The 72,089-nt window shown below is 34.9% G+C and overlaps 5 protein-coding genes and 1 non-coding gene across 6 annotated transcripts in view; 2 read left to right on the top strand and 4 right to left on the bottom strand.

The window, feature by feature from the left end:
• The first annotated feature begins 4,275 nt into the window (after positions 1-4,275).
• Positions 4,276-15,434, top strand: LOC122293682 (protein FAR1-RELATED SEQUENCE 5-like). Its single transcript, XM_043102194.1, has 3 exons — positions 4,276-4,344; positions 4,416-5,161; positions 15,155-15,434. Exons 1-3 carry the CDS (start codon positions 4,276-4,278, stop codon positions 15,432-15,434), a joined length of 1,095 nt encoding a protein of 364 aa, XP_042958128.1.
• On the bottom strand, positions 7,198-7,305 carry LOC122295314. The gene has a single exon (XR_006237969.1). It is a non-coding gene; the product is annotated as a small nucleolar RNA R71 (small nucleolar RNA).
• A 36-nt stretch (positions 15,435-15,470) lies between the features above and the next one.
• Positions 15,471-17,949, top strand: LOC122293681 (protein FAR-RED IMPAIRED RESPONSE 1-like). Its single transcript, XM_043102193.1, has 5 exons — positions 15,471-16,196; positions 16,793-16,867; positions 17,017-17,077; positions 17,183-17,298; positions 17,836-17,949. The coding sequence occupies exons 1-5, from the start codon at positions 15,471-15,473 to the stop codon at positions 17,947-17,949; spliced, it is 1,092 nt and encodes a 363-aa protein (XP_042958127.1).
• Positions 17,950-29,057: 11,108 nt separating this feature from the next.
• On the bottom strand, positions 29,058-35,806 carry LOC122294566 (probable disease resistance protein At4g27220). Its single transcript, XM_043103428.1, has 6 exons — positions 33,046-35,806; positions 32,020-32,724; positions 30,927-31,574; positions 29,766-30,458; positions 29,596-29,670; positions 29,058-29,472 (listed from the first exon to the last, which is right to left on the bottom strand). Exons 1-6 carry the CDS (start codon positions 35,668-35,670, stop codon positions 29,443-29,445), a joined length of 4,776 nt encoding a protein of 1,591 aa, XP_042959362.1. The 5' UTR covers positions 35,671-35,806; the 3' UTR covers positions 29,058-29,442.
• Positions 35,807-45,749: 9,943 nt separating this feature from the next.
• LOC122294565 lies at positions 45,750-57,489 on the bottom strand. The gene is made up of 10 exons (XM_043103427.1): positions 57,012-57,489; positions 54,830-54,923; positions 51,860-54,707; positions 50,982-51,755; positions 49,889-50,536; positions 48,769-49,416; positions 47,653-48,300; positions 46,492-47,181; positions 46,322-46,396; positions 45,750-46,179 (listed from the first exon to the last, which is right to left on the bottom strand). The coding sequence occupies exons 3-10, from the start codon at positions 54,485-54,487 to the stop codon at positions 46,168-46,170; spliced, it is 6,123 nt and encodes a 2,040-aa protein (XP_042959361.1). The 5' UTR covers positions 54,488-54,707; positions 54,830-54,923; positions 57,012-57,489; the 3' UTR covers positions 45,750-46,167.
• Positions 57,490-67,308: 9,819 nt separating this feature from the next.
• Positions 67,309-72,089, bottom strand: part of LOC122294567 (probable disease resistance protein At4g27220) — a 6,032-nt gene continuing 1,251 nt past the window's right edge. The window contains exons 2-6 of the mRNA XM_043103429.1: positions 70,051-72,089; positions 69,206-69,958; positions 68,149-68,799; positions 67,877-67,954; positions 67,309-67,730 (exon numbers count right to left, since the gene is read on the bottom strand). The exon at positions 70,051-72,089 is cut by the window's right edge and continues 840 nt beyond it. Of these exons, the coding sequence (XP_042959363.1) occupies positions 67,719-67,730; positions 67,877-67,954; positions 68,149-68,799; positions 69,206-69,958; positions 70,051-72,089 (3,533 nt within the window). The 3' untranslated portion in view covers positions 67,309-67,718. The remainder of the gene's footprint in view (positions 67,731-67,876; positions 67,955-68,148; positions 68,800-69,205; positions 69,959-70,050) is intronic.

Below are 72,089 nucleotides of genomic sequence, written 5' to 3'. Positions count from 1 at the left end.
TCTCTTAGAAATATTTGCAATCATACTGCTTTTCTATCTCAGATTGAACCCAATAATATTGATGACGCACTTCTTGATGAATCTTGGATTCTAGCTATGCAAGAAGAGTTGAATCAATTTGAAAGAAATGATGTTTGGATACTTGTTCCTAGACCCAAAAAGCATACTATTATTGGAACAAAATGGGTTTTTAGAAATAAGAAAGATGAGTCCGGAGTCATTACTAGAAATAAGGCTCGACTTGTAGCCCAAGGTTTTAATCAAGAAGAATGAATCGATTATGATGAGATATATGCACCAGTCACAAGATTAGAAGCTATTCGAATGCTACTTGCATATGCTTGTTATAAAGATTTCAAGCTTTTTCAAATAGATGTTAAAAGTGCTTTCTTAAATGGTTTTATAAATGAAGAAGTATATGTTGAGCAACCTCCAGGTTTTGAAAATCATATTTCCCCAAATCATGTTTTCAAACTCATAAAAGCTCTATATAGACTTAAACAAGCTCCTAGAGCTTGGTACGAGAGACTCAGTGGTTTCTTGATTGAAAAAAGTTTTTTAAGAGGAAAAATCGACACAACTCTTTTCATTAAATATGAAAATGATGATATTCTTTTAATTCAGATTTATGTTGATGATATAATATTCGGTGCTACTAATGAAAATGTGTGTCAAGTTTTTGTTAAGACTATGCAGGAAGAATTTGAGATGAGCATGATGGGAGAACTTACATTTTTTCTCGGATTGCAAATTAAGCAAGCAAAAAGTGGGACATTCATCAATCAATCAAAATATATTAAGGAATTACTGAAGAAGTTTGGGATGGAGGGTGCTAAGGAAGTTGGAACACCAATGAGCCCATCAACTAAACTTGATAAAGATGAAACCGGTAAGCCAGTTGACTCGAAAGTATATCGAGGTATGATTGGTAGCTTATTATATTTGACAGCCAGTAGACCAGATATTATGTTTAGTGTGTGCTTGTGTGCACGCTTTCAATCATCTCCAAAAGAATCACATTTAATTGCAGTTAAGCGCATTCTTAGATATCTTAGTGGTACAATTAACCTAGGGTTATGATACCCTAAGCACACATCTTTCGATCTAATCAGCTACACAGATGCCGATTATGCTGGTTGTAAAATAGATCGAAAAAGCACTAGTGGAGCATGCCATTTCTTAGGTCATGCACTAGTTTCCTGGTTTAGTAAAAAATAAAATTCTGTTGCACTATCTACTGCTGAGGCAGAATATGTTGCTGCGGATAGTTGTTGTGCTCAAGTTCTCTACATGAAGCAACAACTTGAAGATTTTAAACTCATGTATAATCACATTCCAATCAAATGTGATAATACAAGTGCTATAAATCTTTCAAAGAACCCAATACAACATTCTAGAACTAAGCATATTGAAATAAGATATCATTTTCTTCGAGATCATGTGCAGAAAGGCGATATAGTACTAGAGTTCACAAACACACACGATCAGTTAGCAGATATTTTCACAAAACCTTTACCAGAAGATAGATTATGTATGATCAGAAGAGAAATAGGTATGATGCATGCTATGAAAATCTCTTAAAAGATAGACCAGAGTCAATAAAAATAGAGATAGATTTTTTAAATACTTTTACATAAATTTGAGATTCTTAGCCTCATGTTTGAGACGCTCATTCTCTTCATACAATATCATGTCATTCTTATTCATGGGAACCGGCAAGCGGAATGAAGAATCTAATAAAGATTTCAATTGTTTATTCTTCTTCTGAATGATTCCTTCCCTTGTGTGAGACTCTTGAACAATTTGTTGAAGTACAACAATTTGTTCTTTGAGCTTTTCAACTTCATGATTTCTGGCTTGTAGCTGCTGGGAAAAAGCAACAATAGAGGAAGAATAGCGAGTCCCAAGACTCACCAAGTCATAGATAGCATCAGAATCTGACTTATTAGCCAAATTACTATTTTCTTGCTGCAACATGGCACCAATGACAGCTGCAGAAAGGACAGGAGGTTGAGGCGCAGAATGCCTCATGGATGGATCTAGAGAAATGTTAGAAGAATGAGCCATTGAGAAATGAATAGAAGGCTTAAAACGAGAATGTTGAAGGAATGCAGATGAGTTATAGAGATGAGAAGAAAACTTGATGCGGATTGGATGAACTTTAGGACTGATTTTATAGAGATAGCATAAAGAACCAGACGAGCTATCATCCAAGTCAAAGAGCAATGTGATTTTTTTTCCCGATCGGTGAAAATGACATTTTTTAGAAACTCGGAGCCTTCAATCTCGTTTGTCAACAACATCAGGCGATTTTTTTCAAATCTCCAGCCACACTTGTCGGGTCACGGACGGATCTAATTTTTTTTTTTCAACTATCTACAGTGTCTACTAACGCACCGTTTTCTTCAGTCGATTTACTTGTTGCGGATCCTTTTTAATGATGTCAAAAGGGGGAGAAGTGTTAGATTAGAACATTAACATTGTTTGAATTGCTAAACTTGTTATATATGCTTGGAATTATATTCATACTTTTGCTTGAAAAACTAACGCACATTCTCAGGGGGAGCTTAAGTATTAATACAGGTTTCAGGTTCTATCAAGTATTTGTCATCATCAAAAAGGGGGAGATTGTTGAACCCAAGGTTTCAAGGTTTGTGTAATTATATATCTACACATGGATTTTGATGATAACAAATGAATTCAAAGAATAAAGGAGTCTCAAGCTCAAGTTGTCTACACAATGAAGTCAAGCACATCAAGGAAACAAGCATAAGCAAGAAGGGAACAAGTTCACATTAAAATTATAGAGTAATGTTGTAAATCTCTTAAAAATTCGAAATTAGGATTAAGGCTCAAAATTAATATTTTATCATAAAGCATTAAAATACATTTTCTACATGTGCATGAATATTTTGAAAATTAAAGTTGAAAATTTTGAAAGATGATTGATTGTCATCTTTCACATGTGCATACCTTGATTAAAGGGTTGAACTTTGAAAATATTAAAGATGATTGATTATCATCTTTCACATGTGCATGTTTTATTTGAATATTTTTAAAAGTGATTGATGCTTTTTTTGACTTATGCAAAAGGTAGATGTTTTTGTTTGAAAAATTTGAAAAGTAAAGTGTGCTCCTTTTGTCATATGCAAAAAGTAAAAGATTAGGTTTGAATCTTTTGAAAAGTAAAGTGTGCTCCTTTTGTCATATGCCAAAAGTAAAATATTAGGTTTGAAGTTTTTGAAAAATGAATGATGTTGTTTTTGACAATTGAAAAAGAAGAACCTTTTATTTGAATTTTTTGGAGAAGTGAATGATGTTGTCTTTGACAAGTGAATCTTTTTAAATTTGAATATGAAGTCTCATATGCCTATAAATAGATCATTTGAGAGCTTCACATTTACAACATCCAGAGCATACAACATTCATTCAAAGCTTTCATTCTCTCTTCTCTAAGCATTGAGCCTTAATTCTTGTCCATTTTGAGAGATATAGTTTGTGCTGTATTGTTCTTATTTCACTCATTGAGGAGTGTTTTCTGATAACCTACCCACTATCAGCTCTTGTATCAGAAAAAGGGTTTGTATAACCCTTGTGCGTGTAGAAAGTGTTCTACACGGGGAATAGTTGAATCACCACGTGTATGGTGATTGCAAGTGTAGAGGGTGTTCTACACGGATCCTTTGTAGCGGTGTTGTTCAAAGGTGTAATAGGTTTTTATCTCCACCTGAAGGAGGTTGAATAGTGAATTTGGGATCCTCAAGGGGTAGCTTGAGGCGAGGACGTAGGCAGTAGGGCCGAACCTCGTTAACATAATGAGTTTGCTTATCTCTTACCTTTACTCTTTATATTTATTGTTATTTCATATTTTGTTTATATTTTATATTATATATTTGATTTATAATTTTTTTTTTAATACAACTCAATTCACCACCCCTCTTGTGTTAGTCATCTGGGCAACATAATCCATCAACTCAGGTATGTGGAGTTTCTCACCTCTTTTAGTTTTTTTGCTCATTATCAAGACACGGTTGTTGACATCTTAGGTGATACCAAGACCATTTTATACATATTTGTCAACACCTCCTAGCACAAATGCATCTATCAATCCAACAACCCAGGTACTTTAAATATTAATTTGACACCATAGTTTTATTAATGTCTATATTTATTACTACATCTTTAGTTAATTTTCATTATTGATCTATATGTTAGGTGATACCAATATCATTTTATCCAGATTTCTCAAGTTATATGCATGGGGGCCATGCACCAATGCCACATGCTTTGTTACCACCTTTCTTACCTTGTCCTAATGCCAACCCATCTTCATGGACTTGTCAGGTGATGAATTAATTATTTATAAAAATGTTTATATCAATTTAAATATTGGTTTTTATTGTTGTAAACTGTAGGAAAATCTTATGCCAGAATTTCAGTCATCAGCTCCCCCCTCTTTAATTGGTATTCTATCTGCAAGTTCCAGCCATGTTGAAGAAATTCAAGAGCCCACACTTGACTTGAGGGAGGTTCAAATCTTCTCTACATCCTCTGAATCTGAAGATAACAATGAGGCCGAGATAGAAAATACAGTGCATAATAAGGGGGCCGATATCATTGAGGAGCCGAAGGTGGGGATGGTCTTCAAATCTGAAGACGAGTTAGTTTCTTATTATAAAGGCTATGGGAAACAATGCGGTTTTGGGATAATGACTCAAAGGAGTCATAGGTTTGAGGATGGGAGCCTCAGATATATCACGCTTTGTTGTTCTCGTGGTGGGAAGGCACGGAACCGGACGAAAAATGTTGCGAGACCACGTCCGACGTCAAAGACTGACTGTAAGGCAAAGATAAATGCTACGTTCATGGATGGAGTATTCAAGTTGTTGAGTGTTCACAATTCCCACAATCACGGCCTAAGTCCACAGAAGTCGAGATTCTTTCGCTGTAATAAAGAAGTGAGCGAGTCTGTTAAGAGAGTATTATATACAAATGATCAAGCTGGCATTAGACTAAACAAGAGTTTTGCAGCACTTGTGCAAGAAGTGGGTGGGTTTGAGAACTTGCCTTTCAGTGAGAAAGATTGCAGAAATTATATTGATAAGGCACGCCCTTCAGACATCGACCACGATGATGATGGAAGGCTGAAGAATGTCTTTAGGTGGCTGATGAGTGTGCGAAAGTGCACTCAAAATACCCTATTATTGGACTAAAATGCTAAAATGTGAATAGAAATCATAGGAATTAATGTGTATTCTTAAATTGAATTTCTATTTACGTTGGGATACTCCTAAGCAGTTTTTTTATGTTTAATTTCAGAGTTTATAAAAGAGCAAGTCAAGCCCAGTCAAATTCAAAGGAGGAAATTCATGGGGTTTTAGAGCAATTTTGAAGAAAAGGAAAAGAAAAAAAAAATCACAAAATGAAACCACAAGAAGTCCAAGTCCGAAATTCGCTAGGAGACAGTCTGGACATACTTTAGTTTTTTGACTGTATCTTTTTACTCACATATTGGATTGATTCAATTCTGGATTCATTAGAAAGCTATCTTAAAGGGATATAACTTTGTCTCTAATAGGCATTTCCAAATTCGAACTCCTGAGGGGCGTATGTGGCTCCCAAGATAAGTCCTAAAATTTAGGCGATTTTTTTATGCGGAAATTAAGAGGACATTAGGGTTTATTTCCTACCCTATATAAGTATATCATTAGCACGAAATAGAGGGGGAGGAAGAGGCACAAGAGGCAGATCTGAAGAGAGGAGAAAATCACTTCCATGGCCACCGTTCGCTTCAGTTTTCTCTGGAGATTTTTGTTGTCCAGTATATTTATAGGTAACTAAATTCTCAAGTAGGGTTAGGGATGAACTTGCACATTAGATGGTATTTCTAATTTATTCTTAATTCATGTATTTGATTTTTAATTTCTAAAACTCTTTTGTTTTATCATTCTCAATTCATCGTTGATGTTTTCTTCTCCGAATAATCATAGAATTTATTCTGTTTATGGATTCAGTCATGCTTTTTCTATTGAATGGATTAGTTCTTTGATTATGTTTGGATCAATTATTTATCTATATTGATTTAATTTTTTGCTGCAATATCGCTTCCTGAGTATATTGTCGTCATTGGATTTTATCAATAGGTGTAGTAATTCACGTTTTTTAAAAGTGGTGAATGTTTTTTCAAAGGGTTACATTTGATTTAAGTCTGGTTTATAAATCTATACCTTCCGATTGGGAATTGCGGGAATTGAGTTCCTAATTGAGTTATCCAATGAATTAAGAATAATTAAAATACCAGATTTGTGCAAGGGATTCCCGACGCTCTACTGTTTGTCAAATTTGAGTACTTTTTCTGTTAATCACTTTGCTTCACTTTAATTTACATTTAAAATTAATCTTTGTTCTCTATTACTTATTTAATATTTTTCTTTAGTTTCTTTGTTCCTCTTGCTATTCTTTTAATTTGTCTCCCTGTGGAATCGACACCCCAAAGCTGTGCTACAACTACCGTGTTATTCTTTGGGCGTAATCAAATTTTGGCGCCGTTGCCGGGGAGACGGTAGAAGAATTGTGAGATAGTTTTTCTTTTCAACAGTTTGTAAAGGCGGTAACTTCGTTCCCTATTTTAGCTTGCTGCATTTTTTTTTATTATTTTCTTTTTATTTTTGTAGCTTTTTATTTAGTGTTGCGTTTTTCTCTACCTTGCATGCACAGGTATAGAGACGCCTTTGGTCGGTTTGCTTGTAGACCTGTGTTAGAGTCAGAGTTTAATTTTTCTGATCATTTGTTTGATAATTCTTCTAATTATGAGAAAATGAGTGAACACGAAGATCATCCCACTAGGACCCTTCAGGATTACCTCCACCCTACACGCACAGCCACACTATCATGCATCATGTTTCCAGCTAATATTCGCCAATTGGATTTTAAAACATGGATGATACAGTTACTCCCTACTTTTCATGGCTTGGAAAATGAAAATCCATATGTGCACATTAGGGAGTTTGAGGAAGTAGTTGTGACTTTTCATAGTCAAAATGCAACTGATGACATTGTGAGACTTAAGTTCTTTCCTTTCTCTTTGAAAGATAGAGCTAAGAGTTGGCTATACTCATTGAGACCACGATCTATTGGGTCATGGAATGAGATGACTCAGGTATTCTTTAATAAATACTTTCCCCAACATAAGACCAATGCTTTAAAAAGGCAAATCTCCATCTTTGTACAAAAGGATAGTGAGACTTTGTATCAGTCTTGGGAGAGATTTAAGGAGCTATTGAGTATGTGTCCTCACCATGGATATGAGAATTGGCGCTTAGTGAGCTATTTTTATGAGGGACTTACACCTAGAGAGTGTCAATTTGTAGAGATGATGTGTAATGGTGAGTTCTTACAGAAAGATCCTGATGAGGCCATAGAATACCTCAATGAGCTTGCTGAAAAAGCTCACACTTGGATTGGACCTAGTGCTACTGAGAGCACAAATAGGTCACGACCTGCAGGAAATCTAAATGGTGGTGGAATTTACCATCTCAGGGAAGAAGATAACCTAAAAGCTAAGGTTGAGATGCTCACTAGAGAGCTAGAGGCGTTGAAGACTAAGGACTTAAAGCCAACACACGTGGCTAATCATGTAGAGTCTTTTGGACCATGTTTTGTGTGTGGTGGGGTAGATCACCTTGCCCAAGAGTGTCCCACATTGGCTGAGATGAGAGGAATGTATGAGGAACAATGTAATGCCTTAGGTATGTACAAGAAGCCTTTTACACATTTCTCTGACACCTATAATCCGGGGTGGCGTAATCACCCCAATTTTAGCTGGAAGTCTGAAAACCAGCCGCCTGCACAACCCCCTAGATCATATCCTACACCATATCATGCACCTTCATCTTCTAGGAGCCCCTTAGAAGATACTTTACATGCTTTTATTGAGGCACAAGGTAAGACTAACCAAAAGTTTGAATTTTTGATTACGCAGGTTGTTGAAGAAAATAAGGAGATAAAAAGCCAAGTGTCCAAATTGATGAGCTCCTTGAGTATGAATGAGCGAGGTAAGTTTCCTTCTCAAGCTCAATTCGTACCCCATGGTCAACACATGGCACAAGAGAATTTGAAGGATGCGAATGCCATTGTGACACGAAGTGGTAAGTCATTACACATCCCAACACGAACAAATCAGAGGATGTGGAAGAGGATCAAAGCAATAGTGGTGCCGAGCTACCCAAAGAAGCCGAGGTAATAAAGAGCCCAGTTAAGGTACCATTTCCTCAAGCTTTAAAACTGAATAAGCGAACTTTGGATCCTAACAATGAAATCTTGGAGAATCTCAAGCAGGTAAAAATTAACCTCCCTCTTTTGCATGTTATTAAACAAGTTCCTACTTACGCAAAAGTTCTTAAAGATTTGTGTACAGTCAAGAGGAAGCACCATGTTAAGAAGACAACATTTCTGACAGAACAAGTTAGTGCTCTAATTGAGTAGCGGATTCCTCCCAAGTACAAGGATCCTGGTTACCCAACCATTGCATGCAGCATTGGAAATCATGAGTTTGGGCAAGCTTTGCTAGATTTAGGAGCTAGCGTGAATTTAATGCCATATTCTATTTATTTGCAGTTGGGGTTGGGAGAAATCAAACCAACCACTGTGGTATTACAATTGGCTGACCGTTCAGTCAAAGTACCCCGGGGTGTGGTAGAGGATGTTCTAATTCAAATTGATAAATTTTATTATCCTGTTGATTTCCTAATCCTTGACACTAGCTCTGTTGTTGATACTACTTCTAAAATTCCTGTGATTTTAGGTAGGCCTTTCCTTGCCACTGCTAATACTCTTATTAATTGCAGGAATGGGCTCATGAAGCTTTCTTTTGGAAACATGACTCTCGAGGTGAATATCTTCCATATTGCAAGACAGCCAGAAGATGATGACGAGAGCCACCAGACATACATGATTGACTCACTCATAGAAAAGGGAGTTTCTATAGTTCATGATTTTGACCCCCTTGAGTATTTTCTTGTTAATTCTGAGTTTGATTCTATCAGTAATCCATCTGATGTAGTTGATATTTGTGCTATCTTTGATAGAACTCAGGATTATGGCACTCGGGCTTGACAACCGAAGTTTGAGGAGTTGCCTGAGAGAGAGGAAAAGCAAATTCCTTCAAGTGTGGAAGCACCCAAAGTTGAACTGAAACCTCTGCCTAAGGGTTTAAAGCATGTTTTCCTTGGTCCAGGTGATACTTTTCCTGTTATTATCTCATCTGAATTGTCTGAGTCTCAAGGTGAGAAATTAATTCGGATCCTAAGTGAGCATAAGTCAGCCTTAGGTTGGAGCATTGCTGATATAAAAGGTGTTAGTCCCCTGGTCTGTTCTCATAAAATTAATTTGGAGGAAGGAGCTAGCCCTCGTAGAGACCCCCAGCGTAGGCTTAATCCTACTATGAAAGAAGTGGTGAAAAATGAAGTGTTGAAACTATTAGATGCAGGAATCATATATCCTATTGCTGATAGTAAATGGGTAAGTCCTACACAGGTTGTTCCTAAGAAGTCAGGTGTTACTGTGGTGAAGAATGACCTGGGAGAGCTAGTCCCTACAAAACTTGTGACTGGGTGGCAGATGTGCATTGATTATAGAAAATTGAATGCTGCCACCCGGAAAGACCATTTTCCTCTCCCTTTTATTGATCAAATTCTTGAGCGTGTGGCTGGTCATCCTTTCTATTGTTTCTTGGATGGTTATTCTGGTTATTATCAAATTGAAATTGCATTAGAAGACCAGGATAAAACCACTTTCACTTGTCCTTTCGGTACTTATGCTTTTCGTAGAATGCCATTTGGATTGTGTAATGCACCTGCTACTTTTCAACGTTGCATGATGAGCATTTTTAGTGACATGGTTGAAAATTGCATGGAAGTTTTTATGGATGACTTGACTGTTTTTGGATCTACTTTTGATGCATGCTTATTGAATTTAAAGAGGGTGTTGACTCGCTGTGAGGAGAAGGAATTGGGTTTGAATTGGGAAAAATGCCACTTTATGGTACCTTCAGGTATTGTGTTAGGGCATATTATTTCTTCTAGGGGGATAGAGGTAGATCAATCTAAGATTGAATTAATCTCTAAGTTGCCTACACCTAGGACAGTAAAGGACGTGAGATCCTTTCTTGGTCATGCGGGTTTTTATAGGAGGTTCATACAGAATTTTTCCACCATATCTAGACCACTATGTGACCTCCTAGCTAAAGATGCCCCATTTGAGTGGACACAAGATTGTCAAGAGGCCTTTAAAACGCTAATTGGTAAGCTTACCTCAGCACCCATAATGCAGCCACCTGATTGGACTTTACCTTTTGAGATTATGTGTGATGCAAGTGATTTTGCTGTAGGTGCTGTACTTGGACAGCGAAGGGAGGGAAAACCTTTTGTCATTTACTATGCTAGTAGAACTCTAAATAGTGCTCAGATGAATTACTCTACCACTGAAAAAGAGTTGCTAGCTGTAGTGTTTGCTTTGGATAAGTTTCGTGCTTACGTGATTGGTTTTCCTATTATTATTTTTACAGATCATGCAGCCCTTAAGTACCTTCTTACAAAGAAGGATGCTAAGGCACGATTAATACGATGGATTTTACTTTTGCAGGAATTTGACATCACCATCAGAGACAAGAAAGGAGTGGAGAACGTAGTGGCTGACCATCTCTCGAGGCTCACATTTGAGGACACCTCTGACCACCTGCCAATTAGGGATAATTTTCCCGATGAGCATTTACTATCTATTACTTCTCTACCATGGTTTGCTCGTATTGTGAATTATTTGGATGCAGGTGAGATACCGGTGGATTGGAGCGCTCAGGACAAGAGGAAGTTCATAACTGAGGTACGTAATTTCTATTGGGATGATCCTTTTCTTTTCAAATACTGCCCTAACCAAATTTTAAGGCATTGCATCCCTGATGAAGAGATTGCTAGCGTTTTGGAATTTTGTCACTCTCAAGCTTGTGGGGGCCACTTTTCAATGAAGAATACCGCTGCAAAAATTCTGCAGTGTGGATTTTATTGGCCCACCATATTTAAGGATGCAAACATCTATTGTCGCTCATGTGAAAAGTGTCAAAAGTTAGGAGTTATATCCCGTCGTAATATGATGCCCTTAAACCCAATTTTAGTGATTGAAATTTTTGATTGTTGGGGCATTGATTTTATGGGACCATTTCCTCATTCTTTTGGATATCAATATATTATTGTGGCAGTAGATTATGTGTCAAAATGGGTAGAGGCAGCAGCTTGCAGGAGCAATGATAATAGGACGGTAATCAAATTTCTCAAAGAGAATGTGTTATCTCGATTTGGTACACCACGTGCTATCATTAGTGATCGGGGTACACATTTTTGCAACCGTTCTTTTGAGGCTTTGATGAAAAAATATGGGGTGGTACATAAGATCTCTACTGCCTACCACCCCCAGACAAGTGGACAGGTAGAACTTGCAAACAGGGAAATTAAGCAAATTTTAGAAAAAACGGTCAATCCAGATCGCAAAGATTGGTCTTTAAGACTAGTTGATGCGCTTTGGGCCTATTGTACAGCTTTCAAAACTCCCTTAGGTATGTCACCTTATAGGCTTGTTTTTGGGAAGCCTTGCCACTTACCTGTGGAGCTCGAGCATCGAGCTTATTAGGCCATCAAGCATTTCAATTTTGATATGGGAGAAGCAGGTAAGCTTAGAAAATTTCAGTTGATCGAGTTAGAGGAATTGAGAAATGATGCTTATGAGAGCTCTAGAATCTATAAGGTTAAAATGAAAGCGTTTCATGATAAAAATATTTTGAGAAAAACGTTTAAGCTTAATGATCGAGTGTTTTTATATGATTCTAGACTCCATAAGCACCCAGGAAAAATTCGGTCTAAGTGGACTGGCCCCTTTTGTAGTAAAGAATGTTTTTGTAAATGGGGCGGTAGAAATAGAAGATCCTAAGGATGGTCGGATCTTTAAAGTAAATGGTCAACGCCTTAAAATATTAATTGATAGGCAAGTTCCAGAAGTGGAAGACATTCCACTTGTGGATCCAGTCTATCAACCTTGACTACACCACCAAGGTATGTGTTTCTTTATTTATTTTGTTTTGCTTTTGTTTTTTCTTATTTTCTTTCTTTTCCTTTTTTTTTGCTGTTGTTTTCTTTGTTTTTGATTGCAGGATAGTTTCATTTCGTCATTTCAGATTACCATCTTTGGTGTTTAGTGAGCTACCCACGTCACTCATCAGGTGTATTCTACCATTTTCAGTTACTCCCCATTCAATTTTGATTCTTAAACATTGAAGACAATGTTTTATTTAAGTTGGGGGGTGGTGGTGCAAATTCAATATTAAAAATGCTTGTTGGAACTCTGTGGCATATTTTCATGTGTCAATTTTTTTTTAATTTGCATCACACGTGCATCATTTTCACATGTGTACTCATTCTCATTCATACCCATCTTCGTGAATTCACCAAACCCACCATAATCATTTTTGCTGAAGCATTCACAGAACCCTTAATGCACTTATCCAAGTTTTGTGGTAAGATGGTGGTTTGACACATGTAGCTAGAGAACTCTTTTGCTTAAGTATTCATGTGAATTTGGAGAGGATTGAGAGCATACAAATGCAGTAAATTGTGATAAGCGTTCATTGATCTGTTGAATTGGGCACTTCTTTTGAGAATATCATTACATGGTTTGCGGTACAATTGTAGATATACTTGGGATATGACGAAGGTCAACTTAGGATTAACGTTTGAGCCTTTCAAGCTATCATTTCCATCATAGACCCCTAGTAGCCAACTTTGAGCCAATAAACACTTGTAGCTTTTTCTTTTCATATGCCCATATCATCCATGCCTCTCCACATTGGAGTATAACCTATACACAGATTTTCCTACCCTTTTTACTTCCAAGTGTATACTAGGTGTGGAATTTGTATTTTCTTTCTTTAATTTTATCATTTTCAATTAAAAAGAAGAAGAAGAAGAAGAAGACGACATAAAAAAGAGAAGAGTATAAGTTGCAAAGTGTTCAATTGAGTGAGCTCCTCCAAAAAAAAAAAAAGAAGTTGGTAGAGATGGAAAGAATACAAAAGTGGCATGTGTTTGTCCATCAAATTGTTGAAAAAAAAAAGAGGAAGAAGAAGGAAAAGCATTATTATTTGATGATCTGAAAAGTTGGAGAGTATATCAAGTGAGAAGTGTGGTCTATTGAGATATTTAATAAAATTCCCTTTGTATGTACTTGGAAGTTTTTGAATCCCTTTCATCCTTTTTTTCATATAACCCCAAAACCAAGCCACATTACAACCTTTTGTGTTGACCATTCTGATCCTAAGTAAGCTGTTGGAAATATTGATGGAAGTCTCATTTGTCAGTGTTCCTATCATAAGATCAATGTTTGCTTGTTGCTTGTACATAATTGCCTAATTTTCCATAAGAGTGTGTACACACCCATTGTCAACTCCATAGGGAGAGCCCTTACACGAAACACTATTATACCCGTGAGTTATGGAGTTGAACCTTTTGCTTGAGATGTTCTTGATGTTTCATGTGTCAAGGTTAGTAGTAAGATGATTATGGCTTGGAGAAAACACACACACTCTGTGGATTGCTATAAGTGGATTGATCTTGATGGGTTATTGGATTCCTTAGATTGTTTTGATATGTGAATCTGGAAAGTGTAACTTGATGGCCTTTATGTGTGATTTTCTTTGGTCTTTTTCATTGTTTTGACATGAAAATTGCTAGGGACTAGCAATGAGTAAGTTGGGGGGTGTGATGAGTGTGCGAAAGTGCACTCAAAATACCCTATTATTGGACTAAAATGCTAAAATGTGAAGGAATTAATGTGTATTCTTAAATTGAATTTCTATTTACGTTGGGATACTCCTAAGTAGTTTTTTTATGTTTAATTTCAGAGTTTATAAAAGAGCAAGTCAAGCCCAGTCAAATTCAAAGGAGGACATTCATGGGGTTTCAGAGCAATTTTGAAGAAAAGGAAAAGAAAAAAAAAATCACAAAATGAAACCACAAGAAGTCCAAGTCCGAAATTCGCTAGGAGACAGTCTGGACATATTTTAGTTTTTTGACTGTATCTTTTTACTCACATATTGGATTGATTCAATTCTGGATGCATTAGAAATCTATCTTAAAGGGCTATAACTTTGTCTCTAATACGCATTTCCAAATTCGAACTCTTGAGGGGCGTATGTGGCTGCCAAGATAAGTCCTAAAATTTAGGCGATTTTTTTATGCGGAAATTAAGAGGACATTAGGGTTTATTTCCTACCCTATATAAGCATATCATTAGCACGAAATAGAGGGGGAGGAAGAGGCACAAGAGGCAGATCTGAAGAGAGGAGAAAATCACTTCCATGGCCACCGTTCGCTTTAGTTTTCTCTGGAGATTTTTGTTGTCCAGTATATTTATGGGTAACTAAATTCTCAAGTAGGGTTAGGGATGAACTTGCACATTAGATGGTATTTCTAATTTATTCTTAATTCATGTATTTGATTTTTAATTTCTAAAACTCTTTTGTTTTATCATTCTCAATTCATCGTTGATGTTTTCTTCTCCGAATAATCATAGAATTTATTCTGTTTATGGATTCAGTCATGCTTTTTCTATTGAATGGATTAGTTCTTTGATTATGTTTGGATCAATTATTTATCTATATTGATTTAGTTTTTTGCTGCAATATCGCTTCCTGAGTATATTGTCGTCATTGGATTTTATCAATAGGGGTAGTAATTCACGTTTTTTAAAAGTGGTGAATGTTTTTTCAAAGGGTTACATTTAAGTCTGGTTTATAAATCTATACATTCCGATTGGGAATTGCGGGAATTGAGTTCCTAATTGAGTTATCCAATGAATTAAGAATAATTAAAATACCAGATTTGTGCAAGGGATTCCCGACGCTCTACTGTTTGTCAAATTTGAGTACTTTTTCTGTTAATCACTTTGCTTCACTTTAATTTACATTTAAAATTAATCTTTATTCTCTATTACTTATTTAATATTTTTCTTTAGTTTCTTTGTTCCTCTTGCTATTCTTTTAATTTGTCTCCCTGTGGAATCGACACCCCAAAGCTGTGCTACAACTACCGCGTTATTCTTTGGGCGTAATCAGTGGCGCTGAAGCTCTTCATCAGTATTTTGCTAGGATGCAATACAAAAATGACGGATTCTTTTCAGACATTGACCACGATGATGATGGAAGGTTGAAGAATGTCTTCTGGGCAGATGAACGGAGCAGGGCAGCCTACAAATATTTTGGTGACGTTGTGACATTCGACACCGCATACCTGAAAAATAGGTATGGAATGCCGTTTGCACCGTTTGTTGGTGTAAACCACCATGGTCGGTCAATCCTTCTGGGGGCAGGATTGATTTTTAACGAGGATACATAAACATTTGCATGGTTGTTTCAAACTTGGCTAAACTGTATGGATGGGGAAGCTCCAAAGGCCATTATCACAGATCAAGATAGAGCTATGAAGAATGCAATTGCTCTCGTCTTTCCCAATACACGACATAGATATTGTTTGTGGCATATTCTAAAAAAAGTACCTGAGAAACTTGGTTCACATCATGCATACAAAACTGGGTTGAAAACTAGTTTGCTGAAGTGTGTGTATGACTCTCAAACCATAGGCGAGTTTGAAAATAGTTGGGATGTGTTAATTACCACGTACAATTTGCAAGAAAATGCTTGGTTGCATAGTTTATATGATGAGCGTTCGTTTTGGGTACCAGTATTCTTGAAAGAAATCTTCTGGGCTGGGATGAGTACAACCCAACGAAACGAGAGCATGAATGCTTTATTCGATGGCTACATACATTCAAGGACATACTTAAAAGAGTTTGTCGATCAATTTAATAATGCATTGCGAAAGAAGATTGAAAATGAAAATGGGGTGGACTTCCATTCATTCAACGTCATAATTCCCGTCGTCTCGATCTCTCCACTTGAAAAGATATTTCAGAACATATACACTAATGCTAAATTTAGAGAAGTTCAAAAAGAGATAATCGAGATGCTTGGTGTTCTTCCAACTCTACATCGAAAAGATGGTGTAGTCGCAACATACCATGTAGAAGATGAAGTTGTTGTTGATAATTTCATCAAAGAGGTGACCCAAATGGTGTACTTCAATGAGGCTGAATGTGATGTGAAGTGTTCATGCACACTGTTCGAAATGAGAGGGATATTATGTAGACATGTATTGGCTATTATGAGAGTTAACAAAGTGAAAAAAGTGCCAGAAAAATACATATTAGATCGATGGAGAAAGGACATTAAAAGAACATACACTCTTATTTGAAGTTCTTATGACTCAGTTGATGCGAGGCCAGAAGTGAGTAGATATTCATGTATCATGAAGGTATGCTACGAGGTTGCCACAAATGTAGCGTCATCTGATAAGAATGCCGAGGATATGATACATAAGTTACATGAAATGAACCTTGGCTACCTCACCAACAAGTTGCCCCTTCAAACTTGTTCCAACGTTGCAGTTACAACTGTCAATACCACTATAGAGGGGAGTTAAAAAAAAGTACTGAGTCCCCTTCCAGTGAGAGGGAAAGGCAGACCACCATTTCTCAGGAAGAAATCAATGATTGAGCGGGTCAGACCGACAACGAAGAAGGCTACTCAACAGAGAAAACGTAAACAGGTCGACTCAATACTCCATTATGATAATTTCAGTTTTATCTATCTTGTGTAATTGTTTATTAGACTTAACTTATTTTTAATGATTTATAGCCGCATGGAGGAGAAACATGCAGAAATTTATTTGGACATGTAGATATTGGGACTGAAGAGAGTGTTCACATTCAGGTATCATACATTTTTAAGGATTTATAGCGAGTTAGAGTGTTTGATATGCTTTAAAGTAATCTAGTTTTTTTTCCTTTTCTATTGTTAGCAGCCATTGATTTATTGACGTCTTTCTTTAAATTAATCTACTTGTTTGTATCTATTATTAGCAATCACAAAATACTACAGAGGTGTTGGAATATGGTGGAACCCAGTTTGGTTTTGCAATGAGTGAGACTCAAGAAAGTGTAATTTTTTTAACTTGGTCACTCTCTTTAAAGTGAATTATATAGTTACATGTGGATATTTTTTTAACCATGATTTAATGGTTCACAGGTATATATTGGGGTAGATGGAATCCAGCTGGAACTGTTGTCTGGGACACAGCTATGGTTATAAGGGCTGCTATAGTTGGTGAAAAGTGGGTTGCCGAATATTTTGTTGTAGTGTTGGTTTTTTTTTTGGGGTCTGTTTCAGACTTGGCTATGGCGTTGATGGGGTGGGTTGGCCTTTTTTGTGTGGCATTTTCACCATGCATTTTGTTGCATTTAAACAATGCAGTTTTATGCTTTGGTTGCTTACTAAAGGTGGGATATTTATTTTCTTGAATTTATGGATAATACCTTGATTTCTTGTTAGATTACTTTACAAGGGATATATTAATCTTCTAGATGGAATCCAGTTTTGGTTTATTATTTGACTGAAGTTAAGTTAAGTTAGATAAGTATGAACGGTTGTTTGGTTTTTGCAGGAATTGGTTTTTGAATAGCATTTTCACCATGGTGTTTTATGCTTTGCTTGCTTACTAAAGGTTGGATATTTATTTTCTTGAATTTATGTCACATGATGGATTCTTTTCTTGTTAGATTATTTTGCAAGGGATATGTTAATGTTTCTGTCAATACCTAGTTTCAGATATTATTTGACATAAATTCACGGTTTAGTGTAATTTTGCAAGGGATAATGCACGGTTGTTCTTTTTTTTGCAGGAGTTGGTGAAGAATTTTCCTTCTGAATTTATCAACTTCCCCATCTTTATTTGGTCAACCAAGGATATTGATGTAGAGGTTCCAGTTGATGAAGATGAATCGGGCCTTGAATAGATGTTTTTGTGTATATACGTACATATCAATATATATAGTTTTTGGTCATGGATGGATGTATGTATTAAAGGTTTCTAGGTTTGGATGTTAGGTTTGGAGACTGCCATGAGTATAACATTATATTTATGAATATATAATGGTTGATACATACGGGTACTTCAATTTTTTGTCTTATGAATATATGAAGTTTGATACAAAAATGATGGGATCCTACTGAAGCTTGTAGCACTGCTTGGATGCTTATTGTCTTCTTAATCATGCCATCAAAACTATGCTTTAATTTACAAGCAGATGCTTTAAACTACAAACAGATATCTGTAACTCAGGGAAGTCAATGGTCCCATTGCCATCGGCATCAACCTCATTGATCATGTCCTTTTGATATGCTTCAGTTGGGTTTTGGCCGAGTGACCTCATCACAGTCCCAAGATGGTGTAGGTAGTGATGCAACCTGCAAATCATTAAGCTCAAAGATAAATTTCAAATTATCTTGTCAGAGAATCTACCACCAAACTCATAGAGGCTAACTTGCCAAGTTCCCCAATCACCCACACCACTGTCTGAAATATACCTACCATTTTCAACACCTAATAGATGTTTCAACACATAATACAAGTGAAATTTAACAAGAACACTAGTCATCGAAAGTGTAAAGCAATGAAATTGAAAGTGCAAGATCACACGTGCCCTTGAATTATTCATCTGAAAGAGGGACCCAATCGATCATGGAACATCAATTTTATATGCATAACATCACGACCGTGAGCGTGTAGTTAAAAATAAATGTATCAGGTTAAACAGTAGATGCATCTGTGAAAATGAAAAACATGCAGCAAGAATAAGGCAGATCAGTCTCTTCAAATCTTTTGAACACTGCTATATATCAATAAACCACAATACAACAAATCTCGACAGCTAATCTATAACTCCAGTTACAAAATCCAGTTCCCAGCTACATACACAAGGTTACAACATACTAAGGTCACTATGGTGACTACATACACATGGATCTAGTATATACATTTTTTGAGCTTTTGTCCAACTACATTAACAATATATCAAGCTGCCTTGATCAGTGGGTATTCACTATGATCGTACGAAGTATAATAAAATTAAAATTAAAATCACTCAATAGATACGAAGAAGTGTGCGTTCATGTCAGATGTCTGCTTGTTGCTTTTGAATATCCAGTTGATCATTGTGGACTTCCAACTCCCTCTTCAAAATCTCTTCCTCTCTTCTTCGAAGCTCTTGCTCATTTCTTAACCTCTGAATTTCGATCTTCATACGTTCTATTTCTATTTCCTCACTGATATCTGCCCATTTGAAGTAGTTGCAATGTGGTAATCCCTGATAAAACTAAAAAATTAAGTATGTAAATCAAAGAAACAAAACACATGTATGTAAAATAAACAAACTTTCCATAAAACTTTCCACCTGTTTATTATACTTTGGACAACCAAAGAATGATCGTCCCGGATTTGTCATCGTATTTGAAGTTCTAAGTGAAGCGGGTTGGCCACAAGTGCATATTGGGTTGTTCGCCAAAGTACGGTTAACAAGAGAAGATGAAGAAGTTGTTGTTGACATCCTATCAACTAAAAGCAAACACAAAAGCAAACACAATGAGTGGGCTTTGGCTTTATGAGCTCTGTTGTGTGGAGATATGTAAAATCATGTCACTGTATTTTGATATGATATACATGTGCTAATAATAAAAGAGCTGACTTGAATACTTGGGTCAGTTTATTTTCTTACCATCTAATTAATGGAATTCCACGTGGTTAAGGAAATCTATGAGAGAAGGTTCCAAGTCATTGAATTCAGTCGAACAATGTTAGGAGTTTGATCGAGATACAAAACGAAATGATTATACACAATATTATAAATGGTAATTAGCCAAAAGCAAACACAAAAAAATGTGAATGTTTGATATTGAGAATTCAGATGAAACTTCTAATTGTGCACAGCCCAACCTCATTACTCATGTAAAAAACATACTCAACCAACAAGAAAGTTTTAATTATATTAAATTAAAACTTATCAATTCAGACACTTACAATAAGTTCTTGACGTTGTGGGATCTAGTTCTTTCTCTATGGCAATGCAATACGTACGTGTATGGTATAATCACCTTATAATTTTGCAGTAAATGGACAAATTTTTTTGTTGTACGTTAGAATTTAAGAAACAATCATCTATGAACTTGATGACAGCCTACATTATTTTCAGTTGAGCTTTGAGAGCAAGTGTTAGATGAAGCCCATAATATCAGAAAAACACATTTGGACTCGAATCCCATTTCCTCCACCGCAAACCCACTAGCTCATTATTCAGCGCACACACAAAAGCAAACACAGAGAATGTATCTATGTATCTATTTTTTCTTAGGCCTCTGCATCCATTTATTTTGTTCTTATAAATATGTATATATTTTTTCTTTTTTAAGTTTCATTAGTTGCTTAGTTGTGGGAAATAAATATCTTATCAATGGAGAAACAGAGAGCTATAGAGAGGCAAATGAGAGGGATCCTCACCTGAGAAGGCACCGTTGAATGCTGACCACACCGCACGAGGCTTCACGTAGAGGAGAGAGGAGCTCAGCCTCGGCTCGACAGCAAGGGGCTTCCGGACGAAGAATTCTCTCAGAGAATGGACAAAATAATTTGACTTAGGGTTTTCCTGAAGCGGATTTGGGAGAATGGTGCGGAATGGATGAAGGAGAAGGTGAAGGGTGTGGGAATGGATGAAGGAGAAGAGAAATCTAAAGAAAATATATGAAAGGGAAGGGGAAGGGGAAGGAGAAGGGAGGAGAACGAGAAGGAGAAAGGGAAGGGTGCGGGAGGGGGAGAGGAAGGGGAAGGGAGGGGAGAAGGGGAAGGAAGAAGATGCCGCTTCAGTTTTGATGTTTATTAAACGCACAGTTTTGATGATTAATGAATTCAAAAATTTCGAGATGCCGCTTACCGCTTATTTGCTGATTCCTTAAACCGCACCGTTTCATTAAGGAAGTCAAGACTGACTTTTGACTTGCCACGTCATATTGGTGCGCTATGGTTGCGCGGGGATGGTTACGAACAGAATTTTCCTTGAAAAAAAGGGTTTGCAAATATGAGAGAAGTGAGGCTGTAACAAGCTAATTCACTGCTGGTCAGTTGGGTCCACTGCAAGTCATCTAGAGAGGAGTTGTGAAAATTAAGTAATTATCCCCTAATTTTTTATATTCTTTAGTAATAATAATTAATAATAGATATAACTAGGCCTAATAATAACCGAACTTTGGTCCAAAGGAATCTTACTCAATGACACACTACAAGAAATTTGACTTTTATTAGTAAGCAAAAGTAGTCTTAAAACACATTAAAATCACTGAGATAACTAAATTTTACTTGCCGGATAGTTGTCGCAATTGTCTACTGCCAATTGCGATTTCTAGGCTGATTTTTTTACTTAATCGGAAAAGTTTTTTTTGCGGCGCTATTTTACCTCCGAAAATGGTATATAAAAAAATCGCCGATGAAGATATGCACACAAACTTAATTTTGTCTCTGGTAAGAACATGACTTTTTGCGTTGAATAATGTTCGCTGCCTAAAGGCTTTACTGTAAAATACTCTAGCTAGAATTGGTTTGTTGCATCAAGTGATTATCGCCAGTAAAAGTTATTGTTGGCAACAAAATTTTTTCACGGCTATAAGAGCAACGCTCAACAAATATGAGCGGCGAGATAAAGTCGCTGCACAAAAACTATTCCGATAGTTTTTATGACTTTTACGGCATTGAAACTTGGTCACAACTTTGTTTTACTTGCAGTATTTATGTGACGCCCCCAAATTCCGTTTGGGATTGGACGGATATTTGAAGCGTCGAAACATGTAACACAAGGTTACCTGCCCCCGTTCATGACATATAAGATGCAATGTTCCTAACATGCATATAACATTATGCAATATTCGCAGCGGATAAATTATTTCTTTAGCAATACTATGCACCAAATTGAAAATATCCCAAATGCTTAAAACATACTTGATATATAAAGACTCATTGAACAACTAAGATCATAACACTAGTCCAAAATGATTATGATCCAAAAAGTACTGGAGATGCAACTCCATTGTACAAGTAGTAATTTACGTTAACTACTATATTAACATTGACGTCGCATCGTTGCTCAGTCAACTGTGTCTAGTTGGTCAGCTCCTGATTCTCCTTTAGGTCCTGTAACAAGATCTACCATTCGGGGGGAATGGTAGTTGGGACTACCACAGTGAGATTTGATTACAAATCTCAGCAAGTTAACAAAAAACTTCCACACAGGCTAATGATGCATGGATGACAGTAAAAGCATAAATGCATAATCAAATTCATAAGTAATTAAAGCATAACTTGGCATACAACATAGCATAATTGACATAACTTAAATTGAAACATGAACTGAACTTGACTTGACATGAACTTGATCTGAAACTTGACTTATCATGAACTTGTTCTGAAACTTGACTTAACATGAAAAATACATACTCCACAGTTGTTGTGGCCCCATGTATTTTACACAAACTTGACTTAACATGAAAAATACATACTCCACAGTTGTTGTGGCCCCATGTATTCTACGTGTAAATACATACTCCACAGTTGTTGTGGCCCCATGTATTCTACACAAACTTGACTTAACATGAAAAATACATACTCCACAGTTGTTGTGGCCCCATGTATTCTACGTGTAAATATATACTCCACAGTTGTTGTGGCCCCATGTATTATACGGAAACTTATTCTTTAACTGCTTAGATACATACTCCACAGTTGTTGTGGCCCCATATATTCTACGTGTCACAATTGTTGTGTCTCACGTAGTGTATGCGTCACAATTGCTGTGACCCCATACATAAGTAATCAAGATGAAACGTGACTGGAATACGAAAGGACTGAAGCCCTGATGTAACATAACGTGACTTGAACATAATTTGAAATACATGACCAACTTGAGATAGAAACATTTCGTAACATGACATAACATATAATAGACAACATATTTAACATGACATACTTGCAACAGTGAATATTACATGACTTGACAACATGTAATAGATGGCATACTTAGCATGACGTACTTGTAATGTACAGTAATACATAATAGAATATATTATGTAACAGATAAAAATTGACGACAGAATAAATTCTGTATAATAGACAATTACGTGATAACTTGGCATGGCATGACATATATGATAACACACATACATACATACATACTAACTCCAAAAGTCACCAAAATTTACATGCCTCATGTAAATTTTATCCTCAATTCATATATCAATTTAGAAAAATTTAAAACTAATCACAACTATTAAAACTCCATAGGGCCGAAATTCTCATATGCTATTTCTATTGATTTTTGTTTCCAACTTGTTTTGATCAACCTTTTGATCTATGACTTATAAATATGTGATCTTCAAACCAAACCATCACATGGTTTAAAAAGATGTTCTAAAACATATATAAGCTTCTAATTCAAGATCACATGGTTAAAAATTAACCAAAACATAAATTTAGCCAAGAACATCCACACTTTGGCTTATTTGAATATCTCTTTACATAAAATTTCATATCTTTGAAACTAATATCAAATATATTAAAAATAATAATATAACATGTATATAAGATGCTTAGGATCCTCCAATAAAATTATCAAAGTCATTGGAATAGGTTTAGACCACCAAAGAGTTAAACTTTCTCAAAACAGAAACTGTTTTTCCTCTTCTAGTTTCTAAGTTTCTAAATCTAAGAAAATCTTTAATAAAAACATTTAATCATGCAAAAATCCTCAACCAATAGTCATATATACATGTTAACAATACTCCATAAAAATTTCGGACCAATATCTATCCATTAGCTTGGTCAAAAACTCCAAACTATAACATATTCTCCAGTTTATCTCCCAGAATGACCTTTCTATAGTTTACATAATATTTGACTGACCAAATGGTCTTCAAATTGGACAAATAAGATATCCATGTAAACTAGACTAAAACCGAAACAATTTATATGAAGGATACTTTATGATAAAACACTTAAAAAAGCTTCGAAATGGGCGTGCAATAGAACTCCTAAAAGCTGTCCGAGAGAAAGTGTTTGATATTCTTTTAAAGGAACGTGTAAATGAAGATAAGTTCGTGGGTGATGGCTGGAGATGCTTATGGACGAGATAAGGAAGATGATAAGGCTGGAGTTGAGAGTTGAGTGTAGTTTTCTCCTACCCAAAATATCTATAAAAGATTATCTCAAAATATTCTATCCAATAATATCTATAAAAATCAGTTTAAGATATTTTCCAAATGTGGAGTAGACTTGGAAGAGTAAGGTGGCTAAAATCTTTCCATGTGTATTTTAAATCTCTATTCTTAAGATATTTTCCAAATGTGTATTTTGCTTAGGTGTCATGATCTCACACCTTGATTTCCTTCACAATTCCATCTAATGGTTTCTCTTTGTACCAAGTATCTAATACTATTCATTATGTGTGGTTAAGATCTTGCCAAGTGTCCAAATAAAATTTCGCTAACCTAATTTGGACATTTCAGACTATGATTTTGAAAACACTGCGCTTAGTACGTTTACCGAGGTTACTATTCACTCCAAAAATAAACGTAATAAACTTAGTACTGAAAAATCCTAAATATTCAATTAAGCCTAGTGGTGTAGACTATAATGTATTCTGACACTTCTAACTATCTCAAATAATTAAAATCGCATTTCTGGCACCATAGTGAGTGATAATACTAACTATGTTGACAGGCTAAAACCTATGCGATTAGTGGATTCGTGAAAGCTTATAGAGTCTTCACGAGGTTTCTAAAGTCAATAGAAATTCTACAATTGAATTTCTAACGGGCTGTTACAATTTAGCTGCCACTAAAAGCATTTAGCAATCATTTTTCACGCCGAAGAAATCCTCGTGGCAAGAGAGTATCGCCACGAAAGTATTTTTACGACGACTTAAACTTGCCAGTAATAGACTCTTAACTAGCACAAAAAATATTCAGCAAGAAAAATGCACCGTTAAAGAGTTTTCACGACTATTTATATTGGGCTTGTTTCCGTTCCCAAAAATACCACATCTACCATTTTGCGACCAAAACTTTGTTGTCAGAAAAACTAAAGTACATTATCTTTGTATAAAATCTGCTCCTTCCTTATACATATTACTTCCCAATCAATCAATAAACAATAATGTCATCACGTTAATTTGAATTGTCATATTCACCAGCTTGCTTTTAATATAAACAATAATAAAGACTACTTTGATTTTTGATGAAGGCAATATTAGTCAACGTGCATTGAAAATTCTATTGTCTAATATCCAATACAATATTCACACAATAATGCTCATCAAATATCCAAAATATACCTAGGTCAGTTTCTTATAAGTTATACACATACTAACGTCATTATAGCTAGGTTCGATGAGATATAAATTAACGCCATACTTTCTAACCGTGTTTCTAAGAGCAAGTCTTCATTGTAAAGGTAAAAGTTGGCTAAGATTAAATGACTAAATGATAAAATTTATCTTATCATTATATTTGTAATTTTTGAATGAATGTAAAATAATTATCGACTTTATCTCTAAACAACATTGAGTTTATCTAGAAGTTTTAGAGGTTGTTTAGATCAGTCATTGAGGTAAAAATCGAGTCCATAAGGATCTACATTTATCTAGACAAGAAGCTGAACATAAATCAGTCACTGCAGAAGAGAGTTATCGCGAAATGTCAACAATTGTCAGGAGACGTTCTTGCGACTGATTCTATTCGTCAGCAGAATCCTACTTCAACTAGAACTCTTTCCAGATTGTTTATTTAAGAGATTATATTGGTTAGGATATGCAGAAATTTAGATCTACATATTTTCTAAAGTACTTTCTAGTGTATATTTTGATGAGAAAATTCCTTAGTGAATTTTCATATTTGTGATCTCTCTTAGAGTATGATCATGCTTCAAGTGTGAATGATCGTTGATTCGATTTCAGCCACTAGAGTTCTAGGAGGGAAGACAATAGTTTGAAAATCGCCAGAGGTTCTGGCTGCTACTGTAGTAAAAGACAAATAGGTCATTTGTCTTGACAAGTAAGAGAGTACTCAAATTACAAAGGTTTTGTAATTGAGAATTACTTGTAATTAATTTTTAAAGAATCAGATTGACTTTCCTAGGTTTGGCTACCCTATAGGGTTTTTTCCTTTAAAGAGTTCTTTAAAATGTTTCACTTCGTAAACAATCATTATGTTTTGCAAGTTTGATTATTTTCTTTAAGTACTTGATTCGTTTAATAATCATAATATTGAGATCTAACCAATTTGTTCAAATAAATTAATAGACAATTTCGTGGTTTTACAGGAGTACTTGAAGAATTTCATTCATGAATGGCATTGATCTCAAGCCTTGTCAAACTGGAAAGCTTCTCCATGATCTCTTGTCAAACCATGCATGATTATAGCATAAAAGATAACTAGGGAGTACACGGACGATTTCCAAATCATGCAATTCTTGGCATTTATGTAGTTGTTTCCTACTTATTTTGGTGGTTCTGCTTCAATGTTTTTGTAAACAGTTATAATCAGCAGCTTACATATGAGTTAGGCTAAATTAGAAAGGATATAGAAATTCACATCTACAATGAAAATTTTGCACATTAGCTAGTCTAGTTACAATTAATATAAATTTCCAATAAAATCGTCTAGTTACAATTCATGGAAATTCTCAATAAAATCATCTACTTATTATTTATGAAAAGAGAAATGATATTTACCATTCTAGAGTGTTCAAGTTTTGTTGCCTTTGAAAAGAAAAAAGTAAATTTGGGAGTCATATAAAAAAATATTATTATTTTGAATAATAGACTCTATTTTTTTCAAAAGAAGTTCACGGTGCTTGTACACTTTATAATTATATCTAACTTTACTCTTATAGAAATTTTAGTCAAGGTAGAAACAATTATTACTTGAAGTCAAAGAATCAAGTAAGAGGTCATGCTAAATCAAAGCGAGCCATATAAATTTGATCTTCTAAGGGAGTGAGATTAGATTTTGTTTGGATATTTAGAATATCTTAGTATATTTGTGAATAATGGCGAAATGATTTAACTTAAAATATTTTATTTGATTTTGAGAAATGTGAGAGAAAAAATTAAAATTATTTGAATATACTTTTTTAATATTATTTTTATTTTGAAATATGAAAAAGTTATATTATTTTTTGTGTTTCCTTTGGGATATTAAAAAAGTTGTAATGATTAGGTAATTACTAGATAAAAAGAATTAGAAATTTGAAATTGAAAATATTTTATATTTGAGTGATATTTGAGAAGTAAATATTTGAAAATATCTTAAAATACTTGGGATATATAGCGTTGCCAAATGGACCAATCAAAGTATCATAAAATTAACTATCTATGTTTGAGACTCGACTTGCATCAAGCTTCAAACGGAATTAACTTTTGGACAATGCTAGGGACATCAAGAAAGGTGACCCCTATGTTACACCGATCGTTTTTTTCAACCCATTAAAACCCTTATAAACATTTTGTTAAAAGAAAAAAAAAAATTGAGAAACACATTAAAATATGTTTCCTTAACTATTAAATAAAAAAAAATATAGAATCGATAGATAGATTCTCTTGGTAGCTTCTCGCGGCAGGAGAAGCATTTTCCTTAACTTTTCGGATAACTATACGTATTTTGTTATTAGACATATGTTCCTCACAACCAAACCCGGGAGTATATATTAATGTGAGGGGACCAGATCATGAATAACAGATGTATGAAAATAGGAGGCCAACATATAAATGAGAAATATTTATATTCATATTTGTTTAATATATTAAAAAATAATATAAAATATATATTTTTTAATATACTTAAACCTCTCAATTCAATCACATATCAAAGTAGAATCCAAAGTTTGATCATTTATTTCTTGAAAATCATTTCTAGTAGAATGTTCACTTCGAGTATCTTAAAATTCTATGAATAGTAGTAAAATATTCTATGCATAATATTATAATAGTTTAAGTTAAAATCTTTGATTAAGTTTCGGAAAATGAGAAAAAAAAGTTGAACAAAAATAATATAAAATTCAAACATTGTTTGAATATTATTTTTATTTTGAAATTTGAAAAAGTTATATTAATTTTTGTATTTTTTTAACATTTGTAATAATTAGATAAAAAAATTCAATATTTGAAATTAAAAAGTATTTTGTGGTTGAGTATTTACATGTTTGGAAATGAAAGTGCGAGAAGTTTTGAGAATTTCTTATCTTATTTCATTTACAAACGTACCCTAATTTAATAGTAATTCTTTTTCCCAAAGGACAACATCAAAGAATTGATCAAAACTCTTCTTCAAATTTGTTGCAGAGCCTACTTACAATATTCATAGTTGAAAATGTTCATTCATTGGTCTCTAGAAAAAAAAAAAAAAAAAAAAAGGAAGAAGAAGGAGAAGCAAAAGTAAAAAACAAACTTTGAAAACATTTAATTGTTGAATAAGAAAATCAAAACATCACATAAATATGTAACACCACATAAACGACTTGAGAAAACGTTTCTCCAAAGTCTTGGGGGAATTTAGATGCAAGTTTTTCTTCTCTTTTAATTTTATGAAAGTTGTTATGTTTTTGTTTGTCCTGAAAATTAAGATAAGAGGTTTTCAGCTAAAACAAACACAGCCTAACATATTGTTGCTGTAAAAGTTAGAGATTTTTAATAAATTTGTACTCCAAGACATAGACTTAAGGAATCATAGTAAATTATACACACATTAAGGCAGCATGGTTTGTGAAATATCTTATCTCATTTCATCTAATTATTATAATTTTTTTTAAACTCCTCCATAAAATACAATAAATAATTTAATTTTTTTAAATTTTAAAATAAAAATAATGTTAAAAAATAATATTCTAATAATATTTTATTTAACTTTCATTTGATTTTATCTCATCTGTATAATCAAACGAGACTTAAGAGTTGAACATAAGAGATCTAGCTGGCTATTTGAATATACATCAGAAAAGAAACACAATAATATGTAACGGATATCTAGTAGTAGATGAAGTAAACTAAATGGAAATTGTATATTAATTCAGCCAAACAGCTCTATTCGAGGGGAGCACCTCCAAATTGTAATAGAACAGTACATAAAAGGATTTCAGACGCAGCCTTCCGTCTAGACCCTGATTATTTATACTATAACAGGGAAAAATACTAAGATGCCCTTAAAGCCCACGGGCTAATATTACATGTAAAATACTACTGACTCTAATAAAAGCGAAACCGTACTAAAATAACCCAAAGTAATATGGGCCTTCAACTCCAGCCGCGATTCTCCATGGCCCACTACCTGCAAGTCCACTTTCCTCTCGTAGCCCAACTTTATTCTTCATCGATATCAGATTCTAGGTCAAACACTTCAGGCCTATAGAACACTTCAGCTCTTCAGTTGCTGCAGACACCTTCCTCTTCCCTCTGTCGGAGTGTCGCACAATAATCAAATAATACCGCAAACAACAACAATAATAAAATATTACTGTAGTTAGGAATGAGCCTAAGATAACTTTGATTCTCCAAAGACATGTATGATCATACTACCTGCAGTCTTGAATTGGAAAGAAGAGACATTGATGCGGAGGACGATGAAGAAGAGGCTTCATGCGCATGCGATTCCTAAAAACAAGAAAGTCCATTGAATAGAAGGGGGAAGAGATCTATTTGCAGGAAGTGACAAAATTATGGAATGTTTGTTAAAAAATGTAACATACCTCGCATTTGATCATCATGTGTTGGATGGTGGCATTAAGATCTCCAACCATGTATTGAAACTTTCTGAATCCAGTATCTACTCTCATTAACTCAGGTGGCGTTTCCACTTTTGTTGGAACAAACATCTTTAATTTATCACATCCAACTACTATTACTTTTGTTAGGGATGGCCACTTAAAAGCATTAGCTTCAACACAAAAGCACTCGAGTTTTGGTAAACGGACAAGTGAGAGGGTATGCACTTTGGGAAATGTCACCTCGCTTTTCTCATTTTGATCTCTTGCTTTTCCTAGAATTGCTTCCATTTCGTTGCAATCCATCACTTCTATTTGTTCCAATTTCCCAAGAAGTTTTGCAATGGATGGTGAGAACAAGTATTTCAAACTATGACATCCACCTACTACTAGCAGTCTCAACTCGTGGAAGCCTGTAATTTCTTGTGGACCATCCACCTTCCATATATGCTCCAGCTTTGGTAAAATCCATAACCGCAGTCGTTCCAACTTATTGCATGCAGCGAAGGCAGAGCTTTTCTCAAGATTTAGTCCTCCTTCAAGCTCAAATATCGCTTCCAATGAATTACAATACTCTGCTGTAAGTTCTTCTAGATTTTGCAAACTCTTAATCAAACTTGATGGAATAAGAGACCGTAGCTCTGTTTGAATGTCTCTGTCATTCACATTTGGCTTATCCTGCTTAGTCAAAATAACAGACCACAGTATCAAAATTTATGAGATAATACATAATCAAGAAAAAAAATAAGACGGGCGACAGGAGGAAGTTCTTAATTTTTTACGAGTCTAACAAGAAGAAAATAAGTAAGAATTGGAATCATGGACAGTAAAGTTTGATCACAGAAAGTCCTTTGGGAAATCGGAGATTCAAAAGTTGCATTGGCCAAATCCCAAACCTATCTTAAAATAAAATTAAGAAAAAAAAAGAGATTGATTTTTAAGCAATCAGATGTATACTCCATTGAGTCATTCCTTTAGCATTGTAAAACAGAAAATATGTATTCCACCCAAGCAAGTTAAAGCTAATAACCAAATATCATATACTACTAATGAAAAAGCATACATACATAATTTTGCTCTATATGTTATTTTCTTTAAAAAATAGGAAAGAAAATTGCTAAATGTGAGAAAAATCCAACCACATACCTCTTTGTTGACTTGAGGGTGCAGTATTTGCCCATGAAATTCTTGTTCAGGTGGCGTTTCCACTTCTGTTGGAACAAACATCTTCAATTTATCACATCCAACTACTTTTACTTTTGTTAGGGATGGCCACTTAAAAGCATTAGCTTCAACACAAAAGCACTTGAGTTTTGGTAAATGGGCAAGTGAGAGGGTATGCACTTTGGGAAATGTCACCTCGCTTTTCTCATTTTGATCTCTTGCTTTTGCTAGAATTGCTTCCATCTCGTTGCAATCCGTCACTTTTATTTTTTCCAATTTCACAAGAAGTTTTGCAGTGGATGGTGAGAACAAGTATTTCAAACTATGACATCCACCTACTACTAGCTTTCTCAACTCGTGGAAGCCTGTAATTTCTTGTGGACCATCCACCTTCCATATATGCTCCAGCTTTGGTAAAATCCATAACCGCAGTCGTTCCAACTTATTGCATGCAGCGAAGGCAGAGCTTTTCTCAAGATTTAGTCCTCCTTCAAGCTCAAATATCGCTTCCAATGAATAACAATACTTTGCTTTAAGTTCTTCTAGATTTTGCAAACTCTTAATCAAACTTGATGGAATAAGAGACTGTAGCTCTGTTTGAATGTCTATGTCATTCACATTTGGCTCATCCTGCTTAGTCAAAATAACAAACCAGAATATCAAAATTTATGAGATAATACGTAATCAAGAATAAAAAATAGACGGGCGACAGGAGGAAGTTCTTAATTTTTTACGAGTCTAACAAGAAGAAAATAAGTAAGAATTGGAATCATGGATTGTAAAGTTTGATCACAGAAAGTCCTTTGGGAAATCGGAGATTCAAAAGTTGCATTGGCCAAATCCCAAACCTATCTTAAAATAAAATTAAGAAAAAAAAAAAGAGATTGATTTTTAAGCAATCACATGTATACTCCATCGAGTCATTCCTTTAGCATTATAAAGAAGAAAATATGTATTCCACCCAAGCAAGTTAAAGCTAATAACCAAATATCATATATTATTTGCTCTATATGTTATTTTCTTTAAAAAAATAGGAATGAAAATTGCTAAATGTGAGAAAAATCCAACCATGTACCTCTTGGAGTTTCTTGCGACGCGGGACACAGGCAAGGCATCTATCTAGATAATCAGGGGCATCCTTTACAGAGGCAGTCGTACCAGTGTCTTGGAGTCTCGAATCTAATCCCACATTTATTTTCTTTGGCTTTGTTGTGCTTTGAATTTCTGAACCAAATGTTATCAAGTTGGGACAATTGCGCAGACTGATTATATGCATGGATGGCCATTCAAAGTAATAGGATGGGCGGCAAAAACTCTTGAGCTTTTTCAGAAAACTTAATTTGAAGGAGCTAAGTTTGGGGAACACGATGATCTCTGCTGCATCTTCTTCTTCTCCAACTTCAAGAATGTTTTCTATCTCGCTGCATTGATATATTGATACACTTTCAAGTCCCACGAGTAGTTTTGCAATAGAAGGAGTGAATAAATATTGTAGACAGGAACAACCTTCTAAACAAATAGAGCTTAGGTTTTGAAAGCCTTGAAATCCTCGTGGGATATTCTTCCACACATGTCTCAACTTATCTGAATATTTTAAACTTAAATCTCTCAATTGAGAAAGTGCTATGAATCCCTGACGGTTCTCCTCAACCGCTAGTCCCTCAAGATCAAATACGACTTCTAGTGACTCGCAATAACTCATATCAAGATCTTTTAGATTGGGTGCCCAGAAAATGCTTATGGAAGAAAGTAATTTATGAGAGATGTCTTGCCCTTCAACCTGTTGACATGAGCACAACAATTATTATCTTAAGAGAAATGCTTTTTGCAGTCGGTAAATGCAGTCGGCGTGCAGTCGTGAAGAAAAAAGTGAATTAATATAGAACCTATAAGAAAAAAAAATTATTTTTATAACTTTTTTTTATTCATGTAGGTCCCCCATGAAAAAAAAAAAAAAATTATAATTTTTTTTTATTCATTCCTTACAGCCGACTGCATGCCGACTGCATCTAGCAAAGCCCTTATCTTAAACACCAAGTTTTCTTTTTCGAAATAAAGTATTAAGGTATATGATCTATAATAAGGCGATTAAAGTATATACCTCTTGATTCAAGGATGGTTGTTGCGCCACTATAACATGACTAGATTCGATGCCTTTACAAAAAGCGATTAGTTTTGGTAGACGCTGCAAACTCACCTGGTACAATTGTGGAAACTGTATCGTTTTCAGCACTGCTTCGTCATCGTTTTCTTCCTCAGAGAAAATCTCTTCCATAACAGAACAGTCATCTATAATCAATTGTTGGAGTTGAAGCAAACCTCTCGCTATGGACAATGGAAAGGCATTTTTCAATGAGTGGCATCCGCGTAGATTAAGAAATCTTAAGCTGCCAAAGGATCCCACTGCTACTTGGCTGTGGCATATCGTCACTAGATCATGCATATATATCAAGTACAAAACTTCAGCTTTCTGCAACATTAAACGAATCGTTTGACTCTCTGCAATATCACTTGCATTACAATCGAGACCGAGAGTATTTTCAAGTAGATACGATGGCTTCCAATATTTACTTGTTTCTATTTCATCGGTGACACTTATTCTAAATTTCATCAATGACTTTTCCAAGTACAAGTCTTTCGGCAAGAGCTTGATAGGTATACGAATGTCCAAAGCCATCAAATGCTGTAAAGAACATAATTCAGCAGCGCTTGCATTGATTCCCTTTCCATTTTCTTCTAGAGATTCCCAACACTCAAAGCTTAGTCCCATGTACAACTCTTCCAGTCGAGATAAACTCGATAGAACACCTGGTGGAATTCGCTTAAGACGCCCACATTCTGACAAATCTAACAACGTTAAGAAGGTCAAATTTTGTATTTCCCTTGGCAACTCCTCGATCTGAGAACCATGAAAGCTAAGCATTTCTAGTTTCAAAAGTGCTTCAATTGCCGACACATCTTCTAACTCACAATACTCCAGTCTCAACATTCGAAGGTTCTGAAGGACTCGGATCGATGATGGTAGTGACAGGGAGGACATACAACGGAAGGACAAAATCTTAAGTTCCTTCATCCCTCTAAATAGGTTGGCTGGGAAAGTCTCTGGAATACGTTCTCCATATTCACTGAATGATGATGAGATTTGCAAAAGCTCCAGTTTGGGACACTCCAACCCATCTGGATGCCTTTTCAATTCCTGAGAGAAAAGTGAAATCGCAGCATAAAGTTCATATCTATCATTTTGTGGCCATTCCTCCATTTTATTATCGCATCTTACCATAAAACCATGTTCATTGGATGCAATTGATATGGCAACATCTCGCACAACATCGTGCATTTTGACATGTTCTTCATCCTCGCTGTCCAACAATAGGTTTGATCTTCTAAGACCCCCAACAATATCATCGACTCGTCGTCTTGCTTCTGCTATGGTATCAGTTTGATCAAACAACTTTCGCCCTACTCCATATCTTACCAAATCCTCGATGGGAATATTATGATCTTCTGGGAATAAACAACATAGTAAAAAGCATGACCTAGCTTCGTCACTTTCTAAAAATTCGTAACTCAACCGAATACTTGAATAGACCTTTTTATCCAAGTTACGAATATTTTTGGGGATAGACTTTCGAAGCTGCTCAAGTGCTGCAATCCAATTATCCTTGCTTTTGTTTTCAAGGGCTCTACCGATGGTGACAATCGCAACTGGTAAACCTCCACATTCCTTTGCGACGTCATTTGCTATTGGGTGCAGACAGGGAGTCTCAATACAATTACCTGCCATTTCTCTAAATAGATTCCATGTTTCCAGTTCAGATAACGGTTTGATTGAAAAAATCTTTTGAATCTTCATCAGATCGCAGGTTTCTTCACTTCGTGATGTAATCAAGAGTTTGCAGCTCTTATGTTGATCTCCATAAGGAATTCCAACATCCTTTAGATTAAGTGGTTCCCAAATATCATCTAATATTACAAGGACATTCCTGTACGTCACTAGCCTTGAATATAGTGCATTTGCTCTTCCATCTATACTCTCTTGATTGAGTGTCAGACCTAGCTTTTCTGCAACTTCGGATTGAATCCTTCTCAAATCTAGACTTTGAGATACCACTGCAATCACTACTTTATCAAATAAATTATCAGCTTTCGCTTTTGTTGCTATCTCTTTGGCCATTTCTGTCTTTCCGATCCCCCCCATACCACATATTGCAATGATGTTGGTCATGTCATCCCTTAGAGCAATCAAAACATCATTTATAATTGATGTTCTCGATTCAAAATGCTTGAAATCTTCAAAGGATAATGATGATCTTGTTTCTGGTGGAGGGGCAACATTGTAAACCCCACCATAGTTTCTACCTTCTTGTAGAAGCTCACCAATGGCTTGGGTTTTCTTTTTAGCATTCCTACTTGAGGAATATCGTGCCTTCGGATTTGGACACCACCCATTCAAGCATTTCCTTTTAGTATTGTCATTTTCCAAATCTTTAGTGATCTGTTCCACCTTTGTAAGCCAGCTTTTCACCTCTGGAGAAGTTACTTCTTGCCTCAATTCGGCCGCAGTGATGGATTGTTCTACTCCAACTCTCCTATCATGTAGTTTCTGTAAATTATTTTCGAGAGCTTTCGTGTTCTGTTCGTAGTAAATGAGATAACCAAGATGTTTTCCAATTAGAGCCATCGAAATCTCTCCAATTTTTCCCATAATTTTTGGAACAATATCCATTTTTCTTTTCTTCTTCCGGATTCTCACAGGCTTTTTTTTTTTTTTTTTTTTTTGTCAATACAAATACATATAAGATGTAGAACTACAGTCTACAAGTCTAGAACAAATGACTTTAAGTAGAGCAAAAGGAAAACAAAATAAAAGGATTGAGAAACCAACGTGTCAAGATGATCACATGAATGACTGTTTGTTTAAGTATGCGACGTTGTGTTCCTCCTGCATAATTGTAAATCAAATAAACATAACACAATAAATATCAGCACCAAATTGTGGTAGAACCGTCGAAGGATGTTCAAGAAAACGTCACAGAGGAAGGAAAACATGATTGTGAGACGTACCTCTTCCTTCCTATGAAGAGAAGTCAAGTTGTAGGAGATGCTAGCGAGAACCTACACAACATCACCTTCCATTTTCACCAAATTGGAAATAAAGTAGAACTATAGAGGACGAGGCTAAAAATGAACCTTATCAGCACAGATTTAAAAGCCTTTTTACTCAGTATGAGTTCACATCCAAACATAGTTCTACTCTGTCATGTGTTATCTTCAATTGAAATCCTTTTCTACCCTCAGATTTAAAAGTATTACCAAAATGCTCAGATGAAAGGGATCATGATCATATGGAACAAAAGGCTGAAAGATATTAGTTTCTAATGGGGTTAGATAATGATTATATTAATGAAGGAGCTAATCGATCCATTATCTAAAGCAAAAGTGTCCATGCCATTGATAATGATGCATTAACTTTAGCATCGGTGCATCCAATACAATTTGATAATAAGGTTTATTAACTTTGCCACGTGAATCCATGTCCAGAGGTTCCTCGATCCGTGTTGTGCGCTACACCTTTAGGTAGAAGTTGATTAAGCTGACTGCGCTTCTATTTTATTAATCTGTGGGACTTTGGTTTATTAACTTTCTTGAATTTTGAAACTTTTTTAATTTACGCGTGCGATTTCCATTATATATATATATATATATAAATGCAAAACAACTCATCACATCTAGTACTAGCTAGTTATGAAATGATATATATATTTATTATTTGTTATTTAATTATTACTGTTATTATTTTATATTTATGGATCTGATCACTCAGTCATATGGAGAGCTGTCCACCATTACTGTACCATATATGTTGGTCGGAAGACAGAGGTGGTGGCAGCTGTAAAATGCAGCCTTCGCAGGACTAAATTAATACGTTATATATATATATATATATATATATAAGCCATAGAAGATCAGTAGTACTGCGGATGCTCGATCGAGTTACAAATTCAAGAAACTGGCTTAAGCGGTAGGTACATTATTACATGTTTGTCTGTAAAGAGCTGAAACTGTACCCTGAATTTAAAATCAGTTGCATACAAAGCATGAATTATTCGGCTGAGTATCTCTACAATCAACATATTTTAATTATTTCATGATATTATTATTAATTTTAAATAAAAAAATAATTAATAGGTATAAATCTGAATTGTGATTTAATTTAATTAATAACACGATTTATACTTAATTTTATAATTTGCGATTTAATTAGACAATATTTCTTCAGATATATGTACAACATATTTTTAATATTATGTTTTTTCAATTAATTTTTTATATTTTTGTGTGTTATTTCTTTTTATTTTAGGCTCCTAATATTCTTGTTAGGACAAATATTACTAAGAGGAATCACATGCAAACCGAGAGGCTACACACATCAATCGAGGCTTTGAGAATTTTGAGGTTTCGTTTGGAAGGCCATGTTTGGAAAGCACATGCAAATGGTCTCGAGTGGAAACATAAAAGTAAAAGATAAGGCATCTGCGGGACCCAGGAGGGGCCTTTTTGGCTTTTTCTCAAAACGCAACACAGCTCTCTCTTGGTCTTGGAGGGATTGTTTTTGGAATGGCACGCGGACCCATAAGGGGATGAGTTTTGCTATTCATAATTTTTATATATCATATGTCACATAACTTTTTATTTTTTTTATTTTTTAATTTTTTTTTAAAAAATTTTAGTTTTATTATTCTTAAAATAATTGAATTCTACTACTCATAATCTATATATCACATATTTAATAAGAGAAAAAAATTAGAAAAATATTAAAAAAAATGATGTGTGGTATACGATGCTTATAAATAGAATTTTTCAATAGAAATTCTTTCATTTTCGTATTGGACGGAAGTAACCCATAGGGATATTACTAGTTCAGAAAAGCTATTTCACCCGACAAAAGCTCCTGAAAATTTCTCCCGAAACCAATAATTTTTTTTTTAATTTTTTTTTAACTCAGTGATTAAAGAAGTATTTTTTTAATAATATCATAGATTTTTATTTTTTTAAAATATTTAAAAATAGAAAAAAATGAATGAAAAAAATAAAATAAAATACAAAGAAAATTTTGTGCTTATCGGGAGATATTCGGACTGTACCACTGCTTTTATTTTTTTGGTCTTAGACGCACATAGGGAAAAGAGGAGGGCAGTGCCGCCTGAAGAACTGGTGTCCAAACTACAACTGCTTCGGCCTCCTCCACTGCTTTCCATCTCCATCATCTTCATCCATTTGGCTTGCACTTTCCATTCGCTAATCTCTATTTAGTTTTAGTTTGAACTTTATAGTATATTTTTGAGGTTTTTAGCTCAGAATTATTAGGTTTTGGATATTTTATTTTCAGTATATTTAACTTTGATGAAGTTATATTTCTTGCTCCTTTAAGCTTCCATTTAATAGAGATTAGAATTGTTATGAACTGATTTTGAGAATTTGTGATTTGATTACAATGATAAACCCTAAAATCTTGCTTTTGGGAATTTTCAATTTTCAGCTCATATTTTGTTAATTATTTTTTAATCTAGTTTAATTGTTTGCTTAGTTTTGTTATTCTCTTAGTTCCATTAGACATTAGATTGATTAAGGGTTAATTAGTATTTAAATAATTTCAGTTTTATTAACTAATTTTCTGATTAATTGAGATTGTTTAGCTTAGTTGGTTCATTGATTGTTAATTTCAACGAGCCTATAACCCGCACAGTGTGCGGATGTTACTTATGTTAAATTTTATAACTCTAAATAGTTTATTATATATAATCACTTTGACAATTATTAAAAAAATATATATCAAATATATATAAAATAGAACATGAATATATAAAAGAGTTCACTTTACCAATAAATATTTCATAGTCAATTTATAATATTAAAAATGTAATATATATATATGATTTTTCAATTTAAAAAAATGTAAAATAGATTATATTAGTATGATACGGAGAAAACATATGCTCCACCCTTCCCATTTCACGACACTTTTTAGTTTTTAAATAAAAGATGGAAGGAAGTCCAAAAAAAAAAAAATCCTACTCAACTGGAAATTTAAAGATCCAATTTCTGGAAATGAAAATCTGAATAAAATTAGAAGAACCCAAAATTGATCTGAAAGGAAAATCATTAAAAATAATAAGGAAATAGAGGAAGCATTTACCTAATCGTGGCCAAAACTGGCGTCCATGACTACATGAAAATGATTTTCTTCTTATGAAGCAATTGAGAGTAGAATTTTGAGAAGCCTCCCTCTTTAACCATTCTAAAGACAGCCTATATCTATAAGCTTGCAATCCTTGCTCCCCCGTTTCAGATTTGAGTCGTGTCCGGTAGGTTTGGATCACATATGAATATTTTACAATCTAACTCTCTTAAGTAAACGTGTGAAGTTTCTCAACATCAAAAGGGTACAAATAAAACTCCCAACTAGATCCATCAAAATCATATCATTTCCCTCAAAGTATCAGTTTGGGTATAGACGATTACAAGAAAAAGAAGATGCATTTCCACATAATTAAATGGATCCTGGTCAGGAAAAGAGGAAAGAATTTATGATTTTAAGTGAAAATTGGGATAATATGCAAATTATTGTATGTAGAGATTGTACCAGCTCTGAGTGCAGGACTCATATCTAGTTCCCAATTTTGCAAGGTCCTATTGATCCCCAATCGAATTGCTCCAACTTGGTCTGCAATCAAGTCCATCTAAGTTCTTCCATATTCACAAATGATTAAGGTAAGATGGCAAGTGACAAGGTCAAGCAAAATTGGAAGTAAAATTCCAACACATACTAACGCATGGGATTGAATGCACATGACATTTCAAAAGAGAAGATGCTATATTAGGTACAAATAAAACTCTAACACCAAATAAATAATATCCAATAAAGTTCTCACAAAACCAACACCATACCAAGCATCCTGAGGCAGAAGAAGGAACACAATGGGAAGTGTTTGTTAAGGGCTTCCAGAACAAAATCCTTGACATCGCATATAGCAAGCTATGGCAAAAGCCAAAGCAACTAGTGAAGGCATCTTGTGAGCAGCTCCAAATCAATGGAAACTCTTCAAAACATATGTACTACCCCACAAAAAACGTGTTTCCCAAAAATGCAGGACCCTGAGTGTGACGCCCCCAAATTCCGTTTGGGATTGGACGGATATTTGAAGCGTCGAGACATGCAACACCAGGTTACTTGCCCCCATTCATGACATATAAGATACAATGTTCCTAACATGCATCTAACATTATGCAATATTCGCAGCGGATAATTTTTTTTTTTGTTTAGCAATACTATGCACCAAATTGAAAATATCCCAAATGCTTAAAACATACTTCATACATAAAGATCCATTGAATAACTAAGATCACAGCACTGGGCCAAAATAGTTATGATCCAAAAGTACTGGAGATGCAACTCCATCGTACAAGTAGTAATTTAACTACTATATTAACATTAACGATGCACCGTCGTTCAGTCGACTGTGTCTAGTTGGTCAGCTCCTGATCCTCCTTCAGGTCCTGTAACAAGATCTACCATTCGGGGGGAATGGTAGTTGGGACTACCACAGTGAGATTTGATTACAAATCTCAGCAAGTTAACAAAAAACTTCCACACAGACTAATGATGCATGGATGACAGTAAAAGCATAAATCCATAATCAAATTCATAAGTAATTAAAGCATAACTTAGCGTACAACATACCATAATTGACATGACTTAAATTGAAACATGAACTGAACTTGACTTGACATGAACTTGATCTGAAACTTGACTTAGCATGAAAAATACATACTCCACAGTTGTTGTGGCCCCATGTATTTTACGTGTAAATACATACTCCACAGTTGTTGTGGCCCCATGTATTTTACGTGTAAATACATACTCCACAGTTGTTGTAGTCCCATGTATTCTACACAAACTTGACTTAACATGAAAAATACATACTCCACAGTTGTTGTGGCCCCATGTATTCTATGTGTAAATACATACTCCACAGTTATTGTGGCCCCATGTATTCTACACATCATTATGCAGTTAAATACATACTCCACAGTTGTTGTGGCCCCATGTATTCTATATAAACTTGACTTAACATGAAAAATACATACTACACAGTTGTTGTGGCCCCATGTATTCTATGTGTAAATACATACTCCACAGTTGTTGTGGCCCCATGTATTCTACACATCATTATGCAGTTAAATACATACTCCACAGTTGTTGTGGCCCCATGTATTCTATATAAACTTGACTTAACATGAAAAATACATACTCCACAGTTGTTGTGGCCCCATGTATTCTATGTGTAAATACATACTCCACAGTTATTGTGGCCCCATGTATTCTACACATCATTATGCAGTTAAATACATACTCCACAGTTGTTGTGGCCCCATGTATTCTATATAAACTTGACTTAACATGAAAAATACATACTCCACAGTTGTTGTGGCCCCATGTATTCTATGTGTAAATACATACTCCACAGTTGTTGTGGCCCCATGTATTCTACACATCATTATGCAGTTAAATACATACTCCACAGTTGTTGTGGCCCCATGTATTCTACATAAATTGAATATACTCATGATGAAACGTGACTGGAATATGAAAGGACTGAAACCCTGACGTAACATAACGTGACTTGAACATAACTTGAAATACATAACCAACTTGAGATAGTAACATTTCATAACATGGCATAACATATAACAGACAACATATTTAATATGACATATTTGTAATGTATAGTAATACATGACAGAATATATTATGTAACAGATAAAAATTGATGACAGAATAAATTCTGTATAATAGACAATTACTTGATAACTTGGCATGGCATGACATATATGATAACATACATACATACACTGTAGTTCTTTTACTTAGCACACATACACAGTAGACTGCTAGTAAGTTAAAAGCTAACTTACTTCGATCTCCGCGTTTCTTATAAAACTTCAAGCGCGATCACGAGGAACTGAAATTAGTGATTCTAAAAGTTAGCACTAAATCACTAATAAATTGAAATATGGAAAATACTAACTTAAAGAGTAAAATTTCTATTTTACTCTCTGCATGTAGGAAAATGACCGTTTTACCCATAACTTAAGGATTTTGCTTACTAACTCCAAAAGTCACCAAAATTTACATGCCTCATGTAAATTTTATCCTCAATTCAAATATCAATTTAGAAAAATTTAAAACTAATCACAACTATTAAAACTCCATAGGGCCGAAATTCTCATATGTTATTTCCATTGATTTTTGTTTCCAACTTGTTTTGATCAACCTTTTGATCTATGACTTATAAATATGTGATCTTCAAACCAAACCATCACATGGTTTAAAAAGATATCCTAAAACATATATAAGCTTCTAATTCAAGATCACATGGTTAAAAATTTAACCAAAACATAAATTTAGCCAAGAACATCCACACTTTGGCTTATCTGAATATCTCTTTGCATAAAATTTCATATCTTTGAAACTAACATCAAATATCTTCAAAATAATAATATAACATGTATATAAGATTCTTAGGATCCTCCAATAAAATTATCAAAGTCATTGGAATAGGTTTAGACCACCAAAGAGTTAAACTTTCTCAAAACAGAAACTGTTTTTCCTCTTCCAGTTTCTAAGTTTCTAAATCTAAGAAAATCTTTCATCAAAACCTTTAATCATGCAAAAATCCTCAACTAATAGTCATATATACATGTTAACAATACTCTATAAAAATTTCGGACCAATATCTATCTATTAACTTGGTCAAAACTCCAAACTATAACATATTCTCCAGTTTATCTCCCAGAATGACCTTTCTATAGTTTACACAATATTTGACTGACCAAATGATCTTCAAATGGGAAAAATAAGATATCCAATCGTTCACAAATACCATAAATCATTTCTCGCTTACAATCCCAGTTTCCATTTTACAAACACATGTACATGCATGCAACTACACGAAAACCCGATTTTCCCTTTTTAAACATGAGCATGCGTGCAATATACAATGTAAACATCAAGGCACAAATATCTCAAACAAATATCAACATCAACCAAACAACTCCGTCCTAAATCCATCCGACCCCCGAACTCCTTGGACTCAGTCCGGAATCAACCAACCAGCCAGATAATAATTATTGTAAGAGCAAAATATATTTAAATCTAAAAGTAGAATTTGAAAAATACTTACAGCGCTATATGGTATTTTTCAAAAGCTCGCGGCGTTGCAAACGGCGGAAGGAAAGCAACGTAACAGTGAAATTTCACTGTAGCCGTGGGTTGTAAAATACCCACTTTTGAACGGGGACAAACCAAAGCTCGGGATTGATAGGAAATGGTCTAAGGATGTTTATGAAGCTAGTGGAAGTGGTGGTTGGCTGTGGGTGGCGGCGAAAACGGCGGTTGAAGGCCAAAATACCCAAATCGGAAAGCTAGCTCATGGGGACTGTTCCGGTGACTATTAGAGGCCGGAAATGGGTGGGTTAGGACGGTAAGGAGTCGGTGATGAAGTGGTGAAGAGGTGGTGGCCGGAGGTGGAGCGACGGCGGCAGATCGGGGCTAAAACCGTGTGGCTTGGAGGAGCTCGTGGTGGCTAATGGTGGTTCGGATGGAGGTGAAACTTGGTGGGGATGTTCACCGGTGAGAGGGGAAGAAAACTGGGTGGGTGGTGTAGGCCACACCACCGGCAAGCGGCGGTTCTGGGCTGCGAAAGAAACCGGCGACAGGGGAGAAAAACAGGGTAGGTGCCGTGACTTCCGGCGGCTCGCGGTTGCTAACGGCTGGTCCGATGGCTCTGGAAATTGGTGGGGATGATCTATGGTGGAAGGGGAAGAGAATGGTGGTGGTGGTGCACTAAACGGTGGCCGGACGGCGGAGAACCGGGCTGACAAATAGGCGGCGACGGGAAGGGGTAGGAGAAGGGGCTGCGCGGGGAGAGAGAAAACGGGGAAGAAAATGAAGAAGAAAAGAAAGAAAGGGAAGAAAAGAAGAAAGAAAAGGAAAAAGGGGAAAAAGAAAAAGATAAAAGAAAAGAAATGAGGTCTAGTCCTCACTCCATAAACCAAAAACAGATCCGCCGAAAACAATATTAAAAACCGTAAAACAACTAAATAAATTAAACACAACATCAAATAAATTAAAAACCAATTAAAATACATTAATTTAAAATAAATAAACCAATATATTAATTAAATTAAAAACACTCTTTCAGTGAAAATGCACGTAAAAACGGGTCATCACATCCTCCCCCTTAAAACAAATTTCGTCTTTGAAATTTGCGAGATCAAACATCAGCGCCAAGCAGGATACCATAAACACTAACTATGTAGTTAGACTAAAATCTATATGATTAATGGATTCGTGAAAGCTTATAGAATCTTCACGAGGTTCCTAAAGTCAATAGAAATTCCACAATTGAATTTCTAGCGGGCTGTTACACTGAGTCTCTCTATGAGAGTCTCCCTGGGTTTGCCTTTGTGATTCCATGTATTGACTCATAAACTTGTCGTACTCGGCTTGCTTCTCCAACAATAGGGCTACGTTCTATTCTACTGCTTCAAATTTTTCTTGTAATACTCCACATCTTTCTCATATTTATCTGGACATTGAGATGCTGCAAATCTTTCCGATGTGTTTTGATGAGATGACTCGAGAATAACCATTTCCCCAAACCCCCTTGCATACCCTGGCCTGTGGCCCTATACCTCCCTAAAGATTGATGCAGTAGCATCCTTAATGTACTTTTGAGGCTCCAACTCAAACAACTTGGCAACCATCTTGTTCTATTCTAGTTAGCAAAATAAAAAAATGTTACTGCTCTTAACATGGAATAAAAAGGATGCATGTATAACTAATTGGCATGGAATATGTTGGACTTATTCAATCAAACTCACTCACATGTTGATCTTCTGTTGTTGGAGTCACAAATTGTCTCTTCTTCTTAGTCCACCTTACATCTTTGAAGAAATCAACCAAATGCCCATCACTCTCACTCTCAGACTACAAATACGAGCACATATTGCATTAACGTCTATTCAAAGCTGTGAATGTGTTAATACCTACATTTGCATCTACGAACCAAAGTGGAACTCGTACCCTCATTTGCATGAGCCTTACAAAGGACGTTCAACCAACCGTATGGTTAATTTGTTGCTTCTCTCTATTACTTCTAAGATGTCGATAGAGTGGCCTGTGTGTTATCTGTGAATGTCTTTTTGAGGTCTATTGGAGTTTTCTAAAGTCTATGTTTGCTTGTGTGTTCCTTGTTTGGTTCTACAAAATTTAGGGCTTACGAATTGGTTCATGTTCAATCTGATTTGGGGCTTGTTTTTTCTAGCTGATTTTAGGGGTCGATTCGGTTCTTCCTCTGCTTCGATGATGTATCTTTGTTTTACCTGGTTTTAGAATTAATGCATGGTTGCCCATTTGTTGTATTCGCAAGTCAGAGAACATGAATTTAATTTGTTGGGTAGAAAAATTTAAATACCAAGTCATAGATTTTCTTTAAATTTGTTGTATTCATTGGTTGAACTTCAATCTGACGACAATAATTTAATTTTATCTTTCAAAATTAAGTTTGATAGTAGAAAATGTGTTCTCCACAAATGGAGTCATCTGTTCTTGATGGTCTGTGTGCAAATCATGAAACAACCTAAACTGTTTAATTCCAATCGGCCTCTTGGGGGGCTGATCATGCTTCTAAATGAGGTTCTTACTGTCAACTGTCCCATTAAGAATTTGAAGAGTTGGTGTATGGAAATATGTCCCTCAAAACTAAATCAATTGAGACACATGGTTGTCTAAAAGACCTGTGTTATCGTCATTGTAGCATACTTCAACATAACAGATGCTTCCTTCCGTACAGACGCCGACTATGTATACTATAACAGAGAAAATACTAAGATGCCCTTATTGTCCACGGGCTATTATAAGTAAAATACTACCGACTCTAGTAAAAGCTAAACCGTACTAAAATAACACAAAGTAATATGGGCTTTCAACTTCAGCCGTGATTCTCCATGGCCCACTACGTGCAAGCCCACTTTATTCTCATAGCCCAACTTTATTCTTCATCGATACCTGCTTCCAGGTCAAGCACTTCAGACCTTAAGAACACTTCTAGGCCGACACCTTCCTCTTCCATCTTCTAAGTCCCCATCTCAACTCCATCTATGAACTTCCCTGCCGGTGTGTCACACGATAATCAAATAATACCGCAAACAACAACAACAAAAGATTCTGTAGTTAGGAATGAGCCTAAGCTCTAGATATGTCTTTCATATGATATAAGCGAGAAGTCCAAGCTAATATATGATCATACTACCTGCAGTCCTGAATTGGCAAGAAGAGACTTTGATGCGTAGGACGATGAAGAAGAGATTTCATGAGCATGCGATTCCTAAAAACAAGAAAGTCCATTGATTATAAGGGGGAAGAGATCTATTTGCAGAAAGTGACAAAATTATGGAATATTCGTTAAAAAATGTAACATACCTCGCATTTGTTCATCATGTGTTGGATGGTGGCATTAAGGTCTCCAACCATCCATTGAAACTTTTCTCCAGTATCTACTCCCTCTAACTCAGGCGGCGTTTCCACTTTTGTTGGAACAAACATTTTTAATTTATCACATCCAACTACTAGTACTTCTGTTAGGGATGGCCACTTAAAAGCATTAGCTTCAACACAAAAGCACTCGAGTTTTGGTAAACGGACAAGTGAGAGGGTATGCACTTTGGGAAATGTCACCTCGCTTTTCTCATTTTGATCTCTTGCTTTTGCTAGAATTGCTTCCATTTCGTTGCAATCCATCACTTTTATTTGTTCCAATTTCCCAAGAAGTTTCGCAATGGATGGTGAGAACAAGTATTTCAAACTATGACATTTACGTACTTGTAGCAGCCTCAACTCGTGGAAGCCTGTAATTTCTTGTGGACCATCCACCTTCCATATATGCTTCAGCTTTCGTAAAGACCGTAACTTCAGTTCTTTCAAATTATTGCATGCAATGAAGGCAGAGCTTTTCTCAAGATTTAGTCCTCCTTCAAGCTCAAATATCGCTTCCAATGAATCAAAATACTTTGCTTTAAGTTGTTCTAAATTTTGCAAACTCTTAATCAAACTTGATGGAATAAGAGACCGTAGCTCTGTTTGAATGTCTCTGTCATTCACATTTGGCTCATCCTGCTTAGTCAAAATAACAGACCACAGTATCAAAATTTATGAGATAATACATAATCAAAAAAAAAAAAAATAAGACGGGTGACAGAAGGAAGTTCTTAATTTTTTACGAGTCTAACAAGAAGAAAATAAGTAAGAATTGGAATCATGGACAGTAAAGTTTGATCACAGAATGTCCTTTGAGAAATCGGAGATTCAAAAGTTCCATTGGCCAAATCCCAAACCTATCTTAAAATAAATTTTAAAAAAAAAAAAGATTGATTTTTAAGCAATCACATGTATACTCCATCGAGTCATTCCTTTAGCATTATAAAGAAGAAAATATGTATTCCACCCAAGCAAGTTAAAGCTAATAACCAAATATCATATACTACTAATGAAAAAGCATACATACATAATTTTGCTCTATATGTTATTTTCTTTAAAAAAATAGGAAAGAAAATTGCTAAATGTGAGAAAAATCCAGCCAAATACCTCTTTGTTGACTTGAGGGTGCAGTATTTGCCCATGAAATTCCTGTTCAGGTGGCGTTTCCACTTCTGTTGGAACAAACATCTTCAATTTATCACATCCAACTACTGTTACTTTTGTTAGGGATGGCAACTTAAAAGCATTGGCTTCAACACAAAAGCACTCGAGTTTTGGTAAACGGGCAAGTGAGAGGGTACGCACTTTGGGAAATGTCACCTTGCTTTTCTCATTTTGATCTCTTGCCTTTGCTAGAATTGCTTCCATCTCGTTGCAATCCTCCACTTTTATTTTTTCCAATTTCACAAGAAGTTTCGCAATGGATGGTGAGAACAAGTATTTCAAACTATGACATTTACGTACTTGTAGCAGCCTCAACTCGTGGAAGCCTGTAATTTCTTGTGGACCATCCACCTTCCATATATGCTTCAGCTTTCGTAAAGACCGTAACTTCAGTTCTTCCAAATTATTGCATGCAGCGAAGGCAGAGCTTTTCTCAAGATTTAGTCCTCCTTCGAGCTCAAATATCGCTTCCAATGAATTACAATACCCTGCCATAAGTAGTTCTAGATTTTGCAAACTCTTAATCGAACTTGATGGAAAAAGAGACCGTAGCTCTGTTTGAATGTCTCTGTCATTCACATTTGGCTCATCCTGCTTAGTCAAAATAACAGACCACAGTATCAAAATTTATGAGATAATACATAATCAAGAAAAAAAATAAGACGGATGACAGAAGGAAGTTCTTAATTTTTTACGAGTCTAACAAGAAGAAAATAAGTAAGAATTGGAATCATGGACAGTAAAGTTTGATCACAGAAAATCCTTTGAGAAATCGGAGATTCAAAAGTTCCATTGGCCAAATCCCAAACCTATCTTAAAATAAATTTAAAAAAAAAAAAAAGATTGATTTTTAAGCAATCACATGTATACTCCATCGAGTCATTCCTTTAGCATTATAAAGAAGAAAATATGTATTCCACCCAAGCAAGTTAAAGCTAATAACCAAATATCATATACTACTAATGAAAAAGCATACATACATAATTTTGCTCTATATGTTATTTTCTTTAAAAAATAGGAAAGAAAATTGCTAAATGTGAGAAAAATCCAACCACATACCTCTTTGTTGACTTGAGGGTGCAGTATTTGCCCATGAAATTCTTGTTCAGGTGGCGTTTCCACTTCTGTTGGAACAAACATCTTCAATTTATCACATCCAACTACTTCTACTTTTGTTAGGGATGGCCACTTAAAAGCATTAGCTTCAACACAAAAGCACTCGAGTTTTGGTAAACTGAGAAGTGAGAGGGTATGCACTTTGGGAAATGTCACCTCGCTTTTCTCATTTTGATCTCTTGCTTTTGCTAGAATTGCTTCCATTTCGTTGCAATCCTCCACTTCTATTTTTTCCAATTTCACAAGAAGTTTCGCAATGGATGGTGAGAACAAGTATTTCAAACTATGACATTCACGTACTTGTAGCAGCCTCAACTTGTGGAAGCCTCTAATTTCTTGTGGACCAACCACCTTCCATATATGCTTCAGCTTTCGTAAAGACTGTAACTGCAGTTCTTTCAAATTATTGCATGCAGCGAAGGCAGAGCTTTTCTCAAGATTTAGTCCTCCTTCGAGCTCAAATATCGCTTCCAATGAATTACAATCCTCTGCTTTAAGTTGTTCTAAATTTTGCAAACTCTTAATCAAACTTGATGGAAAAAGAGACCGTAGCTCTGTTTGAATGTCTCTGTCATTCACATTTGGCTCATCCTGCTTAGTCAAAATAACAGACCACAATATCAAAATTTATGAGATAATACGTAATCAAGAAAAAAAAAAAAAAAGACGGGTGACAGAAGGAAGTTCTTAATTTTTTACGAGTCTAACAAGAAGAAAATAAGTAAGAATTGGAATCATGGACAGTAAAGTTTGATCACAGAAAATCCTTTGAGAAATCGGAGATTCAAAAGTTCCATTGGCCAAATCCCAAACCTATCTTAAAATAAATTTAAAAAAAAAAAAAAGATTGATTTTTAAGCAATCACATGTATACTCCATCGAGTCATTCCTTTAGCATTATAAAGAAGAAAATATGTATTCCACCCAAGCAAGTTAAAGCTAATAACCAAATATCATATACTACTAATGAAAAAGCATACATACATAATTTTGCTCTATATGTTATTTTCTTTAAAAAATAGGAAAGAAAATTGCTAAATGTGAGAAAAATCCAACCACATACCTCTTTGTTGACTTGAGGGTGCAGTATTTGCCCATGAAATTCTTGTTCAGGTGGCGTTTCCACTTCTGTTGGAACAAACATCTTCAATTTATCACATCCAACTACTTCTACTTTTGTTAGGGATGGCCACTTAAAAGCATTAGCTTCAACACAAAAGCACTCGAGTTTTGGTAAACTGAGAAGTGAGAGGGTATGCACTTTGGGAAATGTCACCTCGCTTTTCTCATTTTGATCTCTTGCTTTTGCTAGAATTGCTTCCATTTCGTTGCAATCCTCCACTTCTATTTTTTCCAATTTCACAAGAAGTTTCGCAATGGATGGTGAGAACAAGTATTTCAAACTATGACATTCACGTACTTGTAGCAGCCTCAACTTGTGGAAGCCTCTAATTTCTTGTGGACCAACCACCCTCCATATATGCTTCAGCTTTCGTAAAGACTGTAACTGCAGTTCTTTCAAATTATTGCATGCAGCGAAGGCAGAGCTTTTCTCAAGATTTAGTCCTCCTTCGAGCTCAAATATCGCTTCCAATGAATTACAATCCTCTGCTTTAAGTTGTTCTAGATTTTGCAAACTCTTAATCAAACTTGATGGAAAAAGAGACCGTAGCTCTGTTTGAATGTCTCTGTCATTCACATTTGGCTCATCCTGCTTAGTCAAAATAACAGACCAGAGTATCAAAATTTATGAGATAAGACGTAATCAAGAAAAAAAATAAGACGGGTGACAGAAGGAAGTTCTTAATTTTTTACGAGTCTAACAAGAAGAAAATAAGTAAGAATTGGAATCATGGACAGTAAAGTTTGATCACAGAAAGTCCTTTGGAAAATTGGAGATTCAAAACTTCCATTGGCCAAATCCCAAACCTATCTTAAAATAAATTAAAAAAAAAAAAAGAGATTGATTTTTAAGCAATCACATGTATACTCCATCGAGTCATTCCTTTAGCATTATAAAGAAGAAAATATGTATTCCACCCAAGCAAGTTAAAGCTAATAACCAAATATCATATATTATTTGCTCTATATGTTATTTTCTTTTAAAAAAAATAGGAATGAAAATTGCTAAATGTGAGAAAAATCCAACCACGTACCTCTTTGTTAACTTGAGGGTGCAGAATTTGCCCTTGAAATTCGGTTTCAATACATCCCAAGGAAGAGCTTTCTTGGAGTTTCTTGCGACGCGGGACACAGGCAAGGCATCTATCTAGATAATCAGGGGCATCCTTTACAGAGGCAGTCGTACCAGTGTCTTGGAGTCTCGAATCTAATCCCACATTTATATTCTTAGGCTTTGTTGTGCTTTGAATTTCTGAACCAAATGTTATCAAGTTGGGACATTTGTACAGACTGATTTTATGTATGGATGGCCATTCAAGGTAATAGGATGGGGGGCAAAAACTCTTGAGCTTCTCCAGATTCCACAATTTGAAGGAGCTAAGTTTGGGGAACACGATGATCTCTGCCGCATCTTCTTCTTCTCCAACTTCAAGAATGTTTTCTATCTCGTCGCAATCAATTATTGATACACTTTCAAGTCCCACGAGTAGTTTTGCAATAGAAGGAGTGAATAAATATTGTAGACAGGAACGACCTTCTAAATAAATAGAGCTTAGGTTTTGAAAGCCTTGAAATCCTCGTGGGATATTCTTCCACACATGTCTCAACTTATGTGAATATTTTAAACTTAAATCTCTCAATTGAGAAAGTGCTATGAATCCCCGACAGTTCTCCTCAACCTCTAGTCCCTCAAGATCAAATACGACTTCTAGTGACCAGCAATCACTGATATGAAGTTGTTGTAGATTGGGTGCCCAGAAAATGCTTATGGAAGAAAGTAATTTATGAGAGATGTCTTGCCCTTCAACCTGTTGACATGAGCACAACAATTATTATCTTAAACACCAAGTTTTCTTTTTCGAAATAAAGTATTAAGGTATGTGATCCATAATAAGGCGATTAAAGTATATACCTCTTGATTCAAGGATGGTTGTTGCGCCATTATAACATGGCTAGATTCGATGCCTTTACAAAAAGCGATTAGTCCTGGTAGATACTTCAGCTCCACATGGTACAACTGTGGAAACTGTATCGTTTTCAGTACTGCTTCGTCATCGTTTTCTTCCTCAGAGAAAATCTCTTCCATAACAGAACAGTCATTTATAATCAAATCTTGGAGTTGAAGCAAACCTCTCGCTATGGACAATGGAAAGGCATTTTTCAATGAGTGGCATTGACTTAGATTAAGATATCTTAAGCTGCCAAAGGATCCCACTGCTACTTGGCTATGGCATATCGTCACTAGATGATGTGTATTTATCGAGTACAAAGCTTTAGCTTTCTGCAACATTAAACGAATCGTTTGACTCTCTGCAATATCACTTGCATTACAATCGAGACCCAGAGTATTTTCAAATAGATACGATGGCTTCCAATGCATTTTGAATTGAAATTCATCGGTGACACTTATTCTAAATTTCATCAATGACTTTTCCAAGTACAAGTCTTTCGGCAAGAGCTTGATAGGTATACAAATGTCCAAAGCCATCAAATGCTGTAAAGAACATAATTCAGCAGCGCTTGCGTTGATTCCCTTTCCATTTCCTTCTGGAGATTCCCAACACTTAAACGAGCATTGTTCCATGTACAACTCTTCCAGTCGAGATAAACTCGATAGAACACCTGGTGGAATTCGCTCAAGTTGCCCACATTTTGACAAATCTAACAACTTTAACAAGGTCAAATTTTGTATTTCCCTTGGCAACTCCTTTATCTGAGAACCACGAAAGCTAAGCATTTCTAGTTTCAAAAGTGCTTCAATTGCCGACACATCTTCGAAATCACAATACTCCAGTCTCAACATTCGAAGGTTCTGAAGGACTCGGATCGATGATGGTAGTGACAGGAAGGACATACAATAGAAGGACAAAATCTTAAGTTCCTTCATCCCTCTAAATAGGTTGGCTGGGAAACTCTGTGGAATACGTTTTCCATATCCACTGAATGATGATGAGATTTGCAAAAGCTCCAGTTTGGGCCACTCCAACCCATCTGGATGCCTTTTCAATTTCTCAGAAAAAAGTGAAATCGCAGCATAAAGTTCATATCTATCATTTTGTGGCCATTCCTCCATTTCACTATCGCATCTTACCATAAAACCATATTCATTGCATGCAATATATATGGCAACATCTCGTACAACATCGTGCATTTTGACATGTTCTTTATCCTTGCTGTCCAACAACAGGTTTGACCTTCTAAGATTCCCAACCATTGCATGGACTCGTAGTCTTGCTTGTGCTATGGCATCAATTTGATCAAACAACTTTCGCCCTACTCCATATCTGACCAAATCCTCGATGGGAATATTATGATCTTCTGGGAATAAACAACATAGTAAAAAGCATGACCTAGCTTCGTCGCTTTCTAAAAAATCGTAACTCAACCGAATACATGAATAGACATTTTTATGCACGTGAGGAATATTTTGGGGGATACACTTTCGAAGCTGCTCAAGTGCTGCAATCCACTCCTCCTCGCTTTTGTTTTCAAGGGCTCTACCGATGGTGACAATCGCAACTGGTAAACCTCCACATTCCTTTGCGACATTTTTTGCTATTGGGTGCAGATTGGGAGTCTCAATACAATTACCTGCCATTTCTCCAAATAGGTTCCATGTTTCCCCTTCAGATAACGGTTTGATTGAAAAAATCTTTTGAGCTTTCATCATATTGCAGGTTTCTTCACTACGTGATGTAATCAAGATTTTGCAGCTCTTATGTTGATCTCCATAAGGAATTCCAACTTCCTTTAGATTAAGTGGTTCCCAAATATCATCTAAAATTACAAGGACATTCTTGAGCTCCCGTAGGCTTGAATATAGTGCACTTGCTCTTCCAGCCAAAGTATCTTGATAGAGTTTCAAACCTCGATTTTCTGCAATTTCCAATGGAATACTTCTCAAATCTGGGCTTTGAGACACCACTGCAATCAATACTTCATCAAATAAATTTTCAGCTTTCACTCTTGTTGCTATCTTTTTGACCATTGCTGTCTTTCCGATCCCACCCATACCACATATTGCAATGATGTTGGTCTTGTCATCCCTTAGAGCAATCAAAACATCATTTATAATTGATGTTCTCGATTCAAAATGCTTGAAACCTTCAGAGGATAATGATGATCCTGTTTGTGGTGGAGCAGCAATATGGTAAGGCTCAACATAGTTTCTACCTTCTTCTATAAGCTCACCAATGGCTTGGGTTTTCTTTTTAGCATTCCTACTCGAGGAATATCGTGCCTTCAGATTTGGACACCACCCATTCAAGCATTTCCTTTTAGTATTGTCATTTTCCAAATCTTTAGTAATCTGTTCCACCTTTGTAAGCCAGCTTATCACCTCTGGAGAGGGTACTTCTTGCCTCAATTTGTGAGCAGTGATGGTTTGGTTTACTCTAACTCTCGTGCCATCTAGTGTGTCTAAATGATCTTTGAGAGCTTCCGTGTTCCTTTCGTAGTAAATGAGATAACCAATATGTTTTCCAATTAGAACAACCGAAATCTCTCCAATTTTTCCTATAATTGCTGTAACAATATCCATTTTTCCTTTCTTCTTTCGGATTCTCACAGGCCTTTTTTTTTTTTTTTTTGTGAATACAAATACAGATAAGATGTAGAACTAGGTCTACAAGTCTAGAACAAATGACTTTAAGCAGAGCAAAAGGAAAACAAAATAAAAGGATTGAGAAACCAACGTGCCAAGAAGATCACGTGAATGGGCTGTTTGTTTAAGTATGCGACGTTGCGACGTTGTGTTCCTCCTGCATAATTGTAAATCAAATAAACATAACACAATAAATATCAGCACCAAATTGTGGTAGAACCGTCGAAGGATGTTCAAGAAAACGTCACAGAGGAAGGAAAACATGATTGTGAGACGTACCTCTTCCTTCCTATGAAGAGAAGTCAAGTTGTAGGAGATGCTAGCGAGAACCTACACAACATCACCTTCCATTTTCACCAAATAGAGGACGAGGCTAAAAATGAACCTTATCAGCACAGATTTAAAAGCCTTTTTACTCAGTATGAGTTCACATCCAAACATAGTTCTACTCTGTGATGTGTTATCTTCAATTGAAATCCTTTTCTACCCTCAGATTTAAAAGTACTACCAAAATATTCAGATGCAAGGGATCATGATACTGAACAAAAGGCTGAATTATCTAAAGCAAAAATGTCCATGGCTCCATGCCATTGATAAGGTTTATTAACTTTGCGACCTGAATCCATGTGAAGAGGGTCCCCCATGTTGCCCGCTACACCTTTAAGATCCTTTTAAGTAGAAGTTCATGATTAAACTACTATTAGGGAATCAAAGTTTTTCTTAACTTTAACCCTTAGATTTTAAAAGTATTACCAAAATGCCTTCACGTGCGTAAAGCCTAATAGCAACCCAGACTTGCAGCTTTTTCTTTCATGTTAAATCACATCACAAGTTGCATTCCCCTTGTAAAAGTAAGAAAATACCTTAACTTTATTTGTTCGAAAAATTTCTGCTCAATATCTCTATAAATTATATATTATATATAATTTTTTTTATTAAATAATGAGTAAAAAAATTTAATTGAAATTTTTACTAAAATTTAAGAAATGAGATATTATGCTCAACCGAGTATAGATGTTCTGAAATAAGTTGATATATATATTTGAATTTATGAAATAGATTGGAATGAGTTTAGCATTTTATAAAAAGCTCAAAAAAAAAAGTAATATAAAGTTGAATGGATATAAGATTCACATTCAAACATAGTTATGCTCTGTATGGTGACAGTGTTACCTTCAATTGAAAGCCTTTTCTACCCTCAGATTTAAAAATACTACCAAAATACTCGGATAAAAGGGATCATGATATTTTTTTATTTTTATTTTTTATTTTATTTTATTGACGTACAAATGATGAGTAAAAAAATTTAATTAATTTAAAAAGAATAAAATTAAAGAAATATATAGTATACGGAAATATGTTAATAATAAGTAACAAATCTTTCTTGAGATTTTCCCAATAAGAGTTGTGAACGTTGAACGACCTACACACCTTCAAACTCAAAACCACGTGCCATCAAACACAATCAAAAGTCCTTATATCCAAAATAATAATAATAAAAATAAAAATAAAAATCCTTTTGTCCTCTTATATCAAAAGTCCTTATAAAGAAAAAATATGTTTTTTAATATTTTTTAAGATTGCTCTACACACTACCATTTGCTCAAAAACACACTTAATCTGGTGGCCATTTTCATTTGAGAATGGTTGATTGAGGTAAACTTAGTGCAATCCACCATAACCTTATTGAAAATTAAAGTTGAAGAAAAAGTTGGTTTGATATTAACAATACTTGATAAGACAAGAATGAATATAATACATAAAAGTTGAAATACAAGACGTAAAATAAGGCCCAGGAGAAGACTAAAGATGGGGGAAAAGCTGGCAAAAGTAGATGCATGCCTTATTATTATGTATGGACTTCAATTCGCTTAAAAGCAATTGAGGAAGTTGCTCATCATTCCTTTTTACCGAATTCTTTGTCTTTGGCCCAATGAGATCACTATAGTCAAATTTATAGTCAATTTCCAACTTCACACATGAACAGAAATATCTAACTAGTTTAGCTACAACCTAACCAAATAAAAAAAATCATGAGTTGTTTGATTTCTTTCAACTCCAATAATAATTATGCCCAATTCATGAGATGACAACTTTTTATTCTCATATTTACTTTTATCTACTCTCCATATATATCATGCAACACATGCGGAAATTGCCAAAAAGTTCCTCCTCATGCAACGCAATTTATATAAGGAGATCCATCATCATCCACGCTCGATCTACAATTAATATATGAAACACTACAACACTTATGAAGCAAAATGAACAAATGAACAGAATTCTTCCAACACTCCATGAGACACTCGACCACAACGCATCCCAACACTTCACATGGAACTCGGCCACATCAAAACTACATAGATCACCCCAACACCCGGTCCCAAGACATAATTTCACATATCACAATTCACAATTTTCACCAACAATTATTTTCAACGTTAGTTCGAGAGTCACTTACACACAAAGGGGAAAATCTATGGATGATCACTGACCTCCCGAGCTTGAGAAGAGAGAGAGAGGAGAAAATGGAAGGGTGACAGAGAGTGTAAGGGAGGGAAAACCAAGAGGGAAGGCAAAGTGGGTGGCCGTTAGCCTGGGAGAGACTGCAATGAAGATAGAATGAGAGTTAGAGAGTAATGAAGATAAGGGGGAAAGGAGGGAGAGTGAGAGGTGACAAATCAAGAAGGAGAATTACAACAATGAGAGGTGGTAGGGGTGGCCGGTAGCCTGAAAATTTTAGACAGAGATAGATAGCATCAGGGACAGAGAGTGAGAATGCGAGAGGGAGGGAGAGAGAGAAAGAGAGTGAGTGAGTGAGTGTGATGAACACAAAGACTAAGTGCTTACAAAGTGTTAAATCACATCACAAGTTGCTCAAAGAAAATAAAAAAATCACATCACTAGTTTCATTCCCTTTCTAAAAGAAAATGAAATGCGCTAGGCTGCCGCCCAGCGGTCACGCCCAGCACATTTATATTTTTTTTAATATATTTAAATATTTTTAAAAAATAAAAAATATATATTAATACATTAAAAATTATTTCTTTAATTATTAAATAAAAAAATTTAAATTATGAGTGGTACACTTGAGCGGTACAATGCAAGCGGTATTGTATCATTTCTGAAAGAAATACCATAGCCTTACTCTGTAGAAAAATTTACTCATCCTTTTCATACATTACACATCATACATAATTTTTTATTTTTTATTTTATCCTTTTATCAAATATGTGATGTATAAATGATAAGTAAAAGAACTCAATTAATTTAAAAGAATAAAACCAAAAAACTTTTACAAAAATAAAAAATAAATAAATAAAATGTGGTATATGACTTGTGAAAATAATGAATAGCAAATATCTTTCGAAATTTGTCAAAAATAGTTGTCAACATTGAACGGCCTACACCCCTTCAAACTCAAAGCGACATGCCACCAAACCCAACCAAAAGTCCTTATTATATTCCAAAAAAAAAACGGAAGTCTTGTCCTCTTAGTTCTTACTTTCTATATTTGTATTAGACTTTAAAACTTGAATTAGATGTTGGCTAACAAATAGCAAATCGAAAATGAATAAACAAATGATACAAAAAAAATAAAAAAAAAATGAATGAATAAATAAATAAATAAAAAGAAGAAAGCTAAGAAGCTTCTCCGGACTCATTCCTTTAACAATAAGTTATTAAAATTGATATATATTATCCCTCAAACTTCAAATTTTGAATTAGGAATAATTTTAATTTTAATTTTAATTTTAATTTTAATTCTTGCCATTACATGCCATACATGTTGATGTAGTCCATTTCTTAATTAAAAAATATATGATTAGAAAGGATTAAAAAAAAAAATTGAAAAGGAAGAACAATATTTCTCTTAGATTTCAAAATGTCCAAATTTAGAGTATTAAATATTTAAAAAGTAATAACGAATGATTGAGCTAGAGAAGATAAAAAAGGCCAAACAACATGAGTAAAAAGGAATTTAGTTGCGGAAGAAGTATGAGAAGTATGTGGCCGCTTTAGGACCAATTTAGGGAGTATGAAAATGGGTACAACATCGATTAGGATTGATTTCGATTATTAGATTCATACAAACCAGTATCCTACCGATCTGCTTATAAACCAAACCGAATCAACGTTCAGTCAGGTTTGGTCCTGTTCACTTTTAGGTACTCATTGCGCACTCTCATTATGTGATTGGCTGTATCACTTTTCCTTTTCTTTTAATATAAACAAACTATACATAAAGTTTTTGTATAGAGAGTGTGCAAGAAGTATTAAAAAGTAACTGTATATAGTAAAAGAAAATTTTTTACACTTCTATTTGCTTTAGATTTTTTTTTTTTGAATGGTATTATTATTGATGGGTATTAATTGAGTATAGTTATGATATTAAGAGCTCATCTTAATAGACAGTTAAATCAAGTGGATCTGAGAATTTATTTAAGAATGAGAAGCTGGGAGAAAGGTAGACATGTTACAAGCTTAAGGTTTTTAAATGATTAATTACTAAAAACTAAAAAGTATATATTAGCCAATGACTGACTCAAAAATGAGTAGCACTAATGCTATCCCAAGTGCAGGAGGATGTCGTGTAATAATTAGGAATAAATTCCTAAATCGTCTCCTCAGGGAAAGTTGCTTAAATTTAAACTCGTTGAAAAAATTGTGAAAAACTTCACAAAGAGAAAATAAAATGATGGTATGTGCAATGGATGGAAAAAGGTACTAGTCATGGACTAGATTCATGTCTTTTGATTTTGATTTTCGTATTGGAATATAAAGGACTAATAAATTAAACTCAGAAATTAATAAAACTAAATTAAGCATTAAACTAAATTAGAAAGTAATTGACAAAACATGAATTGAAAATTGAAATTGCCCAAAACCAAGATTCTAGAATTCATCTTTGTAATTAAATTACGGATTCTCAAAATAACACATAACAGTTGTAATCACTATTAAATGAAAACTTAAAGAAGTAAGAAAAATAAATAACACGAAATAAGTAAACAGAAACTCAAAAGTATTCTATAAACTTTAAACTGAAGTTAAATAAAATAGGGAACGAAAAGTCTAAACGAAAACGTCCTTTCACGATTCAATTGAAATTCGAAACGAAAAGGAACAATTTCTCATATATGATGTTTCAGAAAAATTAAAAACAAAAACAAAAACTTAAAACCAAACCTTTCTTGCAATAAATTAAGGTTACACAATTAATGAGAACTTTTAAAGCAATTCTTTATGAAACAAAATAGCACACTTGATTAAAAACTTCTAAAACAATTTCTTTTATTGTATGAAACAAACTAGTAATGAAACAAACTAGTAACTTAATGGAAATTAAGGTATTACACTTAATGAAATACAATTCTAGAACAAATATTAATACACTAAAAAAATGCTAAAACAACAAAGTTTTGAAACTAAAAGGAGAAACAAAATTTCTTAAAACAAAAAGGAGCTAATTCTTTCAAGTACATAGCAGAAAATTGTGTGTGTTGACAAGTGTTTTTCTAAGATTAAGTTGTCCTCCCTTTTTTTTTCTAAAGCTTCGGTGTGCACCTCATTTTATAGCCAAACATCTTGCCTAACTCTTGCCTAACTCTTGCCAAACTCTTGCCTAACTCTTGCCAAACTCTTGCCTAACTCTTGCCTAACTCTTGCCAAACTCTTGCCAAACTCTTGCCTAACTCTTGCACGGTTTCTTCATTTTGTTTCTTCAATTTGTTATTTCAATTTCAGCACATGTTCCTTCATTCACCTACTGCTTTGACCGGTCCAAACTAATTCAATTCATTCCCCCAACTACAATTCACTCTAGCCGACTTCTCTTCAAGATTCAAGCACGGCATCTCTTCAATTTGTCACATGTTTTCTTTCTTTCTTCCTTCATTTCGGTTCTTGTTTAATTCAATGGAAAGGAAGCAGTCTTTTATGACTTTTTCAATGTTAAATTTGGTGGAGAGCAGCAGCCTTTTTCTTCATATAGTTTCGGATTCACTTGAGCTACTCCTTGTTGGATTTGATTAAACTGGTCTCTTGAAGCTCTAAGCCTATATTCATCACCATATATGCTTGGATCCATGATATCTTCATTAAATCACCTTTTTGTTGTAGAACAAAGGCCTGGAATAGGCATTGCATGAACAAATGGAAATGAAAAGTAGAGAATCAATAGAAGAGAAAGACATAACCAAACATGCAAGATAAACAAAATATACATATATTTGAAGTATGTGAACTCATAACTCATGCACAAAGAGCAAAAATATGTGTCTAATGAACTGTGATAACGAAAATGAAGACATGTGAAGCCATTCCAATATCGACCTAATTCAGTTTATTTTGTTTCTCAATTCTAGAGGAACAGATCAGAATGCACAGTAATCAATAGTTGGTAGAATTCAAACAGAAATTCATACTTTTAATCAATTAAAATCACAACTTTGATTTATTCATTTTAACCATTTTTCTATTTAAAACCAATAATAATGTCATGATGAATTTAAAATACATTGGTTTTAAATAGTTAAAATGTGCAATATTTCAGCTCAATCAGCCAATCTTAGACTTTTAGAATTATTAATTTCAATGTCATATCTTTTTAGGCTGCGTTTGGATGTTGAGGTAATCTGGATTGATATATAAATTGATCTTTGGCGTGGAAAATTCTTCCGCCAACTTCCAAAGTTTTATCCAAGGAGGCCAATCATTCTGTTTTATTGAATTGCATTCGTCGGAAGTTGGAAGGTTGGCAGAACCGGTTTTTATCTTCTGGTGCTCGATTGCTATTATTGAGACATGTTGTTGCTAGTATCCCTATCCACCTACTCTCTGTATTGCACGCTCCCAAGGCTGTTATGGTGGCTGTAAACCGCATCATGAGTAATTTTTTTTGGGGTTCCTCTAATGGAAAACAAAAGCGTAAGTGGGTTGCTTGGCATAGAATTTGTTTTCCGATCCAAGAAGGGGGTTTGGGTCTTCGGAAAATAGAGGAAGTTCAAGAGTCTTTATTCATGAATTGTCCATGTCCCTGCGCTGGAATGTTATGTACAATATCCTACATCCGACAATACATCTTCGATAATAGAATTTACAAGTAATATCAACCGTCTAGATTGATTAGCTTTCTTTCACCATTGTTGATGTATTTTTAGGAAGTCCATGACCCATCCCTCTCTGCTGCCAACTTTTCCCCATCTTCAAGTCTTCCCCTTATTTATGGTCTTGTATTTCAACTTTATGTATCATTATTCCTTCTTGTCTGATCAATTATTGTCAATATCAAACCCTCATTTTCTTCAACTTTAATTTCTCATAAGCATTTGGCATACTGCCGTAATTTTACCTCCATCAACTATTCTCAAGTGAAAATGGCCAAGACCAAGTGTGTTTACGAGCAAATGGTAAACAATATTCAATAGGGTGATCAGCAATCTTAAGATATATGGAAAAATATTTTTTTTCTTTATAAAATAACTTGAAGAAAGGTTGTGTACAACAAGTATACATGCATGATCAATAGCAATAATCAATAATCCTACAACATGTACTTTATCTTGAAAAAACATTTCTGATCAATATGAGTTAAACATCTAACTCAATCATTATTCGTTATTACTTTTTTACTATCTAATGCTGTGAATTAGGACATTTTGAAATCTAAGACAAATATTGTTCTTCTTTTTTACTTTTTTTTTTCCCTTTTCTAACCATATATGTTTTTAATTAAATGAATAATCACTTATGAAATGGACTACATCAACGTGTATGGCATGTAATGGCAAAATTTAAAATTAAAATTAAAATTAAAATTATTCCTGCTAATTCAAAATTTAAAGTTTGATGGATGGTATATATCAATTTTAATAACGTTTTGGTAAAGGAATGAGACCGAAAAAGCTTCTTGGCAGCTTCATTTCTTCTTTTTATTTATTTGTTTATTCATTTTCGGTTTGCTATTAATTGGTAGCAAAGATCTAATTCAAGTTTTTGGAAGGTGAGATGAGAATTTATGGTTTTAGATAAAAGTTGAAAGTTGAATAAAATATTATTTTTTAATATTATTATTGTTTTGAGATTTGAAAAAATTGAATTGTTTATTATATTTTATGTGAGAATTTGAAAAAATTGTAATGATGAGATGATATGAAATGAAAATTTTGTATCTCATCTTAGCTACCAAACCAAATAGTTGTGATCAAATATTTTCATGTAAAGAATACTATAAAATAAAATATTATAAGTTGAATCAACCAACCAAATAGTTGCGACCAAATATTTACATCAAAGCATTTAAGCATATTTGTTAATAAATAAATAGAGAAATGATTTAGTCACAAAGAGACTTTATAAAAGTAAATTTACAAATTAAAATAGATCTAATATAACATATAAAACTATATCAGTTTGTGGGTCTATTTTCATGAATCTTTTTATAAGTGTAGCACTTCTCAAATAACTCTATATTATAATGTTGCATAGGCGATGGAAAAATAAAAAATAAATATCCAAACCCTTCAAATTTTTAATCCATAAAATATTTCTCTCAATTAACAATCTAATTTCTATGTTATATTTAGTTACTGTATTAATGTAATTCCTAATAGAGAGATAGTAAGATAGCGTAGAGTTGAGAAAGATGAAATGAAAGTGACAGTTCAAATAGGTTATAGAATGGCGCTAGCAAATGATAATGGCTGAGAGGGGCCAGAAGGTGAAGCGGATTTGACGATCATGATGAGGACTGCACAATAATAATGCGCAAGAGCTTTAAAAAAGAATAATGATACATTTTTGCCGACCCTTCGCTGTCGCGGTGGTGGCCACAAGCTTATGCATTAGCCACAGGCTTCTTCATCAACTTCCCTTTTATCCATGGTGGTGGATCTCGTCTCGCTATCATTCATTCATTCCTAAGAAGTTACTAGAAAATTAAATTTATAAATTAATATAATTTGTATGATATATTAAATTTATTTTATAATAAAAATAGTTTATAATTTAATATATTTTATTATATCATATTAATTTATAAATTTTTTTTTTATATATTAATCAATATATATATATATTTTTTTGCATGTTAGAATCTGAGAACTCAAAGCCAAGCCAATTAGTGGCTGAAAATATTTATGTTCATAAGATGGGGTATTGTTTGCATTCGATCTTGTCCTCAACAGTCGGAGGTAAGAGGACAAAAGGACTTTTTTTTTTTTTGTTTTTTTTATTGGTTTTTTTTTTTTTTTCCTTTTGGGATATAAGGAGTTTTGGTTGGGTTTGGTGGCATGTCGCTTTGAGTTTGAAGGGGTGTAGGCCCTTCAATGTTCACAACTTTTATTGGAAAATCTTGGAATAGTCCCCATGTGGTCCCCAAATATCATCTACGAGCATTCTCATTCGGTTCCTTGTAATATTCCCTAAAATTTGGGTAGAAATCACAATTCTTTTAATTTTCTCTTAAATTTTAGTTATCTTTCAAAAACCTTCTACATCTCATTTCCTATCATTTCTCCTTTCTATTAAAATAATCTTTCTTTATTCTTTCTTTATTATTTTTTCTTTCACTTCCCTTTGTATTCTTTCTTTATATTCTATTAAAATATAAGTTTGGAATAAATAAAAAAGTAAAAAAAAAAAAAAATGATTTAGGCTATGTACAGTTGCTTCCTAAGTTGCTCCTCTAGGGAGCAACTCTACACATCCTAAAATTAAAAGTGACTATAGGGAACGAAGTTCCATCAAGTATTGGATTAGAGTGCTAGCTGGTAATGTGCACAACGTTGGCAGGGGCTCGTTGGCTGAGAATATCATTTTGTCCCATCTAGAGGTCTCGTTACTGGTGCCGAAACGCCGAACACTTCAGGTGGTGGGATGGTCCTCGCCAAGTCTAGGTCGATTCAAGCTAAATTTAGATGGGAGCAGCTTGAGGAACCCAGACCCCCGTGGAGGAGTTGGGGTGCTTCATGATAATGTTGGGAGGTTGGTGTTTGCTTTCTCTAAATCTTTTGGGCATTGTTCTAATACTGAAGCCGAATTAAGGGCGGTGTTAGATGGTGTAACGTGGTGCATGCGGATGGGTTACTCGAACATTGATATTGAATGTGATTCGATGGTGGTGGTGTCTTAGATTTTATCTAAAGTTTGTATAGTGTGGTACCTTTGGGATTTTTGGTATAAGTTGATGCTTTTATTAGTTGATTTTGATTACACTATACATCATTGTTTTAGAGAGGGAAATAAGGTGGCGGATTTTTTAGCACGTAAAGGTGCTATGGGGGAGAATAAGCTGTACAAAGAGGTGGGACAATTAACTTGGAAGGTCAGAGGTTTGTATAGGTTGGATAAAATGGGTTTGGTGTCTATTCGTTATAGTTAGAGTGGGAAGTTCTTGCATGGGATGGGTTGATTGTTTATCCATAAGTGAGGCATTTAAATAAAAAAATAAAAAGGCTTGTTTAGTCTTGCTCTTTTTATAGGCTAGTTTAGTTTGTTTTCTTACTTTAACGGTTTTGGTTTGTATTTGGGAGGGTTTTATTTGCTTATTTTTAATCTCTTAGATGTTTTGCTTATAACCACGGTATTCTTCCGCTATAAGTGAGGGCATATTAATAAACTGGGGATGTGGCTGCTATGTGTGTGGCTACCAGCTCTTTTAAAAAAAATACATATATATATATATAAAATATTCCTTGTTAATATACTTAACCTCTCAATTCAATCACATATCGAAGTAGAATCCAACGTTCATTTATTTCTTGAAAACCATTTCTAGTAGAAAGTTTACTTGAATTATCTCAAAATTTTGTGAATAATAGTGAAATAGTCTGTGTATAGTATTAAAATAACTTGAGTTAAAATGCTTGATTGGGCTATAGAAAATGAGAGAAAAAAAGTTAAACAAAAATATTATAAAGTTAAGCAATTCAATTTTTTAAAATTTTAAAATAAAAATAATATTTTAATAATATTTTATTTAATTTTAATTTTATCTTATCTCATTGTGTAATCAAACAAGATTTAAGAGTTGAACACAAGAGAGCTGGCTCTTTGAATATACATCAGAAAAGAAACACAATAATATGTAACGGATATCTAGTAGTAGATGAAGTAAACTATATGGAAATTGTATATTAATTCAACCAAACAGCTCTATTCGAGGGGAGCACCTCCAAATTGTAATAGAACAGTACATAAAAGGATTTCAAATGCAGCCTTCCGTCTAGACGCTGATTATTTATACTATAACAGGAAAAAATACTAAGATGCCCTTAAAGCCCACGGGCTAATATTACAAGTAAAATACTACTGACTCTAATAAAAGCCGAACCGTACTAAAATAACCCAAAGTAATATGGGCCTTCAACCCTAGCGGTGATTCTCCTCTCATTGCCCAAATTTATTCATCAATATCTGCTTCAAGGTCATACACTTAAGACCTTTAGAACACTTCAGTTCTTAAGTTGCTGCCGACACCATCGTCTTCCATCTTCTAAGTCCACTTTCCTCTCATAGCCCAACTTTATTCTTCATCGATACCTGCTTCATGGTCAAACACTTCAGACCTTAGACACATCAGTTCCATCTTCTAAGTCCCCATCTCAACTCCATCTATGAACCTCCCTGCCGGCGTGTCACACAATAATCAAATAATACCGCAAACAACAACAAAAGATCACTGTAGTTAGGAATGAGCCTAAGCTCTAGATATATCTTTCATATGATACTGAAACATAGTCAATATTCTCCACAGATATTGAAAATTATGAAGAACTGAGAACTTCTTACAACTATAAGCCTACTGCCAAATTGTGTGCATCAGCCACTTCAAACAGAGTTGTTGATGAAGCCTTAAAGAACAGGAGCGAGAAGCTACAAGCTGCTTCATTTTTGCTTTGTTAATCTGTACATTCACAACCAAGTGGAGGATATTAATGAAGAAGGTGGGGGAAACCTTTTAGGCTTTGCAACCTCAAGCTGAAATCCTCTCAGTTTTGTTTGAAATAGCCTTTTTTGGTACTGCCAGTGCATGGAGTTGCTGGTTTATTTGTATGTTTTGTACTGCTACTACTAAAATGTTGATACTAGAATGTACTGCTACTGAAGTTGATGGTTTATGAACTGGTTTGTACCGGTTTATGAACTGGTTTGTACTGGTTTGAGTGTGAAATGTGAATCTACAGCTGGTTTATCACTTGGAAATGTTGGGTAGAAACTTGTTGCTTTATCAACTGGTTTGTACCGGTTTGATACTGATATGTGATGACTGGTCTGTACTGGTTTCAGATACTGAAATGTGTTTGAATTGTTGGTTTATGAGTCGGAAATGTTGGTGGAAACATAATTTTTAGTAGAATGTTCACTCGGAATATCTCAAAATTATGTGAATAATAGTAAAATAATCAGTAAATAATATTAAAATAATTTAAGTTAAAATGTTTGATTAAGTTTTGAAAAATTAGAAAAAAGAAAGTTGAACAAAAGTATTAGAAAATTAAAAATTTGTTTGAATATTATTTTTATTTTGAAGTTTTATAAAATAGTTATATTAATTTTTTTTTATTTTGAAGTTTGTAAAAGTTGTAATGATTAGATAAAAAAGTTGAATATTTGAAATTAAGAAGTGTTTTATATTTAAGTGATGTTTGCGAAGGAAATTATAAAAAGTTTAGAGAATTTCTTATTTTATCTCATTTACAAACTTACCCTAAATTTTATAGTAATTCTTTTTCCCGAAGGACAACATCAAAGAATTGATCAGAAACTCTTCTTTAAATTCGTTGCAGAGCCTAATTACAATATTCATAGATAAATCTATAACATCACATAAACGACTTAAGAAAACGAGACTTAACAAGTAAAATACCAAGAAAAATATTAAGATGCCCTTAAAGTCCACGGGCTATTACAAGTTAAATACCACTGAGACTCCAATAAAAGCTAAACCGTACTAAAATAATCCAAAGTAATATGGGCCTTCAACTCCAGCCGTGATTCTCCATGGCCCACTACGTGCAAGCCCACTTTCCTCTCATAGCCCAACTTTATTCTTTCATCGATATCTGCTTCAAGGTCAACACTTTCGACCTTTAGAACACTTCAGTTCTTGAGTTGCTGCCGATACCTTCCTCTTCCATCTTCTAAGTCCCCAACTCAACACCATCTATGAACCTCCCTGCCGGCGTGTCACACAATAATTAAATAATACCGCAAACAACAACAACAATAAAAGATCTCTGTAGTTAGGAATGAGCCTAAGCTCTAGATATGTCTTTCATATGATATAAGCAAGAAACACAAGCTAATATATGACTATACTACCTGCACTCCTGAATTGGCAAGAAGAGACTTTGATGCAGAGGACGACGATGAAGAAGAGACTTCATGCGCTTGCCATTCCTAAAAACAAGAAAGTTCATTGATTAGAAGGGGAAAGAGATCTATTTGCAGCAAGGGTTTCCTGACTTGTACTCATGAGAAATCCCTACAACATTAGTTTATAAACCGCCTTAAACAGAATATTGAACACATTGAATGCCTAATGCCTTGCAAGTGACAAAATTATGGAATCTTCGTTAAAAAATGTAACATACCTCGCATTTGATCATCATGTGTTGGATGGTGGCATTAAGGTCTCCAACCATGCATTGAAACTCTCCGCCTCCAGTATCTATTCCCTCTAACTCATTCGTTTCCACTTTTGTTGGAACAAACATCTTCAATTTATCACATCCAACCACTCTTACTGTTGTTAGGGATGGCCACTCAAAAGCATTGGCTTCAACACAGAAGCACTCAAGTTTCGGTAAAAATTCAAGTGAAAGGGTATGCACTTTGGGGAATGTCACATCTCTTTTCTCATTTTCTCTTGCTTTTGCTAGAATTTCTTCCATTTCGTAGCAACCCTTAACTCTTATTTGTTCCAATTTCACAAGAAGTTTCGCAATGGATGGTGAGAACAAGTATTTCAAACTATGACATCCACATACTTCTAGCAGCCTCAACTCGTGGAAGCCTGTAATTTCTTGTGGACCATCCACCTTCCATATATGCTCCAGCTTTGGTAAAATCCGTAACTGCAATTCTTTCAAATTATTGCATGCAATGAAGGCAGGGCTTTTCTCAAGATTTAGTCCTCCTCCAAGCTCAAATATCGCTTCCAATGAATAACAAAATTCTGCTTTAAGTTCTTCTAGATTTTGCAAACTCTTAATCAAACTTGATGGAATAAGAGGCCGTAGCTCCTGCTTGTCAAAATTACAGACCACAATATCAAAATTTGTCAAATAATACATAATCAGGTTTGATCACCGAAAGTCCTTTGGGAAATCGAAGATTCAAAAGTTCCATTGGCCAAACTCCCAAACCTATCTTAAAATAAATTAAAAAAAGAGATTGATTTTTGAGCAATCACGTGTATATACTCCATCGAGTCATTCCTTCAAAGCATTAAAGAAGAAAATATGCATTCCAATCGCTCTTTTTTAGAAGTTCCACTCCTCTCAAAGTTTTTCAAACTACACCCATTCAAGCTAAAGCTAGTAACCAAATATCATGTATAGATTACTTATATAATTTTGCTATATATGTTATTTTCTTTAAAAAATAGGAAAGAAAATTGCTAAATGTGAGAAAAATCCAACAACATACCTCCTTGTTAACTTGAAATTCGGTTTCAATACCTCCCAAGGAAGAACTTCCTTGGAGTTTCTTGCGACGCGGGACACAGGCAAGGCATCTATCTAGATAATCAGGGGCATCCTTTACAGAGGCGGTCGTACCAGTGTCTTGGAGTCTCAAATCTAATCCCACATTTATTTTCTTTGGCTTTGTTGTGCTTTGAATTTCTGAACTAAATGTTATCAAGTTGGGACATCGGGACAGATTGATTTTATGCATGGATGGCCATTCAAAGAAATAAGATGGGGGGCAAAACCTCTTGAGCTTTCGCAGATTCAGTACTTCGAAGGAGCTAAGTTTGGGGAACATGATGATCTCTGCTGCATCTTCTTCTCCAACTTCAAGAATGTTTTCTATCTCATTGCACCAATTTATTGATACACTTTCAAGTCCCACAAGTAGTTTTGCAATAGAAGGAGAGAATAAATATAGTAGACTGGAACAATTCTCTAAATAAATAAATCTTAGGTTTTGAAAGCATTGAAATCCTCGTGGGATATTCTTCCAAACATGTCTCAACTTACTTAAAGTTTGTAACTTTAAATTTCTCAATTGAGAAAGTGCTATGAATCCCTGACGGTTCTCCTCAACCTCTAGTCCATCAAGATCAAATACGACTTCTAGTGACCAGCAATCACTGATATGAAGTTGTTGTAGATTGGGTGCCCAGAAAATGCTTATGGAAGAAAGAAATTTATGAGGGATGTCTTGCCCTTCAACCTGCTGACATGAGCACAACAATTATTATCTTAAACACCAAGTTTTCTTTTTCCAAATAAAGTATTGAGGTATATTTTCTATATTAAAGTATGTACCTCTTGATTCAAGGATGGTTGTTGCGCCATAACATGGCTAGATTCGAGAACCTCAGATACTGGATCGATGCCTTTACAAAAAGCGATTAGTCTTGGTAGATAATCCAGCTCCACATGGTACAACTGTGGAAACTGTATCATTTTCAGTAATGCTTTCATATCTTTTTCTTCCTCAGAGAAAATCTCTTCCATAACAGAACAGTAACCTATAATCAACTGTTGGAGTTGAAGCAAACCTCTCGCTATGGACATTGGAAAGGCATTTTTCAATGAGGAGCATTTATGTAGATTAAGATATCTTAAGCTGCCAAAGGATCCCACTGCTACTTGGCTGTGGCATATCTTCACTAGATCATGTATACGTACCAAGTACAAAACTTCAACTTTATGCAACATTAAACGAATCGTTTGACTCTCAGCAATATCACTTGCATTACATTGGAGAGCTAGAATATTTTCAAACAGATACCTTGACATCCAATGCCTTCTTGACATCCAATACCTTGATTCAAAGTCTTCCTCGCTTTCAAATATTCTGAATTTCATCAATGAGTTTTCCAAGTTTAAGTCTTTCGGCAAGAGCCTGATAGGTATACGAATGTCCAAAGCCATCAAATGCTGTGAAGAAAATAATTCAGCAGAGCTTGCATTGATTCCCTTTCCATTTCGTTCTGGAGATTCCCAATACTTAAACTTGCTTTCTCCCATGTACAACTCTTCCAGTCGAGATAAACTCGATAGAACACCTGGTGGAATTAGCTCAATTTGAGATTCCGACAAATCTAATAACTTTAACGAGCTCAAATTTTTTATTTCCCTCGGCAACTCCTTGATCTGAGAACCACGAAAGCTAAGCATTTGCAGTTTCAAAAGTGTTTCAATTGCCGACACATCTTCTAACTTACAATACTCCAATCTCAACATTCGAAGGTTCTGAAGGAATCGGATCGATGATGGTAGTGACAGGGAGAACATACAGTGGAAGGACAAAATCTTAAGTTCCTTCATCCCACTAAATAGGTTGGCTGGGAAAGTCTGTGAACGTTGTCCATATGGACCATATCCACCGAATGATAATGACATTTGCAAAAGCTCCAGTTTGGGACACTCCAACCCATCTGGATGCCTGTTCAATTTTTCAGAAAAAAGTGAAATCGCAGCATAAAGTTTATAATGTCCTTCATTTTGTGGCCATTCTTCCATTTTATTATCGCATCTTACCATAAAACCATGTTCATTGGATGCAATTGATATGGCAACATCTCGTACAACATCATGCATTTTGACATGTTCTTCATCCTTGCTGTCCAACAATAGGTTTGATCTTCTAAGATTCCGAACCATTGCATGGACTCGTAGTCTTGCTTCGGCTATAGTATTAATTTGATCAAACAACTCTCGTGCAACTCCATATCTGACCAAATCCTCGATGGGAATATTATGATCTTCTGGGAATAAACAACATAGTAAAAAGCATGACCTAGCTTCGTCACTTTCTAAAAAATTGAAACTCAACCGAATACTTAAATAGACCTCTTTATGCACGTTGTGAATATTTTTGGGTATAGACTTTTGAAGCTGCTCAAGTGCTGCAATCCACTCCTCCTCGCTTTTGTTTTCAAGGGCTCTACCGATGGTGACAATCGCTACTGGTAAACCTCCACATTCCTTTGCGACATTTTTTGCTATTGGGTGCAGATTGGGAGTCTCAATACAATTACCTGCCATTTCTCCAAATAGGTTCCATGTTTCCCCTTCAGATAACGGTTTGATTGAAAAAATCTTTTGAGCTTTCATCATATTGCAGGTTTCTTCACTACGTGATGTAATCAAGATTTTGCAGCTCTTATGTTGGTCTCCATAAGGAATTCCAACATCCTTTAGATTAAGTGTTTCCCACATATCATCTAATATTACAAGGACATCCCTGCACGTCACTAGCCTTGAATATAGTGCATTTGCTCTTCCATCTAGACTCTCTTGATTAAGTCTCGGACCTAGCTTTTCTGCAACTTCGGATTGAATCCTTCTCAAATCTG

This window comes from Carya illinoinensis, chromosome 14 (assembly GCF_018687715.1).
Source record: "Carya illinoinensis cultivar Pawnee chromosome 14, C.illinoinensisPawnee_v1, whole genome shotgun sequence".
NCBI lineage: Eukaryota > Viridiplantae > Streptophyta > Magnoliopsida > Fagales > Juglandaceae > Carya > Carya illinoinensis.
Note: the sequence above shows the minus strand (reverse complement) of the source record. Positions and strands in the feature narration are given on the sequence as shown.

Coding starts and splice junctions, on each gene's coding strand:
- LOC122294566 (XM_043103428.1), bottom strand. CDS start 35,670: ATGGATATTGTTCCAAAAATTATGGGAAAAATTGGAGAGATTTCGATG. Junction 32,725..33,045: donor AACCATCCTTGAATCAAGAG/GTATATACTTTA, acceptor TCATGTCAACAG/GTTGAAGGGCAAGACATCTC. Junction 30,459..30,926: donor ACCCTCAAGTCAACAAAGAG/GTATGTGGTTGG, acceptor TTGACTAAGCAG/GATAAGCCAAATGTGAATGA.
- LOC122293681 (XM_043102193.1), top strand. CDS start 15,471: ATGGATGGGGAAGCTCCAAAGGCCATTATCACAGATCAAGATAGAGCT. Junction 16,868..17,016: donor AAGAGAGTGTTCACATTCAG/GTATCATACATT, acceptor ATCTATTATTAG/CAATCACAAAATACTACAGA. Junction 17,078..17,182: donor CCAGTTTGGTTTTGCAATGA/GTGAGACTCAAG, acceptor AATGGTTCACAG/GTATATATTGGGGTAGATGG.
- LOC122294565 (XM_043103427.1), bottom strand. CDS start 54,487: ATGGATATTGTTACAGCAATTATAGGAAAAATTGGAGAGATTTCGGTT. Junction 47,182..47,652: donor ACCCTCAAGTCAACAAAGAG/GTATTTGGCTGG, acceptor TTGACTAAGCAG/GATGAGCCAAATGTGAATGA. Junction 46,397..46,491: donor ACATGATGAACAAATGCGAG/GTATGTTACATT, acceptor TCTTGTTTTTAG/GAATCGCATGCTCATGAAAT.
- LOC122293682 (XM_043102194.1), top strand. CDS start 4,276: ATGCCACATGCTTTGTTACCACCTTTCTTACCTTGTCCTAATGCCAAC. Junction 4,345..4,415: donor CATCTTCATGGACTTGTCAG/GTGATGAATTAA, acceptor TGTAAACTGTAG/GAAAATCTTATGCCAGAATT. Junction 5,162..15,154: donor AGGCTGAAGAATGTCTTTAG/GTGGCTGATGAG, acceptor GGGCGTAATCAG/TGGCGCTGAAGCTCTTCATC.